General features: G+C 38.7%; 2 protein-coding genes across 2 annotated transcripts; one reads left to right on the top strand and one right to left on the bottom strand.

Moving 5' to 3' along the window:
• Positions 1-6,143: 6,143 nt before the first annotated feature.
• On the bottom strand, positions 6,144-19,517 carry SLC25A32 (solute carrier family 25 member 32). The gene is made up of 7 exons (XM_045805822.2): positions 19,002-19,517; positions 13,102-13,252; positions 11,019-11,104; positions 9,710-9,870; positions 9,219-9,332; positions 8,748-8,893; positions 6,144-7,587 (listed from the first exon to the last, which is right to left on the bottom strand). Exons 1-7 carry the CDS (start codon positions 19,153-19,155, stop codon positions 7,452-7,454), a joined length of 948 nt encoding a protein of 315 aa, XP_045661778.2. The 5' UTR covers positions 19,156-19,517; the 3' UTR covers positions 6,144-7,451.
• Positions 19,518-19,565: 48 nt separating this feature from the next.
• DCAF13 (DDB1 and CUL4 associated factor 13) lies at positions 19,566-47,550 on the top strand. The gene is made up of 11 exons (XM_045805821.2): positions 19,566-19,732; positions 22,972-23,171; positions 23,745-23,852; positions 27,929-28,018; positions 29,626-29,781; positions 33,412-33,489; positions 35,619-35,701; positions 39,283-39,447; positions 44,742-44,877; positions 46,036-46,199; positions 46,892-47,550. The coding sequence occupies exons 1-11, from the start codon at positions 19,663-19,665 to the stop codon at positions 46,977-46,979; spliced, it is 1,338 nt and encodes a 445-aa protein (XP_045661777.1). The 5' UTR covers positions 19,566-19,662; the 3' UTR covers positions 46,980-47,550.
• Positions 47,551-60,608: the final 13,058 nt, after the last annotated feature.

Here is a 60,608-nt window from a genome sequence, read left to right as displayed (position 1 = left end):
TGCTATGTGGCCCCTCCTTTTACAACATGGCTGTTTTTCTTCCAGACCAGCAAGAGAACTCTTTTCTGCTTATAAGGCTTGCCTGATTAGGTAAGTTGGGCTCACCCAGGATAATCTCCTTTTGGATTATAGCCAACTATGATTAGGGACTAATTACACTTGCAGAATTCCTTCTGCCATATTCCATAATCATGGAATTGATAACCAACTATATTTACAGGTCCCAACAACGCTCAGGCAGAAATAGGTTGTTTATGTCAGGGGGCAGGGATCATGGAATCCCTGTTAAAAGTCTACCTACCACAGACTGCCACCTGGCCATTTTACGCTCTTTATACCACTGAACCAACAGGTGAAAAACAGGAGGTTAATCTATCGGCTTTACTGATGGAGCCCAATTACCACGGGAAATTGGTTGCTACTATGGTGGAAGCAAAGAGGACTATGTTTGGAACCCAGAAGATTTTCTGAGGTTCTTTTTAGTACTTCCATGTCAAAGATTAATGGAGAACTACAGGAACCGGAAAAGGCAGAGTGATTGGGGATTCAGACCTTTCAGAAAGGAGGATTTGGATCTACTTCACCAGGTAAAGAACCTGGAGATGTGGGTTCTGGCTGTGGGCAAGGAAAGTGTGGAATGGGTGGTTAGCGGTGGAAGCTATAGATAGCAACTATGACCTTGTGAACAAGGACGGAAACCAGGACTGCGGTAGCTTTGGATATGTTCTCTTTGTTATATGCCTGTTTATACATGCTAACCCTTTTCTTCCTTTCTCTCCTTCTCATTTTTATTTTATGTAAAAGTTGGTGGAGGTCAACTTCACAATTTTGAGGCGTAATTAATATAGCCAGCAATGAATTCAATGACTGTTGGGCTTTGTGTTTTCTCATATGGGGAAGGGCAGGCACTTCACTTACCGGGATAGTTGTATCATGCTAGGGCTAAAATAGTTAGTTGCTTCATCATTGTGCAGGAATTGGAATGGGTTTAGAAGGTTGCAAATGAAACTAAGTACTCCAAAGGGCCAATTAAAATACTCAATTTATTGCTTCTGAGCTCTGAATTCATTTTTCAATACCTACACTATGATAATGAACCGGACTCTAAGTGTTTCTCCTTTAGAAGCGGGCTATTAAGAGAATACTGGAGGGACGCTGCAGAAGCAGCTTGTCTTCCCGATTTCAGTGAGCTGAAATGTGCTTCTTCTTGCTCCTATCAGTGGTGTGTGTGTCTATCTGGTGGTACTTTGCTGCAGTTGCACACCCAGAATGCACAGTCCTTTAATTAGGACTTGCAGCCCCAGCCCTGGGGGTCTGCTTATCTTGCTGCAGTTGAGAGGGACACCACATACTCCTGGCCCCTGTGGTGGCAGCGTCCCTGATTCCCCAGAATGCCCCCCCTTCCCCAGTCTCGGCTTGCTTGTCCCCTGCAGAGTTGTTCCTGAAGCCTTTCCAACTTGGGCAAAGTCTGCCCTGGTTTTGCACCTGCAAAAATGTCCCAACCCCTTGGCAACCTGCTCAACTAGCCTTGGCTTGTGTCCTAAGGGATCTTTTCCCTGTTTATCACGTAATTCTAAACCAGCTCTGGCCCAATAAATCCAGCAGACTTTCTCATCATCCAGTGGTCTGTAATGGCACCTTCTTCAAGAGGTCTGAATTTCAAAGGGGGACCCTCTTCCAAACTTGTCCTTCCTTGGCTACTCTTTCTCAGCTTTAGGGTACTGTTTAGAGTTCCCGTAATATATTTATCATAGCTTTGCAATTCCTTAATCTTCTCTTGGTTAAATTTGCTCTGTGTTCTGTCTCCTGGTTGGACTTAGATTGACAGTGTGTGATTAGTTGATTGGAGGTGGGGACAAGGAAGTGAGCATGAGTGGTGCTTTCTCTCCCCTCTTTGGGAACAATTGCTCACAGCATGAGTTCCGCCCCACATCTCCTTGCTGTTTTTTTTTTTTCCCCCAAAGATTTTATTTGAGAGAGTGAGAAAGAGAGGAGCAGGGGGAGGGGCAGAGGGAAAGGGAACAGCAGACTCCCTATGGAGCAGGGAGCCCGACACGAGGCTCAGTTCTGGGACCCTGGGAGCATGACCTGAGTGGAAACAGACACCCAATCGACCGAGCCACCCAGGCACCCCCTCCTTGCTCTTTTACAAGGACTGGCTCTGCGAGTCTTGATCCAGTGCTTTCTGTGGCTGGATGGGTAGGTTTGTATGACTCTGAGGGTTGGTATAAGGAAGCCCTCTTTTACACAAATATAAGCCTCATTCTCTAATTTCAGCCTTACTACTACTAAGGATAATACTTTATGCTTCACTTAGTCAATTTATTAGTTTTTTTTTCAAAGATTTATTTATTTGAGAGCTTGCAACCAGGGTGCAGGGCAGAGGGAGACAAGCAGACTCCCCGCTGAGCTGGGAGCCTGACACTGGCTCAATCCCATGATTCTGAGATCATGACCTGAGCTGACATCAAGAGTCAGACGCTCAACCGACTGAGCTACCTGGGCGCCCCCTATTTATGAAATCGTTTAAAGGCTGGGCGAGAAAGGTTAACGTGAATCACTTAACAAAAGTATCTTGTTGCTTTTTGACATGTTGAATGTAAACTGGTTTTATCACTTTCCTGCCTTGAGTAGAACATGCCTGGCATCACAACTAATATATACTGAAATTTAATACAAACACACAATTTTGTCATATTTGATGTCAGAAAATACATCGGGAACAACTTTCAAATCATCCAACACTTGTACAGTTGGACCTTCTCCAATAGCAGATTTTAGTTATTTTCCTAAGGCTACTGGTCAGTCTTCCTCTTTCATGTTTTTCATGGTGAGTTGAATGACTTCTTTAATTCTTTATGAACATTAAACAATGTTTTTCAGTTAAGGTAAAAACATTTTCAAAAACCTATACAACCCATGGAAGGATCACAAAATGCTCCTTTTTCCTAAGGGTGACATCAATTTCCATAGAAATGAGAGTTTGACATCATGATGGTTGATGGGAGAATGACACGTAGACTTTAGGGTCTGGATCACAGTCTCGGTGTCATCTGGGAAGCTGCCAGTTGCAGTGAGTAACAGGCCCAAACTGAGAGTGGCTTAAAAAACAAGGAAAGTTATTGGTTCGCTCAGTTGAAAACTACAGAGGTACATGGAACTGGGGGTCAGAATGGATCCAGAATCTCACATGACATGATTTAGGTCCTAGTTTCTTTCAATTTTTTATTGTTATTTCCTTGGTTTTGATTACATTTTGACTCCAAACTCTACCTCCCCAATTCATAATCTTGAATTGGCTTTGAGGAGCTTTGTGAATTACACAAACCCTAATTGGTGAATCAGCAAAGAGAGAATCTGTGTCAGGATACACAGAAAAAAAATGTCTCTCTAAGAGTCACTGCCCGGGCCAGCTTAGGCAATTGTGTCCATTCCAAACGTTCATTATGAACAGAGATGGCACATTTAGATCAGCTCTGCTAATCAGGGCCTCCTCTAGGGCAGGTGAGGCCAATTCCATCTAAACCACAAAGGTGAGAATGGAGGGAGGTTCTGAAAAGAAATTCCAGCTACTCGTCTCAGAAGAGAAATCGACGCCAAGCAGCCAGTAACAAGGTATTCCCTATGGATACTTCCAACTTCTTATTCACTCACTTCGAAAGAAATTTAAGACCTCACCCAAAGTAACCCAAACCCTCACATACTTTCTGCGTGTTAAATAATACATTTTTAGAAAAGAAATAGTTAAATCATTTCATGCTATTTTATTTCTGTAATTTTACAATCACTAAAGAGGCCTTGCTAATAAAGTAATAATACTCTGTCTGGAGGATTTTATGTTCAGTAGTGTGTCCACATTCAAAAGACAGACCATGCTCTGATGACTCCTGAGCTCAAACATACTTTTTAGTTGATATCCCTTTTCTAGTATGGCTTTGAACAACAACTTTCTGAAGCTGCCGCACTACAGAAGCACATAGTGAAAACAGAATAACCTTCTTTTCACAGGCATGGCACCCAACATTGTCTTGGTTCACATTTTACCATACGTTCGTTCTCGGATGCTGAGCTCCAAGTTTTACTTCGGCCTAGATCTTAAGCTTTGAGCCTTTTTATAATCATGTTCCGGTTTTCGCTTGGCCAACCTCCCTGCTCGCACCCCTTCCTAGACTCCCGGTACTTTTTTCAAGCTGAAGTTCTCTCTACCTTTCCTTTATCTGCTGAAATCGAAGAAAGAGCCTAGAGTGAAAGGAATCCTTGCTGTTTGCCCTACCTGCTTAGCTGCTTGCAATCTGTCTTCAGCCTCTATAATTTGAATCTGCTTCAAGTTATCAGTGACATTCATCTTCATCTTACTGAAATATTTACATGGTTGATAACCCCTTCCCTTTGAGTTTGCGCCTCTTATCTGATTGGTTGTCTTCTATCACCCTTGAGATGTAACCATGTCTGTTCTGTTAATGACTCTCACTTCTCTTTTAGTCATCAAATAAAACCTAAACACATTACTAAGACTCAGAGTTCTCAGGTTCTGGTTCGTCGTTCAGCTCTCTCTTCTGTTTCTTCCTTTTATTACTACATTGACAACACACTGCTCAAGACATGTCACCTGTGCTTTTTTTCATGGTTCCCTTTGAAATCTCTACCATCAAGGCCAAGCTTCAAGTTCTCCCTTCCATGAACCCTGTTTTAGTTAACCCCAAGCTATACACTATTTCCAATTTCATCAATCAGGTCGATGCTACCACCAACTCTTGATTAGGTATCTGTGAAAGCTTCCTAACTAGTAACCCTGTTTCTTGTCTCCTAATTCTTTCTTCATACAATCGCTAGAATGATCTCTCCCGAAATCTAAACCCCTGACTACGGCCTCTAAGATCTGGCCCATGCTAATGTTTGTAAAATGCTAAGCACTATACATTGATTGATCCATTTAATCTGATCAATAATCCTATGAGCTACCTACTTGTAATATCCTCATTTGCAGATGCTGTTGATGACCCACCAAATCCCTCTTTTACAGGGCTGGTGCACCCATATCCCAGCTAACAGCTGTCACTTCCACATTATTTGGAGGACTGCTTTTGACTGAGGAGAGGGACCTAGCCTCCCCTCCTCTCCATGACAGTCAATGACTGCCTGATGTGAGAACATCATAGCCCAGGCTCCCACCTCAGGGCAGGGCAATCTCTGTGGTCCAATTCATACTGCAGAGTGTCCCGTAGGATCAGGCTGAAGGTGAACTTCTGAAACTTCCCCCGTCTTCTTCACTCCATGACAGAGGCTCGTAAGAGCACTCCCTCAATAAGCACTTGCCCAAGCATCCTCATAGCATCCTCATCCACAAAGGAACAAATCTAAGACACATTTTACGTATGAGAAAACTTGATTGGGCTGAGGCCAAACAGCAAATGGGAAAGCTGAAATTGGAAGCCAATCCTGCACTCTTTCCTACCATACTAGCAGGGCCATTTCTCCAACCTTCCCCTCCCTGGCCAGCCTAACCTCAACTCATCCCCTCTAGCTAAATTAATTCCTGCCTCAGGGCCTTTGTACTTCATATTTTCTCTGCCTAGAATGTGTTTCCTTATCTCATTGTGGCTTGCTTCCTCATTTCTTTCAAAATGTTTCAAATATTGCCTCTTCAAAGAGGTCTTTCCTGACCCTAACCATCCCAAGATAGCAGCACTGCTTTTGTTCTATTTATAGCATTTAATATCTGAGATTGTATTATGCAGAATTTATGTTTTCTGTCACTTGCACTAAAATGAAAATCCCCTGAGGGCAGGAATGTTGTCTGGCTTACTTTCTGCTGTATCTCCAGTGCTGGCACAGAGCAAGAGCTCAGTAACAATTTGTTGTTGAATTAAGTGGAATGAGTTCTCTTTTCTCAGAACTCTCACAGGGCTTTGTAGAAATCTTCTTGCCTGTTAGTCTAGAACTGTAGTTACTTAATGCTTATTTATTTTTTCTGCAAGCTTGTATGCTCTTAGAAGACAGGAATTCTGTTTTAGTACTTTGGGGGTACACACAGGAGGCATTCAAACAACGGCACTACCTCTAAAACTCCAAGCAGTACCTAGCCGGTCTTCCATATAGGGACTAATATCAGGATTTCATATGAATTCTAGTACATCCAGAAGTATGAAAAAATGCATTGCATTTAATTTACAAAGTATTCCTGTGCATATTACAAGAGATTAGAGTAAATACAATTAGATACTTACTGTTTCATATTTTTAAAACAATGCCACTTTCAAAATATAAAAAATAGACCTATTTTCAAAGAACCATTTAAATATGGCTTTGAAAACCACCATTTTTTTATTTACAACAAATAGATGGAAGTGCAACAGCATTCATAAAGATTTATGATAAATAAAAATATTATTCTGGCATCCTTTTGGGGCAAGCTTTTATAGATATTTACAATGGCTCATAAAAGTAAAGTCAATAATGGCTATCAACGTAATTTGTATTGAAACCTGAATATGAACAACCAATGGAGATTAATCATTTATTTGGGACTGAACCCATATCTCCGATAGCTGAAGTAGGAAGTTAGTTTCTCATTTTCACACCGTTTCTCAACAAACACATTCCAATTATTCCAGTATCTGTATGAGGTGATCTATTAGTCATCTACAGCCTATTAGTGATTTATAGCCAAATATGCTAACCAAGGGCTGCACAGCTGGATCCTAATTCAGATTTTATACGTTTAAGAGGCACTAAGTACCTATGTCAAAAATATAATAACTGGATCCACAATTACATTTTAAGTTATGGAAGAGCCCCTGGAGAAAAAATTAATGACAGAATGACAACAAAGATCAGATATTTCTCAAATTAAGAGAAGTATGTAACTTCTCAAATTTCCCTAGTTAGCACATTCCAATTGAATTAAAACTAAAGCACACTTACAGTGTTTTTTTTCTTACCAAAATTTCCCAATTCAAAAATGGTATGGATTTAAGCAGTACTTTTCCCAGCAAATCCTGAAAGTTTAATTTACCCTTAAAACAGCAATGATCATTCTTTTCAGAAGCCATTTCCTTGCTATTGCACAGAGATTGATTTTAAAGCCAATCCAGGCAAACGAGTTCAGAAAAAGAAGCGCGTTCATCTAATCCATTTAGCAAATGCCGTAATCAGCTTCTACTTGAACAGTGAAATACAGAAATCTGCGAAACTCTTCACTTGGTATCAGTTTTACTATTGTGTTGATGGGAGCCATTTCTGGCGGAGGTAGCCAAGTCCCATACATATGGGGAAGGCAAAAAGCAGAAAAACATTGCAAAGTCTTAGCAGTTCTTTGACTTCTAATGATTACAGACCAATTTCCATTGTGAACCATGTTGCTGTGCAGTCTTCTTCTGAGGTTTACATCTCAAACACAAAGAAACAGTTGCTCCCGTAAGCAGATGTACTTGGAATTATCTTCTTCTAGCTTACATTTTTTTTTCTCTAAGTTCAAGTAGAAAATGTGAGACATTCTCATATACCACGAAAGTGATACAGCAGGCTGGAGTCACTCGGATCAAATTGGGGGCAATTCCTTTGTAAAATCCACCGATGCCTTCTTTCCTTTAGAGGGAAAGATAGATACATACTTAATTTCCTACATAGCTAGCCCGAAGATACAAAAGTTTAATTGGCATAGGGCATGGAACCAGCATTCAAAGCCTCCCTGTGATTTAAGTCGATGTATTTGACATGCTGAAGTAATGTAGTTTATGAGCCATTTGTAGGGGCTTCCGTTCCTTCTGTGACTGACTCAGAAAGAGAGGGCAGAGGCACTCTAAAACTGAAAAGTGCTGTAATGACAACCATCTTTCCAATGTCTCTAAACATACAAGCATACAGGAGCATTAACTGATTAACTAACGTAGGCATTAAAAGTCTTACAGCTTATATAAATGCCAGGTGACACTAAATCTAGCACATACAAAAATAAAACTTTATTTCCTTGATGCCTAGAATGGGAATATGGCCTTGGAACTTGTCACTCGGTTCTCAATAAATATTTACTGAACTAAACTCAATGTAAACACCCTAAATATTCTGCTCTAGCCTTTCAGAATTACAGAAAAATATGGGGATGTCTACCTGTAACAGTTTATCCACAGGCTGAAGAGCGAGCATCTCTTTTATACATGGAGACAAGTGTTTGCAAGTTATTGTGCAAGTAGCAGTTTAATTATATTAAACTAAGGTTTTTATGACTTCCTATATTCAATGCCACTCAACTATCTTATTACACCTAAATTTTGGTACATTAATTTGCTGAAGCACAGATTTTTTTTTTTTTTAAAAAGAGTGTGAGCAAGCGGGGGCAGAGGGGCGGGTGGGGAGGAAAGAGAGGGAGAGCGAGAATTGCAAGCAGGCTCCATGGCCAGTGCAGCACCTGATGCGGGGCTTGATCTCATGACTCTGAGACCATCACCTGATCCAAAATCAAGAGTAGGATGCTTAACTAACTGAGCCACCCAGGAGCCCCAATCTCATTTGATTTTTATAACAATCTTGTCAGCCTAGATTTTCTAATTTTACAAATGAAGGAATCAAGCCTCAGAGATTAAGTCTGTGGTTCTATGGGTAGTCCATGGGAAATGGAAAAGCAGGGGCCACCAGCCATGTCTTCACCACAGCACACTGGCCTTTGCTATCCCACTAACAGCAACCGGACAGTTTGAGGCATGCAGGGCAGATCCGGAGAGCTGTTTTGATACGCCGCATGCTCTCACCTCCACGTCTTTGTGATCACGTCCAGCACGCCGTTGTAAAACATGTGCTGATCCTGCAGACGGGCTCTCACGACCTGATACGGGTACGTGGCTGCCACAGCAAATATTTTGGAGAGTGCTGCAACAGATATATATTCTATTGTGCTCTAAAATGACAACACAAAACATTTATTTTTCTTTAGACAGGGTTCCTTTAAAAATATAGAAGTAAGCATTATATAGGAAAACGTTTAAATGGATCTGTAAGTGAAAAATATGGTTTCCCTTCTTAACACAAGCTCTGTACAAATAAGGGGTTCTATTTTTGACATGTGTCATCTGCCTATAAAATATTTAACTGTAAATTAAATTAGTGGCAGTCATCATCATAGCAGTATTACCAAAGTAAACGTGACAAAATTTCCATCTATTAAATGCCCATAAACGTAAATGACAGTTTTTTGTTTTGTTTTGTTTTTAGAACCATCTTACCAACTGGGCTTCTGGTAATCTGTTGATATGCTGGTTGTATTTCAACTTCAACAATTCATATGCCATAAATTGAAGGGCACCATGTGATGTTCCAAACAGCCCAGGAATAAATCCCTAAAAGGGAACAATTAAAAAAACAACAACAAAAAACAAAAACTAAGCCAGTTCCGAAAGGACACAGTTTCCAGGGACGGAAGTAAAGAATGGGTGACCTCAATGTGTAACTTAGAGAAATGGTTACTGTACAGAACTTTATAGACAGGCCTTCTCAAACCTGCCAGTGTCATGATGATGCACCTTATAGTAATGAGGATAAACAGATTAAAGCACAATTTCCACATTATAAACCAGAACTTCCGTTTTCATTAAATTGCTTTTTGCCTGAGTCTGGCTTTTTTTTAGGACTGACTAAAGGTCATTCAGAACTCAGACAACAGAGCCAAGGGAAGTTACAATGGTCAGTTATTCAAAATATACTGATAATTCATTACCTTATACAATCCACGCACACCTTCATACTTATATATTTTCAGAAGTGTATCAAACATTCCTTTATATTGTTGTTGTGAGGAGTTAACAACACCGTTGTACTGTAACATAAGGCGAGTCTTTGTTACCCATAACGGGTTTGTAATGCAGAGGGTCATGGCTCCTAAAACCAAATTTAAATAAGATTACTCAGCATACAAGTACTGTGCCACTTATGATGATCCAGATTAAGAACAGTCCATTAATAAACAGGCTGCCCAGGGGTTGTACCTGCAACAGTGAGATATGGTCCCTGAGGAAGCCTGAGGGTTAAAGGGTAGCCATAGTTTTTGGTGGTCATAAAAAGTTCCTCACTCGGTTAGTGGGAGGTAAATTAAAAGGGAGATGGAAACGTGAAACAATTTCCCTTTGAGGTGTGAGGACAGCAAAGATGTCCTGGCTCCTAAACAGTATGGCTTGGTGTAGAGAACAGATGGGAGTCCTACGAAGCAGACTCTGGTAAGGAGATATAAATAATTGGGAGTAGGACATAGTACAACCCAGAGAGGTTGAAGATTAGGGGAAAAGGATCCGGAATGCAACACCTCAATATTTTCTACATGAAGATACATATATATGTATATATATATATTCACCCCAACTTTACCACGATCCTCCTCAAATCTATTCAAAGTAGCCAACGCATCTCAAAACTTAAAGAACTACATGATAAATAATACTTCATGCAATATAGAAAGTGACAATTTTGCATATAAAAAATTTCATCTGGTTAAGTTTCTCATTTGCTGAGTTTCCTAAGTAGTCCTTTTTTCAACAAAAATTAATTAAGTCCCATTGTGATTCAGGTCTGTGCTCGCAGCTAGGTATTCAAAAATGAGTAGGTTTATTAAGACAAGAACTATCAATAAACAAAGTGTCGAAGTATGAGTTATAAAGATTTATAGGTCCTGCTCTGCTTTTCTCTTTGAATAGTATACATACATGAGGCAATTAAACAAGGCTACTAAACTGTCTAATTTGAAAACTGAAATTATACTTTAATTGAAGAAAATACCATACCAAATCGTCTTAAACTATCAGGAATTCATAAATTTTCTAAATTTTACTTCCTTTGTGATAACTAAAATTCCTGAAATCTGTCCAGAGTAACCAGTAAGAAGAGTTGCTTTCTAAGAAATTCCATGTGACAACTGGTTACATAAGCATACTTCAGCTCTATTGTTCAATGGGGGAGAAAAAGCAAATAAAACAAAAAACAAAAGAGAAAATCAAGTTGGAAGTTGCTGTTTTAGATTTCACACACTGCCTTACCAGCTTCGGCAGCTGAGACGAGGTATTCTGTTGCCTCTAAACGTTCTGCTCTTCCTTCTGTCTTATATGATTTGATGGCATTGTAACTAAAAGAATTAAACATAAGCAGTTTGGTAAATATTGAATAGGTGTCATAAAGCAGTAAAGTCTGTTTTAAAATGTGTGTAACTTAACAGCAGTACCCAAAAGTAAAAGTCAATGCATAAAACAACCAAAGGAAGTTTCAAGAATGCATTTGCTGGAAATGGTTTACTCTTAAGAGTTTACCATCACTCCCCCCAAATGTATACGGCTACCACTACATATGCAAAATAGTTTAATCACATACTCATCAATTAACGGGGGGGGGGGCGGGGGTTAGCAGCAGTGCAGCAATTGGGCAGACAAAGCAGAAGGACAAAAGAGGGCCCCTAACAAAGAAGTGCTGAACACGTAATGTTCAGGTACGTGGTTGGCAACTCGGCTAGATAAAACACTCGGAGGGGCCTTCCTAGTGGATTCACAAGGACCACAAGCTGCACACAAGTAATCATAATAAAGACAACACAGATGGTGTCATAAGAGATTGAGAAACTGTGGCTGAGATCACAGAAGGCTTGTGTAGGAGGTGGCACTGATGGGGCATGGAGACAGGTCCGGTTTCAGTGGGGAAACAGAGGAGTGTGAGCAAAGGTATAAGAGTGGCGGGGAAAGATGGGGAAAATGGAGCCACACCTGAGCGCAGACTGATATTTGGGCTTTATTTGGCAGAAAATTGAGCCACTCAATGTTTCTCGCAGAGGAGTCAGATAAGCCTAGTCTCTAGAACTCCAATTTCCATTTTCCTCTTGGAAGAAGAGTTCAGCTACGTAAATCCTTCCAAACTTTACCAATACTATTCTAACATGAAACGAGTATACTTTTATAAGAAATTACCATCACATAAACCTTACATTCATACGGCATGTCCTTAGAAACCCTCTTTAGAGGACCTACACAACTCAAAATGCGTAAAAGAATAAATTTATACCTATCATTTCACCCATCTGTGTCTTGGAACTAAAAAGAAGAAAAATACATTTTTAAACAATATTAAGGTTGAATTTGTTTTGCATTCACTTAAAAAATATTTTAAGATTGTGGTTTGGGGGCACCTGGGTGGCTCAGTCGGTTAGGTGTCTGACTCTTGATTTTGGCTCAGGTCATGATCTCAGTGTTGTGAGATCGAGCCACACATCAGGCTCTGCACTCAGTGGGGACCCTGCTTAAGATTCTCCCTCTCCCTCTCCCCCCGCCAAAGACTGTGGTTTAGATACTGCCATAAAATTATGGGAGATAAAGTAAAATATACAACACAAACGAGAAAAGGGCAAATAGACCAGGTACAGATGGTTCTCCTACAAGTGCCATCTAGTAACACAAAGACAAGACTTCCCATTCGTGGGTTCAGGTTCCAGTACCAGAGGCAGTGTGTGCCCCTCCACTGCAGGGCTTTGCTCCCACACTCTGGCACAATCAGTAAGCCGAACGTGCCTGTCACAAGCGCTTTCTGGGGCTTCTTCACTGGTCATGGAATCGCGGCTATTTCACATGGTGATGATACCCGACAGGGGAAGGAGGAAGAAAATGAACGAGCTAGGAAGATGATGGGGCAGGTCAAATAACAGGCAAGAAATAATGTGTCTCAAACTCTTCAAGCTGCACACTGGCTTTTACTTTCTGTTCCCAAGAGGGAGTTCCCATGGTATGTGTTCTTATGAGGGCCCCAAGACCTGTCTTCTTCAGCTTTCCAACTTCTTATGAATCAGAAGTACTCTGATAAGGCATCTTCCCGAATTCACCTCACAGAAGTAGCTTCTATAAGATTGTTTCTCCAAATCCTCCTTCACCTTCTTCCTATTAAGAACTTTCTTCCAGACCAAATGCCTCTGGATAACAGCTGACAGAGAAGGAAAGTAATAAGACTTTTGCTCTTTCTGACCCTTCCTATTCAGAGAAACTAATGAAATGTCTCATCTGGCTTCATCAACTGAAATGTAAAACAAATCACTGAAAACAAAAACTCCTTTTATTTAATACTGTAAAATCTCTCAGATCTACTCACAAGAAAAAGTAGAGTCCCCAGGATAAACCTGCACCCCACACATTTGGGGTTACTCCTTGGTAAAGTCCCCGTAGTCCATCAAGTTTCCAAATGGTAGTCAAGCAATGCACAATTCCTTTATATTTTGGTCTCAGTTCCAATCCATCACTCACTGCAGTAAAGGCACAAAATTAGGTGAGAGGAAAGTTCTAGCTCTGAATCACATATAAACATAGATATCACATAGTCATAGGAAGGAGATAAATTCAGAAGAAAACCCTTTTTAGGTAGAGAAAAATAATTCTATTTTTTGGAATTATTCTTTATTATTTTCTCTTTAAAACATCTGACGCAAATTGCTAGAATGTTCAACAACTTTCAGTTCTTATCTAGTCTCTGAACCTTAAAGCTTTTACACAGGCTGTTCTGTCTGCCATGAACATTCTGTCTTCTCAATCTTTGATTCCTCTTTCAGGTCTGTTCAATAATTTCCTTTGGTGATCCTTTTCCTATCCCCTAGATGAGTTCAAGTTTCTTTGCACCCATGGCACACCATACTTTCCCTAGCATAATAAAAACACTCTTCATTGCAATCATTATTGTTCAATTATTCTGGCTTCCTAGTAGGAAGATGCTTTGTGAGGGCAGGGACTACTACTTTGCTGCAATATTTCTACTCCTATCTTAGCGCTTTGTACACTGTAGGCTCTCAATATATATTTGCTCAATTATTATATCCTGAATACTGTGTTTCTTTTCCAGATCCACTGTCCATCCCTTTCTATCACGTTCTGCCTAGCAGCCTGATCTTGTCTTAGAGTTTCTAGTTGAGCTGGGCTAGTGGGGAGGCCTGACAAGAGATCAGAGGGATGGAAGAGAGCAGATGCAGGTATTTACTCTTTTACCTCCCTTTCTATGGGGTTGCCTTAGGCGGGCTGAACTTCTCCACTGCCAGTTACAGTTCCTCTCAAGGTGGCCCTCTCTCAATGACCTTCTCGCCTTGACATTTGGCCCTTCAGGTGGCAACAGCCCAAACTGTTTCCAGTTCCAAAATACTGCAGTATTCCTTATGGTTTTGCTATAATCTCGTAATTTGTAAACAGTCCTTTCAAGCACACCCCCCCCATGCCCCGAATTATCTTATTTCGAATGTGCCTTCTGTTTCCTATGGGGAAATGGAATGAAAGGATGTCAAATTTATAATCTAGGTTTTTTTAAATTGGTATTTTACTACATATAGTTTTGTATACTGCTTTTTTCTTCACTCAAGAGTGTATTGTAAGAATTCTTTGTAATTATAGACTTGTTATTTGTAATTAAATAGACTTCCAAAAGATTTTTAAAAATAGTATCATGGTTTTCCCTCTCACAGATATCCCATCATTTGTAAAATCATTCCCCTAGTTGACATGTAAATTGTTCTCATTTTTTTGCTATTATTAAAAGGTCTCTAGAAAATATTCTGTAAAACAGACAAATTCCTATATCCTTAGAATTAATGAACAGAATGGGAATTAATAGGGGTCAAAGGTTATGAGAGGTTATACTGAAACTGTCCTCTACAAAGTTTATACAATTACAGTCCTCTGGCCATATAAAAGCATGCCCGGTTCATTGTCCCCTTTGCCACTACTCCACGACATAATGGAGTCTGGCAAAGAATCACTGTTTACCATTGCCAGGGAAAGGGAGAAAAGTCAATTTCTTTCATCATTAACTTGACAATGTTACACCATGAAATGAGATTAAAGTACATGAGGCTTTATCAGAAGACCTGGGTTTGATATATAATTTCCCTAATTAGCTACATGATCTTAATCTTTCTGAGCTTTAGCATACTCATTTATAAAATGGGGATAAATATCACCTACCTCACAGGCTGTTGAGAAGTTTATACAAGATAACAAGTTTAAAAGCAAGTAACAGAGGAACAGGCTCTCAAGAAATATTTTGCTGTGTATTTCATCATCTTTCTGATGCTTTCCTTGAATTTCACGTCTCTTATTCTCCTGATAAATTTCTTCTAAGTACCTTTCCATTTTCCTTTCAATAATAAGCTCACAACACAATGTCTCTCTTGAGGTAAAAAAAAAAAAAAAAAAAAAAACCCACAAAAACACCATCTTTGCTTTTCATGGGTATGAACCAATAATTTCTTTATTGTTTTTGACAAGTCAATTAAAGAAGTAGAGTATTAAGTATCAGTAACAGACAACAACATTCTGTACCCTATACTTCCCTGATACTATAATCTTGTCTCCACTATATAGTTAGGATCAAATCTTTAAATGTGAAAAATATTCATTTGTACACCTATCACTTTATAAAAAAAATTTAAAAACTATTGACTCCTTATTATTGCCAGGCAAACGGGCAATCTAAACAGGTAGGACACAAACCCGAACCCTGAGGAAGACATAATCTTCAAGGCCAAACAGCAGCAATCATGTTACAAAGTTATGAGCACTATGGTGAATGAAGTGCTATAGGATTACAGAAGAAACACACAAAAATGTTCTGTATAGAAGGAACTGGGGAGATGAAATAAGTGACAGGGAACGTGAGAGAGAAGATGCTAGGGTAGAGTCTTGAAGATTGATTAGAAACTTGTCTTTGGGGAAAGGAGAGAAAGGTTTGTCTCTAGACAAGTGCAGTAGCTTGTGTAAATACATGCAAGCATCACAGTGCCTGGCACTGTCTGGGAGAACATTAGGGATCTGGTATCAAGTGTACAGCTGACGGAGGGAAGGGATGGTAGGAAATTAGGCTAGAAAGGAGGGCAATGGTGTGATGGTGTGAACTGCGTCCCCCCCAACCCACTGCAATGTGATCTGCGCCTCCACCCATTACTGCAAGTGCTCTAAAGACCCTGAAGTGAACTGTGGGAATCCTCTCTTCTTCACCAACCATTTAGCAGCACCTAAGACTTTCCACCTCCTAAACACTCTTCTTTGGACTAATTTTACACCACACTCTCCTGATTTTCCTCTTTCTTCTCTGGCCACTAAATTTCCTTTGCAGCCCGCTTACACTCCAACACTTAATTGTGTGATCCTGAGTCACTTACTGGATTACTCCATGGCTAAGTTATCTCACCCATAAAATGGGAAAAATAATAGAACCTAACTCTAAAAATCACAAAGGGCTAAATGAATTAATACATATACAGCTCTTAAAATCATGTATGGCACACAGGAAGCATTCAATAAGTAGTTTATTTAAGCTACAGGGTCTTGCACTATATATACAAAACTGGACTGCATGCTATTCTTGTTACTTGATTCTACATTTTGGTTCCTCGATTAATTTATAGATTAAAGGCTTTCAGGTTATTTTAGAAAATTACTGTTTTTATACCTCATTCTTTGTTGGGGCTCTCTCTCTCATCAGTCTTTTTTTTTTTTTTTAAGTTTTATTTAAGTAATCTCTCCATGAACTTATGACCCCAAGATCAAAAGTCGTACCCTCCTGCAACTGAGCCAGCCAGGCGCCCCCTCTTTCATCATTCTTGGATGATTTAAAATTGTATCTTAAAGTTAGAAGGGTCCTCAACAATCACCTCGTCCAATTGACCTTTCCACTCAACACAGGAGTATCTTCTAACTTCTGTCATCCAGCCCCGAACCACTTCCACATATCCAGATATCACCAGTTTCATTTCTGAGTACCACTACTTGGGACAGGCCACAATCTGCTTCCCTGTCATTTCCACTCAACCTCTACCTGGTCTTTACATCAACCCATAATAAGATAAATCCCTTTCACACACGACAGTTCTTCATCTTAAGTCGTCTGTCCCTGCCCTCCACCCACCTGAAGCCAAACTAGTTCTTCCATTCATTTCTCACAAGTGATTTCTAATCTTTCTACCTCTCTGGACACTTTTGGGTTCCAATTTGCACTTGAACTCACTGAAATATTCCAAGTTTGGTTTAACGGGACATCCAAGACTAATACCCCTGTCACTAGGTAATTACAATTTCATTACAAGGGCCTAAGTTTCGTGAAAGCATAAAAACTACAGCATTAATGCTGATGACGGCCAGTCAACTATTTTGATTTCAGTAATTTATCTTCCTTAATTTTCCTCTTTTCTATCACCACTTCACAGCCACACTTTATCATTACAAATTCCTGCTTTGACTCCTAGATCTTTAATTTTGTCTTTCCATCCATCTCAATCACCTTACCTTGGCCACACTGGTCTCCTAACTCTCCCCAATTCATCAAGATTACCAATTTCTCAGGTACCAAAAATTCCCTTTCTTCAGGCACAATCTGCTTCACAGCACTGTCTTAAACTCACCAAGCCAACACTATTCCTCAGTGATCATCTCAACTGTCACCTCTTCTCCTAGACAAAACATTGGAGACGCCAAATCATACAGGCCTGTACCTGCAGCCAAATCCAAAATTCTTTTCTTCATGTTCAAGCCACTGTATACTAGGGATTCCTAGAGGTAGAACGGTGAGTGGTTAAGAGTAAAAGGGTTCTAGAATTATACTGCCTGGGTTCAAATCCCACATCTATGCTGTTATAAACTTGCGACTGGTCAGCTTCTATAATTATTTGTATAAAATGGAGGTAATAAATTCACAGGGCTGTTCGGAGTGGTAAATGAGATAAATAATGCATGCAAAACTATTAGTTCATTGCCTTGCTCTTACGAAATGCTCAGTGCTACTTGTCATTGTAATTTTTATCTGTGCATGTGTCACAAACTCCATGGAAATTACTTTCCTTTCTGGGTTTTCTTCTAGGGAGTATACTCCGTAATTTTCACTGACTTTCCTCTGTAGAATGGCTTCTTGTCTCCTTTCTAGCTGTCAAAATATCAGTCCTTCTGTGGGGAATCTCAAGATCTAATGGAACCTTACAGATACGGATACATATGGCCATCAGCAACCTATAATTTTCCTGGTAGTCTGTCTCTACTTATATTTTGATATTTGGATTTACTCCATTTTGCCCTTGACTTTATGTTGCCCAGAATTATCTTTTATGTGACTAACACTCAAGCCTACAATTAGACTGTACATCCCCTGAGGACAAGAACTTTGTTTAGGTGCTTCTGTATGCTATACAGCAGTCTACAAATATTAAGAGAACAATAATATTTTAGGTGGATAGAATCAATTTGACTCTTGATGATAAACAACTTCTGCAGATCTAATTCTCAAGGCAGAACTTGAGTAAGAAAGAAAACCAAATGCCAGAAAATAGTTTCCCAGTAAAGTTACCAAGACCCTCTCTGAAACTATCTTTTCCAGAATTTACTGTTGAGTTTAACTTCTAAGGCACTTTGTAAATTTCACTTAACTCACTGCACTTAATGCAATAAACGTAAATTTTAAAAAATAGCATTTGGATTCTAACTATCTATTCCTTCATAGGGCTTTGTTACCACACTATAAACGCCAAAAAACAAACCTTCAAGAGAATCCCATCCCAAACCTATTCCCAGCCAGCCTCTGAGGATTACCACCTACCCCCAACCACTTTTCCTCAGCTCCAAGGCCAAACACGTGGCTACCGTAAGATTTCAAAGTACCTCCAAGGGAGAATGATTAGCATATGCGAGGGCTAACCCCTAAAAGGTGCCAATCCCTTTCTCGCTTTACAAATCCGGCGTTGAGTCCCCCATCCTATGCCAATTTGAACTTTTCTCAGACTTTTCTATCCCTGTTCTCCATCCCTTAGACTTGGGGATCTGGGACGAGGGCGACCAGATCCCTTTCCCGGGCTCCCCTTCCTCGAATCTAGTTCCAGGTGAGGCCGGATAAGCAGCATTTGCTTCAACGCTCGCCTCGTGGTAGGCAAGGGGCAGGGGAGCGCAAGGCCTCCTTTTGCGTCTTTTATCACCCACTTCGGGGTACCAGCAAGGAGAAGTAGCCCAGGGTCTGTCTGAGTGTGCTCTTACCGGCGAAGCGGATCTTCACGAGGTCGAGCGGGTGCAGCGCGAGGTTGGACAAGACCCCGCCGCTCACACCCGCCACCAGATTCTCGTACCGGACGTGGCGGAATATCGTGCTCCACGCTGACGACCCTGACGCCGACTGGCCCTGGCCCGTCATAGTCCCAGGGCCCGCTGATACCACGCCCAGGGCCACGGAGGTGGTAGGAGATGCAGTGGCGGCCACCGTGGCGACCGTCGCCGCCCAGGAGCAGAAACCACGGGGGGCGAGCCCACTTCCGGGGCCAGCGCTAGGACGCGGTAACTAAGCGGAGAGACCCCAGCGCAGAGCCGGCGTGAGAGGGGCAAGGTAGCACGTCACGCCTGCGGAGAACGCGAAGGAGGCGGGGCGCCGGCCTCGGCCAAGTCCCCGCCCCGCCCCGCCCCTCCCCCACCTGCTGCCGTTTCGGACCGAGGGAAGCGGATCCGAGAGCGCTGCTGAAGAAGCACCTCGGGCCAACCTCTGTCGGCAAAACTACGGAGCGCCGCAGGGTCCTGCTCAGGAGGCTGGCTTCCACACAGTGGAAGTCACATGACAGGAAGTAGTATTGAAGAAGCGGAAGTAGCATGTGCCTGAGGAGGCGGTGGTAATCCAAACTCGGGGTGTCGGGCACAACTAGCAGCCAAAATGAAGGTGAAGATGCTGAGCCGGAACCCGGACAACTATGTCCGCGAAACCAAGCTGGACTTACAAAGAGGTGAGACGAGTTGTTAGGGAGTCTGCCAGCCTTGAGGCTGGCCTCGGTCTCCACGGAGCAAAGCTGGGGGAACATTGGCGCTCCAGTCTCGTTCTTTCCCTGTTCCCTTTTGCAGAGGCAAACTTTGTGTATATAAGGACGTTGCGGGACTGGGTAGTAGGTAACTTCTTTTCAATGCCCTTCTTGAAGAAGTTTTTCTAGTGGTAGGTGAGAAAGTTGGTCATATCTGGAATGCTTCCGCCTTCCCCTTTCCAGCTGCTGCTCTCCGATTTTTCCCAGACCCCAGTTGAGAAGTGGAACTTGAAAGACAAACTCGTGAATTGAAGGATTTGACAGGCTTTTTAAAACCTAGCTTTTGGCCGCTTTACTTCTTAAAGTTACGTACTTCTAAATGTGGGAAGAGACAAAGGTGAGACGTAAAGGCATCAGTTTTCTAAACTCTTGTGGAGAAGTCTGATGGGGAAATGGCTAAAATGAAATTAATAAGGCTTATTTATTGGTCTTATTTACTGGTCTGTTCCCCCATTAGCATCCTGACTGCTATCATTTGTAGATCAAAATATCTAAATGACGAGGGACTAATCATGTCTGAAGAGACTAACAGAGGCCTTAAAGCAGGAATAAAGATAAAGCGTAAGAGAAGGGCCATGTCTTCGGATTTTGAGTAGGGGATAAGCCATAGAAGATGAGGCTCGGACGATATTTCGGTATTTTGATTGAGTAGTAGAGATTATCCACGTATATGTGAGTAATGCTGAGAGGTAAATATGTGGTCTGTGTTCACAAGCTGTTTACAGGTTAAGTAATAAGATAGTAATGTTTCTAAAATGCAAATTAGGTTATGTCGTTTGGGCTTGACATCATCTCTGGTCCCATCTTCCTCTCTAGTTTCACTAGTCACTACTTTCCTTCCAAGTACGCTTACATTTACCCTTGGACATCTGAGTGCATTTCAGACATTTCTCTTTCAGATGTCCTGCGGCACACACCCTTACTCAAATTAGCTCCTTCCTCTGAACAGTAATCTTTCCATACTTACTTCCTGTGGTTCCCCTCCCCAGCCCATTTAAAGCACCCTTCTTCTGTGCTTTGATCCCATTTTTGTACTAACATCAGAGTGTGTATCACATTGTCTCATGATTATTTTGGTTATCAGTCTTTTCCATCAGATTGAACTTGTATTGAAGGGAAGAGTCATATTTGTTTCTATGTCCACTGTGTCTAGACAACACCTGGCACATAGTGGTTGCCTTATAAATGTCTGAAGGAATGAGTGAGTGACTGGCTGGTCATAATCTCCATGTTAGGAGATTATTAGTCATCTGTTGTTATCGAGTGTCTTATTTTCTATGATATCTTCTTGTTTCTTTATAGTTTCTGATGAAAGTGGTTTTTTAAAAGATTTTATTTATTTTTTTGAGAGATTTTATTTATTTATTTGAGCAGGGGAAGGGGCAGAGGGAGAGGAAGAAGCAGACTCCCCACTGGGCAGGGAGCATGACCTGGGGCTCAGTCCCAGGACCCTGAGTTCAAGACCTGAGCTGAAGGCAGACATTTAGCTGACTGAGCCACCCAGGTGCCCTTCATGGAAGTTTTAATAACAAAATGGAAAAATAGAAGCTTAGGAGCTCTGTAAAACATAAATCAAGGAAGACATTTGTTACCCCACCCTTTTTAAAAAAAGATTTATTTATTTATTTGAGAGAGAGAGAGAAAGAACCTCAAGTGGACTCCCCTCTGGGCGCAGATCCCAGGACCCCAAGATCATGACCTGAGCCGAAGTTGGTAGTCAGCTGCTTAACCAACTAAGCCACCCAGGCGCCCATTTGTTACCTTTTTTTATTCTTTCATTCTTGTTTAGGTGTTATTTTCTTGTAAATTTTGATTGAATGTTGGATGTAATACCATTAACAGGGAGTTAGAGAAAAAAAAAAGACAGCAAGGTGAAGGTGTGGGGTAAGAAGATGCATTTACTTTTAAACATTAAGGGTTTTTTAGACATGTGGGCTTAGAATTATTTCCTAAGCACAACTATTTACTGAGACATGTTCGGCAGCATAGCATAATAGTTAGGAACATGTATTCTGAAACCAGACTGCTTTTGTTTGAATCCTGTCATTATCACTTCATAGGAAGTTACCTCTCCGTACCTCAACTTCCCAGCTATAAAATGGGAAATAGTAATAGAACTTACCCATAGGGTGCTTTGGAGATTAAATGCGTTAATACACAGTATTTGGAACAGTGCTTGGGACATGGTGAACTGTTTTTTAAATAAGTTAATAAGTTTTTTAAATAAGTAAACAAATGTGTGAAATGCTCAATAAAAAGTAACTATAATCATAATCACAGTGTATGCCTTGGGGTGCCTGGGTGGCTCAGTCATTAAGCGTCTGCCTTCGGCTCAGGTCGTGATCCCAGCATTCTGGGACTGAGCGCCACATTGGGTTCCCTGCTCAGCGGGGAGCCTGCTGCTCCCTCTCTGCCTGCTTGTGCTCCCTCTCTCGCTGCCTCTCTCTCTCTGTCAAATAAATAAATAAAATCTTAAAAAAAAAACCCACAGTGTATGTCTATCAGTATAGTGATTAGCACTGGAGATAAATAGTGCTAATCCTGCCCCAAAATGAGCTTAGAGTTCAGTTGAGTAAACATTTGTCATAAATTTGTTTTGTACCACACATTGTGCTAGGCATAAGTAGTAAAATGAAGAATGTGGTGGAAGCCCTGCCCATGAAAGCTTTACAACCCAGTTAAAGAATGTAGTAGGGCATATAAAAGGAAAAGCTGAGGTTATATGTAGGGTCTAAGTATTTTTTTTTTAAGATTTTATTTTATTTATTTATTTGACAGAGATAGAGACAGCCAGCGAGAGAGGGAACACAAGCAGGGGGAGTGGGAGAGGAAGAAGCAGGCTCATAGCAGAAGAGCCTGATGTGGGGCTTGATCCCATAACGCCGGGATCACGCCCTGAGCCAAAGGCAGACGCTTAACCGCTGTGCCACCCAGGCGCCTCAGGGTCTAAGTATTTTGCAAGATGTATGCATTCCATAGTTTTCCGGTAGTTTTGGAGAGGTTTCTGAGTAAAAGGTCATCTACTTTTGTATTTTTCACAGTGCTAGGCATAGAACAGTGTTCCTAACAAAGGCTTATTGAGTAACAAATTGAATAATTAGCTGAGGAAGACCACAGGAAATATTAAAAGTGAATTATTTTATTAAGAGGAGTCATTTTTATTTCAGTTCCAAGAAACTATGATCCTACCTTACATCCTTTTGAGGTCCCACGAGAATACATAAGAGCTTTAAATGCTACCAAACTGGAACGGGTATTTGCAAAACCATTCCTTGCTTCTCTGGATGGTCACCGAGATGGAGTCAATTGCTTGGCAAAGCATCCAAAGAGCCTGGCTACTGTCCTTTCTGGGGCATGTGATGGAGAGGCAAGTGTCATTCTAAACATTGCTATTTTAAACTAAAAGTAGTTGTGTTACAAATGTTTGTTAGTTTTGCATTACTGTGGATTTTAATTGGTTTGATTTAATTTTTCTATGTCCTGGTTTCTGTTAATTCTCAAGAATGAATTCTGTTTGAATTACGAACTACAGTAGTTTCTCATCTAAGCCTCAGAAATTAGAAAGGTAGCAGCTGAAGGCTCAGTTGAGCTGAAGGCTCAAGCATGTTTACAGTAGTAAAGGTATTTGGTTCCCCCCCTCCCTCCCACAGAGGATGTTATTAATGATTCAACACTTATTTTCACTCTGGCAAGAAAAGAAAGCTTTGAAACATTTTAAACTAGAATCAACAGAGTACTTAACAGATTGAATTTTCTGCTTGTTGATATACTATCCATATGCACTGTAGTATTTTAAACTAGAGGATTTTGTTTTTAGCAGTCTGGTAGAGTGAGTCATAGCCTTTTCATTGTGAATTTATTTTTCTTGGATGTAGTACTCCTGTGCCTGAACATTTTATGTTTATAGTTCACTAAAATTTCTTGCTATGCTTTATCATAGGTTAGAATTTGGAACTTGACTAAACGAAAATGTATCCGTACAGTACAAGCACATGAAGGTTTTGTACGAGGAATATGTACTCGCTTTTGTGGGACTTCTTTTTTTACTGTAAGTATAATTCAATTAGTCATTAACTCTTTTCAACATGCGTAAGACTGAGCTAATGTTTTTTGAATTCATTTATTTGTTCCAAGAGCCTTTTGGAGTTTCACAACCCAAAATAACTTTTTATAAAGCCTTGAAAAGTCCTAGTTTTCTTTATATACTTCAGCCTTCTTCATATTTCTTGATTTTTTAAAATAAATAATTACTTAATATGTTATCGAATTAATATTCTGTAGAACACTGAGAAGTGGGATTAATGCAAGGCGAGGCTAGAAAGGTAATCTGTTTACTCTGGACTATTTTCAGTGTTCGAGATGAGTAATTTGTACTTTGTCAGATAGTAGTAAATTTTTGAAGTATCTGTGTGTGTGGTAAGGTATAGAGAATGTACAGTTTACCATTCTAATCATTTTTAAGTGTACATTTCAGTGGCATTAAGTACATTCACATTATTGTGAGACCCTTACCACTTTTTCATCTTCCCAAACTGAAACTCATGTCCATTAAACAGTAACTCCTTATTCCCATCTGCCCCTGGCCCTTTGTAACCACTGTTCCACTTTCTTTTTCTATGCAGCTTACTATTCTGGGTACCTCACATAAGTGGAATTATGTCATATTTGCCCTTTTGTGTCTGCCTTATTTCATTTAGTGTAATGTCTTTATGGTTCATCCATGTTGTAGCAGGTGTCAGAATTTCTTTCCTTTTTATGGTTGAATCATACTCTGTTGTACATACATATGTTTTGTTTATCCGTTCATCCATCAGTGGACATTTGGATTGTCTCCATCTTCTGCTTTTATGAATAATGCTGCTGTAAACATTAGTGTGCAAATGTCTGCTCAAGTTCGTTGAAAGTTTTGTAACAGGAATGACAGAATCTAAGCTGTGCTTTGAGGTAATTAATTTGACAGCAGTAAGTGATCAGTTTAGAGGCTGTTTTAATTTTTTTTTTTAAGATTTTATTTATTTATTTGACAGAGACAGCCAGCGAGAGAGGGAACACAAGCAGGGGGGAGTGGGAGATGGAGAAGTCTGATGTGGGGCTTGATCCCAGAACGCCAGGATCATGCCCTGAGCCTAAGGCAGACGCTTAATGACTGCGCCACCCAGGCGCCCCTTGAGGCTGTTTTAATAATCTGGGTAGGCAAAAATGAATCTGTGCTAGGGAGGGAAAACCGTGGAAAGAAGTCGTTAGGTTTAGAAACATTTTGGGGGTGTGACAGGCTTGGCAACTGAGGGGTATTTAGGAAGATTCCTTTTCCTTCTAGAAATGGGGAAGTCAAGAGTGTCAGAAGCTTCAGAGGAGAAAGGGAATGGGAAGGATATGGTATGATGAACTGGACTGCAATGGACTATCTGAATGAAGAGGTCTATCACACCCTTACAGATGTAGGTCTGGATTTGAGGAGGGAAGTGAGAACTAAACTTGGTATCATCAGTACAGGAATAATGATTGAAGTCGTGGTATGGCGTCATTGGGGGAAAGTGATGGAAAATGTAGAAATACAGAAATGTCAGGGAAATAGCCTTGGGGAGTGCCTGCTCCTAGGTAGGAAGTAGGAAAACTCTAGGAGTAGCCAGAGATCTAGAAGTAAGCCGGTAAACAAGCTTAATGTCCCAGGAGAAAAGAATCATTAGTTCTGTGAACTACTACAAAGGATGATGGAGATGAAGACTGAAAGAAATACTTTAGGAATATAAACCTGTAAAAAATAGAAAGTTAACAGCCCTGTAATTTCAGTTTTACCACTGTTGGCAGTTTGGTGTCTATCCTTTCATCTGTTTTGACCTATATATATATAGCAGTTTGTGTATACATACTCGCTAATCAACCATGTAAATCTTGAGTAGTGCGCTGGGTGCCAAGGTAGATTGCAAAGGAATAGCAAAGGGAAGAGATGACTTCTGGGAAACCTTTAAATATTTGAAAGATTGTCATGTGGAAGAAGAAATGGACTTTTCTGTATAGCAGCGTTAGTAATAGTTGTTAATGTTAAAAGATTTGTTTTCAGTGTAGGGACAAACTTACTCGCTGTCAAAAACCGAAATAGGCTACTTGGTAGGGAATTCAGGTATTTTTTACTAAAGGGGTTTACACAATCTTCATGACCCTGTATACAATATGTTGTAGAAGGAATTGAGTGGGAAGTTGGAGCAGACTGACTATAACTCCACTTTCAGTTGGTTATTCTTTTGGATATATTGATTAGTTTAATATCCCAGCCAGAGGATTTACTGGCTGGGTTTTATATATATATGTATATATATACTTAAAATGAATAAAGGCTAAAAAATATTTCATAGTCACTGTTCACTTCCTTTCTTCAGATAAGACACATGAAAACTGCTTGTTGGCCAAATTTTAGCACTTAGTGTTTCAAAAAATGTTCAATACACAATGCTGCAAAAGATAAATCTTTATTACCTGTATTTCATAATATCTACTATATCTCCATTTGTGGCACCAACAGGTCTTTTTCAGCCTACTCAGCCTTGAGATAAATAGATATCCTGACCAGGCGTATGTTGCTTGGCTCCTCATTTCTACAAAATGTTAAACCTTTCTCAGCATTGATGATCTGCTAAGGCTTATACTCAGCAGACTGTATAGGGCAGCTTAGTCAATTACAAAGGAATTCAGTCTTGAGCTTGCAGATACTATAAGAAGCTTGATCGAAAGAAGCAATCTTTAGGGTAGACATTCTCAGTGACAATTATCTGTCTTGCATAAATGCTAAAATTCCAGTGGTCAGGCTAGATTAACAAAGACCTCAGTACCTAAATTAGATCTTACTAGCTCCCAATAATGGGTTTCCAAAATTGAGTTTTTGGTATGATGCCAGTAACTCAGATTCAGGTTGTCATTAAGATATAACCCTATTAAATATGTTTTGTCTATTATAAGGATGTTGTTAATGATTCTGTTAGCATCTTCAACAAAAAAATTCCTCTCTGACCTTAGTACCAAAACTTCTCTCCTAATCACTTACCTGTTGTAGTATCATGGGCGCTATGAATTGTTTTGCAGGAAGGGTTTCTCTTTTTGAATTTGCTTTAAGGAAAGAACTAAATTTATACCCCTCTCCTAGATAAATATATATCTTTGTTAATATTTTTATTTAGAAAGTGGATGTAGATTGTATATAATGTAAAAAACTAGAAAGTTAACATACCCTGTATTTCTATTTTCAGTTAAAACTAGTGGTTTGGCGTATATATACAATTGTTCGCACCCTGTATATGATTATTTTATGTTTTTAACCCTAAACTAAGTTATATTGTGCATTCTGTTTTGCAGCTTATTTCACCTAATATCTTGAATGTATCTGCCACATGCCCAAGCCTAAATTACCATTGTTCATTACCTTGGTTTGATTTGGGCTCAGGTGCTAATAGTCCTACCTGCTGTGGCTTTTTCACCATCTGCGCAACTGTCAGTTCACTGAAAAGGCAAATGATGTCTTTACAACATTATGGAAATAGTTTTGACCTTATGGACCCCTGAAAAATTCTCAGGATCCTTCAGATGTCTGCATTTCACAGTTTGAAAACCATTGACTTAATAGTTTTGGAGTCTTATGTCATGCAAAGAAGGCTTTACCCATGGCAAGATTATAAAAATGACTTCTGTCTACTATTTTTATGTTTTGTATTGGAATTTTTTACAATTACAATTATGTGGAATTTTGTATTTATGTCAGGTATCAGATTGCTTCAAACTTTTTAAATGACTAACCTGATACCATAATACTATTTTATTATAATCCACTTTTCTCCCTAATTTGAAATGCCATCCTTATCACAGTATGCATTTTTTTGCCATATTTATGGCCTGACTTTGTTTCTACTCTCCTTTTGCTCTTATACTGTCTTATTTTTAATTTTATGCCCTATGTATTTGTCACAAATCTTTACTATAACATGGTGGGACATAAATGAATCAACAAATATAGTACTGGAAGAGTATGGGATGTGTATTTTTTAAACTAGAGATGTTTATAATTTGATGTATATGTTATCAAGTTTACAGTTAATAACAGTAGTTCATTATCATCTGAATCATTAATGTTTTGAGGTTGGTGATGACAAAACTGTGAAGCAGTGGAAAATGGATGGACCAGGCTATGGAGAAGAGGAGGAACCATTGCATACAATATTAGGAAAGGTACAGAAATAAATTGGCCTATACTTTGTCTATTGAAAGTCTTCTCTTAAAATTATTTCGGAATTAATTTTTTAAAAAGATGTAAATGAGACTTTAGTCTGCAATAATTGACCTATTTTAAGTAATATTTAATGCAGTTAAGTCCTTTGCAGCTAAAGAATTTGAATGGGTCTTTGGTGTTCATTGTATTGGGTTCAGCTTCTGCGTTTAGCTGGAGGATGCAATGAAACATTTCTTATGGCAAGTCCATGGGAGGAAATCTATAAGAAAAATAATGCTTTGGCTTCTCTCTGATTTATATTATCATAGTTCTTACACAAAGCTCCGAATTTCTTACTTGAAAGAACCCCTTAGGCAATGAAGAGGTATTATAATACGATGTTTTTTGTATAAATCTCATTTACATTTCGTAAAACATTATTCTGCAAATCAGATGATATGGTTTAGTTATATCTTAAGTATAATTCAGATCATATGGCCTACCCATGTTTCATAATGCTTACATTTTGAAATTAAGCGAACTTCTAAAGTTAGATTAATCTTTAAATATCTGCATTTTAAAAATCAATTTGTCATTTCAGTATTATGTTGGTATATATTTAAGTTCTGCTTTTCAGATTTCAAGAAATTGTAAATGTTTTTAAAGGCACATGGAGGTGGGACATGAGTATAACATGGTAATAATTTTCAAGTGGTAAAAAAGTTAGTAATTGCTAAAACAAAATTGGTTTCATTCTTGAAAATGTCTTTTCTCTAGGAGCTCCAAATATTTTTTAAATATTTCATTTTACCCCTATATCTGTGGTAATGGGGATTAATTTTTACTGCGGAAAAGTTTGTCAGACTTGCCTTCGTGAATAGAAAATAATTGGAAGCCTGCGGATGCTGCTAAGAGTTCTTAAAAGCCTAAAGTGTTGGCTAAATATTTCCCTTGAATTTGCTTTCCAAACATTTTTTAGCACATAGTATAAAGACAGATTTTAATCTGGCCTTGAATAGATCAATCACGTCTTTTAAGTGGATAATAACAAATTTATGAGATTTTATTGATTTTAACAATATTAGCATCCACCATTGCCAGGTTTATTTCTCTCCCTAAATTTTAATCCAGTTGTTGGTTTCGGTATTTTTGTCCTGGGAATCAGTACTTCATGTATTAAATGTGGAACTAAGTGTTTTAGACCTTACCCTTGCATTTCATTAATTGTTTGCAAGATCCTCGAATACCCAGTGATGATTAGGGATTACTTCAGTGATATGTATTCAAACTTAATTAAATACGTCCAATGTTAACAGTTTTCTGTATTCCTAGAATGTGTTAGATAGGAATCGTTACTTTTTATGGTACTGTGTTCTCCTTTATTTATTTATTTTTTCAATTTTTATTTTAAGTAGGTTCCATGTCCAATGTGGGGCTTGAACTCACAACCCTGAGATCAAGAGTTGTATGCTCTACTGAGTGAGTCTTAAGTAAAGGCTTCAGAGGAGTTTCTTTGTAAACAGGGATTTTCTTTAAAAAATGAGAATGTGGGTAAATATATTTAAAATATGTAGATTTGAAATATTAATGATAGAAAGACCCATCTATAACATCTTTGCTCTTAAAGACAGTGTATACGGGAATTGATCATCATTGGAAAGAAGCTGTTTTTGCCACATGTGGACAGCAAGTAGACATTTGGGATGAACAAAGAACAAGTCCTATATGTTCAATGACCTGGGGATTCGACAGTATAAGTAGTGTTAAATTTAACCCAATTGAGGTAATGCTGCTTTTTAAAATACTTCTGCTTCCTCTTTCTTTATTTAATAATTTCAGCTCTGTTTAGGAAACTTTTGAGTGTATGATAAAAGAATTTTGTTTAAATTTTAATTGGCTTCTGGCATTTGGTTAGTTTTCCAGATTATATCTGAGTTCTGATATCTTTGGTCAGATCTCGACGTGTTTGCCCAGTTTAGTCCCATATACCAGTGTTATGCACTGTTAGAGGAAGGTGTGTGCATGTACTCATAGGAGTAGAATTCAAGCAAATACTGTACTGTGAACAGTTTTACTCATGTCTTCAGTACTCATGTTCTACAGATTACATCATTGTATATGGGGAAATGTTCATTTTTTAACTCTCTTTAAGATCAGAAGAGGCATTGAGCATTGTTTTCTCTATTTGTAAGTGACAAGGGCACTAATGATTTGTAGTAATATGCATGATTACTACTATACTGCATAATGACAGTTGTATTTTTCTTTGCTCAGAAGTCTGATATGGTGATTCCTAAGTCCTTCAAGGTCTGAGGGAAGAGTTGGAGATTAAACTCTACTTACTGTTTATTTAGGTCTGAATTTAGGAAAGGAGGCTGCCCTAAAGGCTAAGCTAGTCCTTGGACTTAAGATCTTTCCCTGAGCTATTTCTGAATACATAACAATAGATGAACTCATTGTCCAAAAGACTCAGTAGAGATACCTTTCCTGCAGAAAGAAAAGGAAATTGTTGCATGTATAAACTAATCTTCAAAGTTATCAGGAGATTATCATGTTAGATGGTATAAGAGATTATCCTGATATGTAAGTTTTGCACTCTCAGAGACCAAGCTGATAAAAGGAAAAAATGTTAAGTCAAAGTAGTAGAGGATAAAATTGTTTATATGAAGTATTGGAACATGAGGTGGTGCAGTTCGATGTGAATTTGACCTTGTGGTGCTGCTGAGAGGTCAGATGGTCAGAGAGCACCCTTCTTGTCCCCAGCACATACCTGCCTGCACACTTCTGGGAGGGGTTACAGGTCAAGAGCAGGGGTTGGCAAACTGGTTCATGAGCCCACTGCCTGTTTTTATAAATCAAGTTTTACTAGAACACAGCCATGCCCTTTTGTTTATATATTGTTTGTAGCTGCCTCTGTACTATGATAGCAGAATTGGCCCACAGAAGTTTAAAATAGTTACTCTTTGGTCCTTTACAGAAAAAGTTTGCTGACCCCTGGTCTAAAGTATCTATCTGTATTATATCTTCCTCACTCCATCCTCCATCATCGTTTGGTTGTAGAAGTGAGATATGGCATGAAGGGGGCAAGCCAGCTTTGCAGAGCCAGGCCAAGGTGACCCTAGGCAGAAGCAGGCTACAAACACAAGCAATTTGTAGGAACATTTTGTGTCCTACTTGGTGTGGAGTTAAACTGAAACTGTATTTTCTGCTAGCGTACCTTGGTAGTGACCTTATATAAGTCACACTTCTTCTCTATATTTGCTTCTTTATTTTTAAAATGAAGGTCATGAGGGTAAAACGTGATAAATTTTATGTGAGTATTTTTTAAAGATGCTACCCAAATTTAGGATGACGTTATTACTATTAAAAAAATAGAACAGAGCGATACTGATTCCTACATGTCTGAGGTATAAACAGTTATTTTGCGTCTCTATTCTGGTAAACACCTATGTCAGAAGAGCTAATGGTTAATTCCAAAAATCGTAATTAGTTATTCGTGATGACCTAGTGACCATGTTTTTCAAACTTGACTGTCTAACAACTATATTTGTTCAGCTGTGTGGGGTTTTTTTTTTTTTTTTTTATTACCATTATGAATTGAGGGGTAAAAAATGGTGTGCATGTCTCTTATCCTATATTAAATTTAATGGGAAGGGCATGTTGCTGTGAACAAATGGAGTGTATTTGTTTCCTCTAATAATTAATAATTAATTTTCTGTTAAAATATTGAAGCCTACAGTTTTGCTAAAGCCAAAAGTTTTATGCTGAGCATTGCCACATTTTGTAGTGTAAAAGTCGGCTTTCAGTCTAGGTTGAATTTTTTACTTTTCTCAGATTAAAGTCTTTATTTTTAGAAATGGAACCTGGTCAGACTTTGAGGTGGCAGAATGAGAAACCAAGAAAGATTGAGAGGAGTCAGTAACTAGGGGAAAGTCTCAGAGGAAGTGATTTAAAAAGGAAGGTTTGGGGTTGTTTTTTTGTTTTTTAAGTAAAGATTTTATTATTAGAGAGAGAGAAAATGAGCAGTGGGGAGAGGTAGAGGGAGAGAGAGAAGCAGACTTCTGGAATGCCTAGCAAGAAGCCCAATGGCGGGGGTCAATCCCAGGACCTGGGATCATGACCTGAGCCGAAGGCAGACACTTAACTGACTGAGCCATCCAGGTACCCCAAAAAGGAAGGCTTTGGAAAGGACTGGAGAAGAGGTCATGATTGCAGCATTAGCTTTATGATGTTTCATTTGAACTGTGTACACATATACAGTAGGAGTTAGCTAGCCATACAGCTATGTAGTAGATAACTCTTCTTCCTACACTTGAAGTAGGAAGTGATAGGCAGAAGCCAGGAGTTATGAGCGTCAGGAACTATGAGTAAGGAGGCACGGTGGGACTCAGGCCCTGCTGGTAGGTAGAGGGATTGTTCTCACATAAAGCTAAGGGTTAGGTATGTCAGCCTCTTGGACACTATAACTGACTTATAAGCAAATTAAATACTTGCAGGTAGGTATGTGTTGGGGGCAGGAAGGGTGCCCTCTGACCGTCTGATCTCTCAGCAGCACCACAAGGCCAAACTCACATTGAACTGCAGCACCTCATGTTCCAGTACTTCATACAAACAATTTTATACCCTGCTACTTTGACTTAACCTTTTTCCCCTTTTACCAGCTTGGGTCTCTGAGAGTGTAAAACTTACCTGTCAGGATATTCTCTTATACCATCTAACATGATAATCTCTTGGTAACTTTGAAGATTATACGTGGAGCAATTAAACAGTTGGACAAAGAACTGGCTTAATTTATACAGTTAATGAACATGAGGAAATGTTTAACTATTAAAAGGCAGTAGTTCATATGATTAGGAAATATTGCTGTACAGATGTGAACTTTTAAATGCCACTACTTAATGCTTCTTGGTTGCAGTAAAATTGACATATTTCCACACTGCAGTGTATATTGATACAGCTCTTGGGAAAACAGCTAGTCCTGAATAATCAAAAACCATAAAATTGTTCATACTTTTGACTCAGTAATTCACTACTGAAATTTTATCCTTTGAAAAAGAAGAGTTGAATTTATGAAAATGTTTGTTGAAGGGTTAGTGATAATACTGGAAACTAGGAAATAGGCTCAAGTTGAAGAATGGATAAATAAAATATGTTCTGTTATTAAAAAAACACTGAATTATCTGAACACTCCCATCACTGGCATGTAAAATACACTCATGGGCATTTAGCAATGAAAATACTTGACTTAGGTTGCTGAGGTTATGAGTGATCATTGTTCTCTCTTAAAAATGGACTTTAGTATTGTAACTTTGTATCTTAAACATAAACATTAAGGGTAATTGAATCATTTGTTCATTGAATGGACAGGGTTTGCTGCCAAGCCTGGCTTTTAACTGGTGATTCCTATTTTTAGACATTTCTCTTGGGAAGTTGTGCTTCTGACAGGAATATAGTACTATATGATATGAGGCAAGCTACTCCCCTGAAAAAGGTAAGTTTCAGTTTGTTTCTGCTTTGTACAATTGTTAATGCATTCCTCTATGAAGTGAGTGGCAAAAAAATACGGAGCAAATGTTTTTTTTCAGAATTGAATTTTTTTCATAGGCTTATTCTTAGAAGCCAAAGTGATTATAATGGCATTCTCTCATATCCTTGTTGCTTTTTAGAGACCCTTAAATTTTCACTAAGTTCTGTATCCTAGTCAACTTTGTATCTTCCATAATACCAGTAAGTTTTAGGCACCTAAACTGGTACTTGTTGAGCTCAAAGTTCTTAAGTATTGCATCCCATTACTACACACCCCCATGGTTTTCATATGACACATACAGTATTCAGTTCCAGAATGTTTTGTAATGAATTCACATAACCAGCTTTATTTGTTTAATTACATGCTGATGGATACTAGTTGACATTTTGTTTAGATAAGCACTAACTTGTTCAAGGTGACACATTTCCCAGCAGTTTTAAGGCAGTCATTCCAGGACTTAGATACCAAAGCTGATACAGCCTTAAGCTGACTCAAGAGGGACTGACATATTGTCAGTAAAGAGAGGAGTACCATTATAAGTGAAAAGGTATAAAGTTGATTTCAAGTGCTCAAATTCAGAGTGCAGAAGGGCCTAGCCACCATTTGTGTGCTGCAAGTCCATTGTCATAGTCCACATGTGAAAGAAATGCTTTTAATGTTTTTGTTGTTCCTAAACCATTTTTACTACATGTAGTAAATACAGAAATATTACAAGTAGAGTATATTCATTGAGGTTTGAACTGCATAAAAATGATAATCTTTCCAAAGTACCACTTTAATCATTTCGCTCATTCATGTAGTATAGTGGGCAGATCTTGCATGAACTTTGGTATTAGACCTTAAGCAGGTAACTTAGTCTGTGTTTCTCCTGTAAAATGGTGATATTAATAACTACTTTTCAGCACATTGGTGAGAATAAAACATGATAACGGAATTCTAAGTTGAAATCTAGTTTAATAAGTAGTAGTTTTTGCCCCCTCTGCATATTCTGTTTTTAATGGTGCTCCATTACTTTTAGTTGAAGAAAAGAATGATAGCCTGGCTTTCAAGGCCCTCCAAATCTGGTCCCAATTTGCATTCCATTGATATAGTTGTTTCAGTCAGTAAGGCAACATTTAAATAGGGTTTGTCACATGGAGGTCACCTTGATGGAGGTAGAGATGCTATTATCTCTCATTTATTCTGTATAGTAGGCTATCATTGTTTCTTCTGTCTTTTCTCCTACACTTATTAGTTTTCAACCAGGGGTCTATTTTTAGGAATGTGGGAGATGCATTTTAGAGACGGGCCTTTAGGGGCGCCTGGGTGGCACAGACGTTAAGCGTCTGCCTTTTGCTCAGGGCGTGATCCCAGCGTTCTGGGATCGAACCCCACATCAGGCTCCTCTGCTAAGAGCCTGCTTCTCCCTCTCCCACTCCCTCTGCTTGTGTTCCCTCTCTCGCTGGCTGTTTCTCTCTGTCAAATAAATAAATAAACTCTTTAAAAATAAAATAAAATAAAATAAAATAAAATAAAATAAAATAAAATAAAATAAAAAATAGAGACGGGCCTTTAGTGGACATGTGCCTGAGAGGCTAAACATTTGCAGTGTACAGTTACACATAACAAAAATTATCCTACTCAAAATGCCAGTAGTGTTTTTGCTGAGAAATACTAATATGCTGATCCTTCACAGGTCAGCTCAAATCATGCTTGTCTTTTTGAAACCTTTCTTCTCTTCTTTAACCCTAAAATCACTGTTAATTTTGTCCCCAATTTGATACTTAATTATTTACTGTCTCTTTGTTTGTATTTTAAGTTTTCTTACATATATCTCATTTTCCTGACTAAAGTATAAGTTATTTGAGGTTGAGGGACCATTTGTTAAGCATTTTTATATTTTTCAGTATTTACTACTTAGCCTATGTACTCTGTAAACAATTATTGACTTCTTTTTGTATTGCACCGAGCTGAGTACTGTGCACATAATAGGTGTTTACTAAATATTTGCTTGCATCAATTAAAAAAAAGGAAAGAAAATGAAGTGGGAGACTTATCCATTTGAGAGGGAATTGATTTAATGGTGATGGGTTAGTTTATTCCTCCTTTCTCAGGTCATCTTAGATATGAGAACAAATACAATTTGTTGGAACCCTATGGAAGCTTTCATTTTTACTGCAGCAAATGAAGATTACAAGTAAGTTTTCTGCTTTTTAAAACCTACTTATTTCTATGTAAAGTGGCTCCATTGTATAAATCTTACTAATGAAATATGTTTTCCTACATAGTATTCCTTCAAATATAAGATAGAAAATTGTCACTTGTTTTGCTAAAATAAATATTTCCCAAATTGGAGAAGAGCTTAGAAAAATATTCTCAGTTTTCAAAGTGATGTAGACTAAGGACAGTAAACTGTGACCCATGGACCAAATCCTGTCTGCTGCCTGTTTTTGTAAATAGTTATTGGAATATAACGATACTCATTTATATATTGAATGTGGCTGCTTTTGTGCTATCATGCCTGAGTTTAGTGGTTGCAACAGAGACCGTATGGCCCACAAAGCTGAAAATATTTATTATGTGGCCCTTCATAGAAAAAGTTTGCTGATCTCTATACCATATAAATAATGAGTGAACCATACATGTTGTAATAGAAACTAAAAATATTTGCTTACAATGTGTAGTTCTTCACAAAGCTGTTACTCATATAGTCATGTTATCAGCATCACTATTAACTTCAGTAAGACAAAAGGAAAAATAAAGTTTCAGTTTTTACCTTAACGTTTATGGACTCCATGTAAAGGTGACTTAGCAGCCTTACATTTTTGACCTAGAAGGAATTTTATAATCCCTTATATATTGCCTTAAAACTTGTTGAGGCATTTCACATTGGCTGTCTTACTTTATCTTCTCAGTATCCCTAAAAGGTAGATAGGACATGTATGCTGTCCCCTTTTTAGAGATGAGGGTGTTAGAGCTGGGAGTTTAATCCCCTAGGGAGGAAAGAGTGTCTTCCTTTTTTTTTTTTTTTTTAACTCCAAAGCATTTGTTGTAGTACAGTGCATATGGTAGATTCTTAATACATGTTTTTTTGAGAAGGTGGAAGTTTGTAATTGGGTTGAACTTTAGATCTTCTGTCTTTAAGTTCTTTGTTCTTTCCACTGTTATTATTTATGAAAACATTAATTAGCTCAGAAATAGGATTTATTACATGATGTTTTAGTGGTACCAACTAAAAACATTATGACTTTCCGTACTATGCTCATTTGGATTCTCATTGTATGGTAAGATCAAACCAAATTAATTGAAGGCCTTTTAGTCTTTATCAACATTTTGAAATTAAATGGCCTTATTCCAGTTAAAGGAAATAAAATAATGTTTTGCTGACCAACCTTATTAAGGTTTCTAAAGTTTGTTCTAATTAGCTATTTTTGCAAGACACTTTTATACAGAGTATCTGGAATTTCTCAGTTCTTGCCTTCGGAAGAATTTCATAGGCACCTGAAACAAAGAGCACATCCCTTGTAAGAAAATGCTGTAATTTGCTCTTACCTGAAAGTGATCTTGCCTTGGTGTACTCTATATTTTTTAATATTTTCTTTCTTTTATTGCCCACCAAATAATATAATCATTCTGAATTCAAAACCCAGGTTTAAGTCTAGACCCACCCAGTAACCACTGTAGAAATTTGGACTAGACATGTAAATGAACTCTGTGCCATAGTTTCATCATCTGTAAGATAATAGGGTTGAAATAGATGATCCCTAAAGACTCCTATAACTCGAAACTTTGTTTATGTAAACATTTTCTTTTCAAATGGGTTCATTTGCTTAGATTTTGAATAAGTTCTTAACCTTTTTCTTGTGTCGAGATAAACAATTTACTAAAAAAATCAGAATGTGTTAAACAAAAGCAAACCTGGTTGAGGACCACTGCTCTAAAGGAATATAAAGCAGGAGGAATATAAAGAGGAATATAAAGCGATTGTCAACTCAGAAATTTAACCTCAAAGATCAGGATGACATTGGCTGACCATCCTGTGGTATGTGGAGAGATTAAAAAACAAAACAAAACAACAGACTTTTCTCTTGAGAGTTTTATGTTATTTGGGATATTTTACCAATACCATGAATGATTTTTCATAGTAATGATGTTAAAAAATATTCTTTTTTAAGTGTTAGGTGAATTTTTTAAACAATTTATTTTGAAATAATTTTAGGTTTATTGAAAAGATGCAAAAATTGTATTTGTCAGCCAGTGGATTCCCTTAAAGTTAACATCTTATGTAACCATAGTTCAGTTAGCAAAAACAAGAGTACAATACATTTAGCATTGGTTAACCAAACCACAGACTTTATTTCATCACCAGCCTTTCCATTAATGTTCTTTGTCCGTTCTAGAATCCAACACAGGATCCCATGTTGCATTTAATTGTCATGTCTCCTTAGTCTGCTCAGTCTGTGACTGTTCCTTACTTACTCTTCCCTTGTCTTTCATGACCTTAGTACTTTTGAAAAGGATTTGTTAGTTTATCTTGTAGACTGCCCTTAATTTGGGCTAACCTGATATTTTCTCATTATTAGATTGAGATTATGCATTTTTTTCAAGAATACCACAAAACCGATATGCCCTTCTTGGGTCATCACTTCAGGGATACGTGATGTCACTTTGTCTTATTACTGGTGGTGTTAACCTTGATCACTTAGTTATGTGCTATCTGCCAAGTTTCTCACTGTGAAGTCACTATTTTTTTCCTTTTGTAATTAACACTAGTCTTTGGAGAGATACTTTGAAATTATGTAGATACCCTGTTTCTCCTCAAACTATTGCTCAGTAATTGTAGCATTTTGAAGTGTTTTAATGTTAGGAACTTGTTTATAGTAATGCTGTGTTACTGTTGTTCATTGTGCACATGGTTCATTTGAGGCATTATTCTTCTGTTAATTAAGAATTTTTAAATCTTGAAAATCATGAACTCATTTTTTTGTTTTACCAGCTGTGCACAAAATATAGTTTTCTAATTTTAGTAGACCCTTTGAAAAGCCATAGTCACTTTTATATATCACTGACAGGAGTGGAACTTTGTTGGAAATGAGTCAACTCAGAAACCTTAAAAGTTCTCATGCTTTTGGACTTTGTAATTTACTTGTAAGAATTTGTCCAGATTTAATTGAATTTGTCCCATTCAGTTAAAGATTGAATTTCAAAAATTCAAATACTGGAATTTAAGAATTATTTAAAATTGAAAGTTGGAAATTTTTTAATAAAGTATAAATATATTTAAGTTTTAAATAATTTATGTTATTTAACTCATTTAAATATGCAACCATAAATGTTTATAATATGCTACATGAAGTATCAGAATACAGAACTTTATACAGTATTACCAATTTTGTTAAAAGTATATATTTAAATATTAGCATAGTGAAAAGATTAGAAGTAATTATACTGCACTAACTGTTGTTCCTTTGGTGGGGAATTAAAGGTAAGTTTTGTTCTCTGTACTTTTTTTGAAAGTTTCACATTTTCTACAATGCGATTTAGGTTTATGAGGATGAAAGTGTGTTAAGTTTAATCTTAAGGAATAAAAACTGGTAATATTTTTCTCTGTCCCTTACCTGCTGTGTAAAAACCTATATATTTATGACTGCAAGTCCATTGTCATAGTCCACATGTGAAAGAAATGCTTTTAGCTAATGGTCTTAATTTCCCTAATGTCTCTTTATACTGCATATGTTTCTTTATAGAAATTTGTGTGGAATAATCATTCTTTTACAGCTTGTATACTTTTGATATGCGTGCACTGGACACTCCTGTAATGGTACATATGGATCATGTATCTGCGGTACTTGATGTGGACTATTCTCCCACTGGGAAAGAGTTTGTGTCTGCTAGTTTTGATAAATCTATTCGTATCTTTCCTGTGGACAAAAGTAGAAGCAGGTATGTGACTACCAGCAAACTATTTGTTCTCATTTGATGTTTTCTTGTCTTGATCATCATTTACCTTTTTTGAAAGGTTACCTATTTGGTTATGTGTATATGGTGGGACTCACATCTAGGTATTGTGACTTAGGATACCAACTTCCACTGTGTCATCTGGGCAGAACATCAGCCTACTGGGCAGTTTCTTTCACTAAATAGGATATTACCTTTATATAATTTCTTGATATGAAATCTTAGTGTTTGCCTTAAGGTGAAAGCCTTTATTTCAGAGTTGTTTTTAAGTGTCTTAAACTACACTTTTTTTTTTTAAGACTTAATTCCTTTTAGAGCACTTTATGGTTTACAACAAAATTGAGAGGAAGGTACAGAGATTTTTTTTTTAAGATTTTATTTATTTGAGAGAGCGCGAGAGAGCACAAGCAGGGGTAGCAGCAGAGGGAGAAGGAGAAGCAGACTCCCTGCTGAGCAGGGAGCCTGATGTGGAGCCGGATCCCAGAACCCTGGGATCATGACCTGAGCCGAAGGCAGATGCTTAACCAACTGAGCCACCCAGGCGCCCCCAGAGATTTGTTATATAGTCTCTGCCCCAACACATGCAGAGCCATCACCCCTCCACGCATTATCAGCATCATTCACCAGAATAGTGTGTTTGTTAGTAAGGATAAACCTGCATTGACACGTCTTAATCACCTTAAATCCATAATTTACCTTTACGGTTCACTCTTTGTGTTCTACATTTGTGGGTTTGAACAAATGTATAATGACATATTTTCATCATGATAATATTTTCATTGCTCTAAAATATAATAAACTTTTAAAAAATTTTGATTTGTTAAGAACTTAGAGAAGTTTTCCTTCATATAGTTTCCCTCAATAACAACAGTGCCTTTTTTTTTTCTTATTCAAATTCAGTTCTTATACACTCAAGCAAAAATAAAAAAGAGGAAAAAAAGCAGTTTAAAATTGTCAGGCTCATTCTTCCTCCATCCCACTTAGTAGGTATATGTCCTGGAATGACCAAGAGGTGGGAAATATGATATTCAGCTGACCTTTACTCCCATTTGTCTCTTGTTCTGTAAGCATATCGCGTGTGACTCTAGTGTTAAGATATGTGTTATTTTGTACAGCTTGGCCCTTTACTACATATTACGTGTTATTGAATGTATATATTTATACATCTATACTGTATTACATATTGCTGTATTGAGTTAGATTATAAAAAACTATGGCGTTTTAAGGTTTTAAGGATAGTTTTGACTGCGCTTGGTTTTTTGCTTTATGGGCTGACTTCAAAACCTAACTCCTGTGTAAGATAATCGCTGCTTGTATAGTGTGTTTACAGAGCACTTTCATGCACATTCTTGTTGTTCCTTAGTAATGGTTTTTATTGTTCCTGGAAGCATATTCAGAGCAAAACCAAGTAAGTTGGAAGAAGTTTCCCTGTAAAAAAGAATGATAACTAGGGCACCCAGCTGGCTCAGTCAGTAGAGCATGCGACCCTTGATCTCAGGGTCATGAATTCAAGCACCATGTTGGGTGTAGAGATTACTTAAAATAATTTTTTTTTAATGATAAAGTATTATAGTGGTGTTGCTCACACTTGAAGATATGACTAGCTCCATTTTAATACAGTAATAGTATTGACGTTAAAATTTAAAAAGAATAATCTAAATGGTCTCTCTAAAGTACCGTATAAATACATATACACAATATATATATGCATATACATGAATACATATATTTGATTGAGTGTCGTACTCTTCTTGCTTCGTGTAATTAAAGCTCAATGGGGGAAGATGGACTTGGTGAAAGGTAACAATATAATTGGAGATAGGAAAGGTAAGGAGAGGAGTGAGTGCAATCTGGGAGAGGAAAGAACAGAAAACATGTATAATGAGGGTTGGGGGTGATGATCTGTGCTGGAGGACAGCGGTGTGGAGCTGTAAAGCAGTGTACCCAGCTTCCTAAAGATTGATGGTAGCAGAGAGTTGTTCTGGGACCCTTCCTTCCCTTAAAAAAAAAAAATCTAGAGAACATTCATTTGGTGTTGTAACTATAACAAGCTGGAGAAATCTCACCATTTTAATGCAGTGATGAGAATTTTGGTTACTGCTTTTACTGATAAAGAGCCTAGCTTTTATAGTGCTGAAGCTTTTTGAGTCTTTTGAAAGAGTGATGTTCATTTTCAAAGGCATGTCGTGTCCTTCTCCTGACTCACCATCATTCTGTTCCAGCAGGGTCAGAACTAGGGTGTATCTAAGTCAGGGGCCTTGGGTGCAGAATTTCAAGGAGTTCCTCATTGTTGTCAGGGTTGTACAGGTGCCAACCCTGTGTCTGTACCTCAGTTTCTTCACCCTCGTCCCAGCCCTGTTTCAGAAACAAAAGATCTTTCAAACAGTGCATCCTGAGAGTCAGGCAACTCATCCATACCTTGTTTGGTCATAGTCAACCTGCTTTTGTTTGCCATTTTGGTATTTTTCTTGTGGTAGTTGCATCTTTCTACCCTCTAATTTGAGTGAGCCATACTGATTCCTAACCCTTCTTGTATCATTGATTATCAGCATGCCATTGTCGTCATCATTGTGTATCTGATTAAAAAGGTGCTTGACTCAAAAGTGTACTGACTGGAGTATTCTGATGACTTTGATCTTCATTCCATCTTCTCCATGTAGAACTCCCAGTGTTCGTTCTCATATGGCTGTTGCCTCCTTTACAACTTACTTGATACTCTCCAAACTGTGATGAATGGTTTGTTGGGGTTATTCAGTCACGCCCACAGCAGGGCTGGTAGTTTGCATTCTTCTCACATTCCTGGAAGATACTAAGAATCAGGGGAATGTGCCCTTCAATTATTTTCTTTGAACCAGAACCGCCAAAGGTAGTAGCACAATATTTTCCTAACATGATGCATGAGCAGACACAAAGAATGGGGAAAGAAGAAAGAAGAATAAGAGAATTGAGAACGTTTGGGCACCTATGATCTCAAGGTCTCTGCAGCTGAGTTATTCCAAAGCTATTGTGGGCATCCAAATGCAGATCTATCTAAAAAGCTCAGGTAATTGAAAGTTGTATGAAGTAAGGAGTTCTTATGCCCCTTTTCTAGGGAGTTGTCTCCTGATGACACTTAGAGATTTTGTAATCACAGTGGTGGTATATGGTACTTGTTGTTGGGTTTAAATATAAGTCATATTTCCTCTGATCTTTGCCTTCATCTGCTTAAAAGGTAGTTCTGGCTTGTTCTGTGGTCTGCTCTAGTTCATTACAAATATCAAATAGCGCAGCCAGTCCTTTGAGTAATCTTTATGTTTAAAATGTTTTTCTTTGAAAGACCTTAAAATGGTAAAATGTATTTTTAAAGTAAATTTTTAATAGATTATTAAAAACTACAGGTAAGTCAGTGTTTGAGATTAGACTTCTATTGGGATTTCATTCAATATTTACCAAGCAAACAAGTAAATTACTTGTATTCACATGGATAGTTTGACTGTATAGTGAAGAATTTAAGTTTTTAAAATGTATATATCTCCTAATGGTATAACTTTAGTGAGCTTTGTAAATCTTTAACATGCATAAACATATTTAGAAGTTAAGAACTCTGCATAGTTTACCATTAAGGAGGATCTGTTTTGGTTAAGGAACTAACCATTGGATTTGACTGGTTTCATATATCAACAGATTATTTTTAATGGTTAAAGCCTGATTGAATTTCCTACCGTTTTTTTTTTTAAGATTTTAAAAATTTATTTGTAAGAGAGAGTGTGAGCACGCACAAGCAGGCGGAGGTGCAGAGGGAGAGGGAGGAGCAGGCTTCCCACCGAGCAGGGAGCCTGCCACGGGGCTCCATCCTGCGACCCTGACATCATGACCTGAGCCGAAGGCAGACGCTTAACCGACTGAGCCATCCAGGCACCCCAAATTTCCTAGCATTTAAATTCATTGGGTGGGTCAGTTGGTTAAGTGTCTGCCTTCTGCTCAGGTATGATCCCAGGGTATCTGCTCAGGTATGATCCCAGGGTACTGGGATCAATTTCCGCATCGGGCTCCAGCTCAGCGGAGGGCCTCCTTCTCCCTCTGTCTACTGTTCCCCCGCTTGTGCTTTCTCTCTCTCTCTGACAAACAAATAAATAAAATCTTTTTAAATAAATAAATGAATTTCATTATATTGCTAAAGAAAAGAAGGGCCACTTAAATAGGTAGAGATTATGAGAAATGAATCTTGTGAAAGCAGAGCATTGTGAGGGGGAAGAAAATGCATCTATCTCATCTAGTTTTTTATTTTAATAGGATGTTGTTTCTAACGTCCTTCCCCTTTTAGAAATAAATTTCTTAGGGTTTCTCTACGGGTTCACTCAAGAGCTCAAAACATATCCATTGGAAACAGTGTAAAAGACTAGTTTTATAAATGTATCTCAGATATTTTTTATAAGTCCAAATTCTTTTTGATCAGGTCATCATGTGTGGGGTTTCTTTTACTGTGCAGAGTGACCAAGCTCGTTTCCTTTCTCTCGAGTCTGCATTTTGAATCATCTAACCCAGATATGGAAAATTCATTTCTCCAAAAGTCTCTTTTTATTTTTCCTGACCTTGTCTTTTACTTGTTTTTTAATGCTTTTCTTAACACTTTCCCAATATAGTATCTTCTGTGAATTCACTTAGCATGTTTCACAGCCTTTCCAAATAGGTACGATATTTTACATCTCCATTTATTAAATGATTCTTAACTCATCAGACACTTCTATAGCCCTCCCTTTCTGTTCACACATGTAAATCATCAACTCTCACTTTAAGTAAGCTCTTTAAACAATTTGACTGAAACAAAATCAGACATTAGGGTCAATATATCAGGATGTGCTCTTTGAATGTTATTACATCCGTTTTATTTTCCAGTAAAATGAAAAAAAAAAAAAGTGATTGTTGACCTGAATTGATTTGGAGGGAAGAGACAGTCTATTTCTTATTGTTAAAAAATTACTCTAGCTTCAGCATATTTTATTTGTGTTATATGCCTTCAGTAATTTTGTGAACTTTCCTGGGCATCTGGTTTTGCTTAGTTTTTTTATATTTATTTTTCTTGTTAGATTGTAATTTCTCTGAGAGCAAGAATTTTTTTTAACTCCCTAGGGCTTAGCATAAAGCCCTGTTAGTTTGGTTCAATAAAAGTATGTTAAAATTAATTTGAATTCCCCTTTTATACTCTTCAGACTCAGAAATGCTATCCTGATACTTGATGGGCAATGGTTAAAGAAAATCTGTATCAAAATCCTAATTTTAAATTAATTCCTCTTCTGTAGGGAAGTCTATCACACAAAGAGAATGCAACATGTTATCTGTGTAAAATGGACCTCTGACAGCAAATATATTATGTGTGGGTCTGATGAAATGAATATTCGTCTATGGAAAGCTAATGCTTCTGAAAAATTGGGTGTGGTAAGAGACCCCGTTTTCTTTCATTGTCATAAAACTAGTTTCTAATTTAGTGGCTATCATTATATTATAAAGAATTTATTTGAAGTACTTTAAGGATTTTGCTCAAACTGGCATAGTTGTGATAAAAAGAAATAAGTTAGCAACAAAATAGACAAGGCTGTATTGAGATTTACTTTTTTCACCTTCAGAGGCCTGTGTTAATTAAGATGTTTGATAATATTTGAGCCTTCTTGATTCTTTGTGTTTTTCTTGAGATAAGGAGAGGTGTAGAGACTAGAAGGTTAGACTGAGAGTGCCTGTTTCTTCTGTTAAAGGGATAGTAATCAGGCACATCAAAGGCTGCCAGTGCCTCTGAGGTCTTCTAATTTCAAAACAGTGAAACACTAACTTCAAAAAAAAACAACAGAAAGCTTCAGACTATAAAGAAGATTCGGTGAAGCTATAACTCATATTATCATGGTTGGCTCTCTCTGGGTTGGGGGTTATGGTTGGTTTTTGTTTTTGATGTTTTTCTGATATGAAACATGAGACATTTCTTATCAAACATGAGTGTTTAGATCAGCCACAAATACTGAGTTTAAAAAGGAAAGTTTAAGTGCGAATTATTGTCTACTTAGCCCCAGTAGGAAAATCAAGATATGATAAACAGTAATTAAAGGCAATTTTATTTTAGGCTTAATGATTGGTAAGTATTACACTATGCGTAGGTTTCAGTTCATCATTTAAGTTCCTCTAAATCATATCATCCTTAACATTTGTTAAACAAAACCTTGTCATTACAGAATTGAACACTTTTTGTTTTCTGTTTCAGTAGTTATTTTTATGGAAAAATGTCGAAGGATTAATTTAGGTGCTTTTTCTATGTTTTTTATGCCCAGAGATGGTCTAGTTTGGTGGTCCACATATCCCTACTCCGTCAGCACTGATATTTTAACTTGGTGGCATATATCTACATTGGAGGCATATAGCCTAAAAGGAAATTCAGTGTTTGCAGAGATAATGACTCACATAACCTTGCAAAGGGTAGAATTACATTGGCAATTTTGCTTGCATTTCGTACAAGTTTAGTTTTTGGGAGAAAGGGTGCTTCTTCCTAGCTTTGTTATATGAATAAAAAGAACAAACCATTCATTGAAATGTCAAAATGCATTTTTCCAGCTTACATCACGAGAAAAAGCAGCCAAAGATTATAACCAGAAGTTGAAGGAGAAATTTCAACATCATCCTCATATAAAACGCATTGCTCGTCACCGACATCTACCAAAATCTATCTACAGCCAGATCCAGGAACAGCGCATCATGAAGGAAGCTCGCCGACGAAAGTATGATTTGGGGCATTTGATTCTCTCTCAGTATCCTTTTCTAACTTCCCCCTCTCAGCTCACCGGAAATAAACAAAAACCAGCCTTCTGAGGGAATAGTTTATGTGCCATTATACAGTAGAGATGTTTTTGAATACTGCCATGAAGGGGAAGCAGTGATTATATGAGAACTTCCATTACCTATTTTTTGAGATTATGTTTAAAGGGCAACCAGTAAAAATGAATTCCATCAAAATAAGAAAACATTTCTGCTCATACTAAACAAAACTGTTGCAAATAATGTTTTTAAAAATGATTTCTAAAGAAGCTGGAGTTAAGAGGTATTATATATTTTCCAAGTTAAAGAATGCGAAGAACTGATAGCATCCATTTCTTGAAGCATGTTAGAAAAATTTTTATTCATCATAGAATTTTGAATCTAAAGCAGAGCTCTCACCACCGTTTTCCTGGTAGTGTTCTTCTCTTTGGAATAGGACACTGTTACGTGATGAGAGAAGAAGCAATTGTAAATAAGTTAACAAAAGTTGATTTCTAGCTACTTTTTACCCAGTCTCCTTGTGAAAACTTTTTTTTTTCTCAATAAGGAGTTTTCTAGCAAAAGAAAAGACTGTGGTTTTTATAAGAAAGCTTTCTTTGGGCAAGGAGATTTCTCATAAACTTGCTTATGTTTTGTATATTTTGTTTATTTCTAGGGAGGTGAATCGTCTCAAACATAGCAAGCCTGGATCTGTGTCAATTGTGTCAGAGAAGAAGAAACACATAGTGGCAGTTGTGAAATAATACTTGGTATTCCTACCAATCCTGATGTATAATTATTTGTTACATTTTGATGTGCAGACTCCGCAAATAAAGTACTGACTCTAGAATAATAACAAACAGTTCAGTTACATGTTTAGAACACTACCCTGAAAAACTGTCCTGAAAGGTGGCCTGGTTGATAAGACTATCCAACATTTTATCTTTGATCCACTTTCTTATTTCATTGAAGAATACAGTATTTACAAACATGTTTATTACTGTTAGAAATTGCAGATACACTTTCGCTTTGATCTATTATTGTAGATACACATTTGAATTTACATTTAAGACCAAACATCTCTTTTGTTACCTTTAATATTACTTTGGGTAATTATTGCAATGATTCTTCCTATGATTACATATAACATGTGGAAGAATTATGTCAGAACTTTTTTCAATTCAATTAATTTTCTGTGCTTTATTTGTATTTGGGTCTTTGAGACTTTAAAGATGATCAGCTTGCATTTATATAACTTTTATAAATAATAATTATAATTTATGGTCAAGTTAAGATAATAAAACATCCTTTTCTCAGCATTGTAACTTTGATCGATTTCTGCTAATTTCTCTTCAATCTCACTAAATCATAAATAGTTCTGTGTGACATATGTTGGGTTTTTTTTTTAATTAAAGTTTAGTAAACTTTATTATTAGAGTATATATAACCCAAATTTTAGGAAATTTTAAATAAGAGATTTTTAGGGGCACCTGTGTGGCTCATTTGGTTAAGCATCTGACTCTTAATTGTAGCTCAGGTCTTGATCTCAGAGTCATGGTTCAAGCCCTGCATTGAGCTCCATGCTGGGTGTGGAGCCTACTTAAACAAACAAACAAAAAACTGAAAGAAGAGATTTTAAAAACACACAAATGTATGTGTTAAGAATATATATATTTGTAGTAAAAATATAAAGAAATGTACAGGAATGATAAAGATAAAAATTGAGAGTGGGAGGAAGAGAGGGTGGGGTACACAGGAGACTTCAACTCTTACTAATGTTCGTTTCTTAAGCTGTGTGATCATTGTATTATTTATGCTTTCTTGGATATCTTGGATATTTCACCATATTTTTTATAAGGCTGAGAAGAGATCAGCCATCTGTCTTTTAATTCCTATGATCTATTGCAGGCCTTACTTCCTTGATTTGCAAGATGAGCCAAGTTGTCTTTTGCACGTATACTGCTGTTAGTTTGGGTGTGGTTTCAAAGAAATATGCAAAAACTGATCCAAAACCATGAGCTTTGGTGTAATTTGGGTCCTTCAAGAAGCAGATACCTAAATGGGATTATATGTGCAAGAGATTCATTGGCAAGAACCGTCTGTAAAGGATTAAGAGGCAGGAGCAGGGAGTATGCAGGGAGAGCCTCTGTCTGGACTATAGGCTTGACATCTGTGACAGGTGAGCAGGAAGAAAGGAGGACTGAGTAGGAGGAGGCTCAGGCTATAGTGTGGTTCTAAGGTTGGGCCAAGCTGATAGGGTGTCCTGGAACCAAGTTCTTGTCAAAGGAGTCCCATATTCAAGAATGGGCCAGTGCTAGTACCCTCACTGTGCTCAGTCAGTGGCAGGGAGCAGCCGTGGGGAAGCATGACCTTACAGTGAATGCCATAGTGGTATGTAGGACCCCTCAGCTAGGACTCCGTCAGCTGTACTTCCTGCAGCCAATTCTTGAAGGAGTTCTGAGCAGAGCATTTCTATAGCTGCACCCCTTGTGCCACACAGATCCATTTCTTGCAGGTTTGGGGAGCAACTCCTCCATGATTTTCCATGCACCTCTTCTAGAAGAAGGAGTTTGGATGGTCAGTAACCCCTGTCTCTGAAGGGCCACAACTAGTACTCACCTTTTTAAATTTTCCTCATCCACAGCTATCACCTTCACCAGTTTTGGTGGCTTACCTCATAGTATAACCCAAACCTTCATTCCTGAGGGGTCCGAACCTTTGGTAATCTTCTCTGAACCTTTGATAACCTTCTCAGACAGGGGTTGCTACTCATATCCATTAACAGTTGCAGTGGAGCAAGGGAGTATCAGCAGACACCAAAGGGATTGTGTTCTGCATGTATTTCTCCCATCTCCCCCTAACTGCCTCTGGTCAAAGTCAGTACTCCTGTTAGGAGGCTGACCACTCCCTGGACATAAGTTCAGAGTACCTTGGTGATAGTCGTAACTTAAAGAGTTAAGCAGGACTTGTGTTCTCTAGCAAGAGTGTGTACCCCTTTAGCAACTAATTCTTCCAACCCTGCAAAGCCCAGGGTTTTAGGAATGGGAAGCCGTGGGTTGCTAGGAATGGTGGAGCCATTCCTTTTCTCTCTTGGTCCTTGGACACAAAGGTTTGTGATTTGGTGAATTTAATGCATTCAGAAGGACAGTACCCCATCATTTTACCATATTGTATCTGAGCTGGTGCTTACATTATGTCATTAGCAGGCCATTCCAGTAATCTGTGAGACTGTGTATTTCTGCACTGTGTATGTGCTATGACCAGTGGGGTCCTTTGGGCCCAGTTTCTTACCTCCTTTGCTTGAAAGTAGGTTCCCTGGATGAATACTGTGTTGAGTGGGATTCATGCCTGTGAATTAGGCATTCTGATAACGCCCAGGTAGTGGTGCTGGCTGAGACTTTGACTGATATCTGGGAATACTGGCATAGGTATCTCCGTGAAAATTAATTGCTGGTCCTTCTAGGATCAAAGAGAGCAGTATAGTCATGTTGACACCGAATGGTCTTTTGTTCTCCTCAAGGAATAAATAGTACCATATCAACACAACATTGGTCTCTGTCACTAACAGTTTGGACAGTCAACGCACACAATAGCTAGATCAGCTTTGGTAAGTGGGGGTTCATTTGTTGAGCTCATTCATAGCCTCTATCTCTGCCACAAGCCATTCCATCCACGTGCCCCTTGTGCCTCTTCTAGGTTGGCTAATGTCAACTAGTGGAATTATTCTATTTGGTGCTTTAGTGCCTCTTTCGTGGTGGATTTTTTGGTGGACATTAACATGTTATACAAAATACTCTTGACTCCCTCATATCCATCCATAAACCTCTACTCCAGACCTCCTTGTCAGATCTTCTAGCCCTTTTCTTTCCATACCCTGACCAGCCATTGACCGCTGCCCAGGAATCTCATCTAAGGCTCCTTCTACCTAAAATGATAACCAGGCACATAGCTCATAGATCTATCCATTGGGAAGGTTTTCCCTCACCACTGTCTCTCAAGGCCATCCCTTTATGTCTTTTTTAAAGCAGCCATGGTCCATTTGTGCCTTGTGCCCACATATTGAGCTAAGCCAACCCCTCTGCAGACTAAGCTTGGGCATTATCCACCTTCTTCAGCTGGTTTACCCCCAGGGCTCTTGGTGCAAGTGGGAGGAATGACACTGATGCACTTGTGGTGGGAGATGTGGAAGTCTGTGCTACCTACTCATATACGTGCCCTCTGGTCCTGTTTACGCTCTTTCTCAGATGTACCATTCTTCTGACGGACTGCTGCTGAGTACATATAACTTTATATCTTGGCTGTTCTTACTAATTCATCTCAAAATGGGCAGTTGTGGACAAATGGTTATTTGGTGCTCATCATCAAGCATTCTGTGTCTACCAGAGCTCAGTCACAGTCCAGAAGCTACTTCTCAAAAGGTATAATTTTCCACTGCAGATAGCATGGCCTTGCTCTGGAATCCCAGGGTCTTGTGATTCTCCCGCCTGGACTTACCATAAACTCCACACTGCATCTTTTTCCACCAGTGAGGCTTCCTGTACTGTAAAGTCTACTGGGTCTTGTGGCCCAAGCACACAGGGCTGCTTGTACCTTAGCCTAGACCTGATACAGAACTATTTCCTGATCTGGGCTCCACTCAAGGATTGTAGCCTTCTGTATTACTCAGCAGATGAGCCAAAGCAGTAGGTATTCTTAGGTGTGAAATGTGATGCCTACAAAACTCAAGTGGGTCTACCAGGCACAATGCTTCCTTCCAATGCAGCGGTTACACTTTGGAAGAGATCTTGTGGTATGCCCCTGATCACTGGACCCCTAGAAAGTCACTAAGGTGACAGATTGCTGAACGTTGATAGGATTAATTTCTCACCCTTCTGACCACGTGTATCTTACCAGGGCTTCTCGCATGGCAGCCTTCTCTTGTTTGTCCTGTCCAGTCAGCAGGAAGTCATCAATGTCATGTATAAATGCTCTGTGGGATGTCCAGTCAGCCTCGATCTCTGGACTGTGAGAGAGTACAGGAGAGTTCGTAGCCTGAGGGCAAATTTAAGTGAATATTGTTCATTCCGTGTGAGCGTGAACTTTCTGATCGTCTTTTCTAGCTGGAGTAGAAAACACATTTGCCAGATCAATAGCTGCATACCGTATACCTCCGGCCTACCAGCACGTCTGCTCTAGCAACAGTACTGTGTCCAGCAGAGCAACGGGGATCGGCCATACTACTTTTGACGGCTTGCAGTGGTGTATGTTACAGTCATTCTCCATAATCCATCTGGTTTGTGCAGAGGTCGGACTGGCAGATTCGATGGAGCTGTGAGACCATATCTGCTCCTTTCCTGTCCACCCACCCCCAATACTTTTTAGGTCCTTAATGGTGGCACCAATCTCCCCTATCCTACCCACCCCCAATGCAATATTGATTTTGATTTGCTGTCTTGGTTGGGGGGAAGAGGTGGGATTTAAGAGGCTTCTTACTTGTTTTTCCTGTCACAGCTCTTATTTCATGGGTCAAGGACCCAATGTGGTAGTTATTCCAACTATATCATTTCTAATTACACACTTGGGAACTGAGGAAATGACAACCGGGTAGGTCCATGGACTCAGTAGACCTACTATAAATTAGACTTTAGATCTCCATTTATAAGATCCCCATTAGTTGTCATTCTAATAGAGTCATAATGACTCCTCAGGTCTTGGGAGTAAAATGTCAACTCAGACTTCGGGCCCTATAATCCTTGCAATATCTGGGTATTCCTCTTTCCCCAGTGCACAGTTACAATAAGTAAATGGCCATAGGTCCTTTTGAGAAACCATTATATCATATACTTGTGGTTTTGCAAGTCTCCCCCGCCCGCCAAGGACCCAACTACCTCTGCAATCAGCAGTTCTGAGGTCTGCTAACTGAGCAAGAGATTGTGCCTTTTTACTGTGATTACACTCGGCTTCCTTCATTCTTGCCTTTTTCTGGCTGTAGATGTCAGAGTACCATTATTGGATATCCATCTATTTGCCTCAAGGACGCCATGCTTTAATGATTTCCCAAACTCCCTGCAGATTAAGACTATTTGGCTGCCCCTCCAACCTTGCTGGTCATGACTGCCTCGTGGCTTCTAATGGTTAAGCGCCACCACTTGACCTCTCTTACTGGTATGTTTGGGGGCAAGGGCATGATCACCATGGATTTTAATGAGTTCAGCTCTCTGATTACTTTTCCTATCATCAGCGCTGGGCTATAGAGAACTAGCACTGAACTTTTTGGTGATGTTAGTTCTCTCACCAGCACATTCCTATTGACCTTGGTGAATGGTGTGTCTCCTAGGCTTTCCCTTGCACATAATCTGATGGTTGCTGCCTTACTTAATATATCCATCCATCATGCCAACTTCCCTCAGCTCTATTTCTTCCTCTACAGGCTGCCAGGGCAACAAGGTGTTTCCACTTTGCTCAACATTGGCCATCACTTTCTCCAGGCTTCTAGGAGCCATCCAAACAGTGAGTGTCCCCCTTTCCCTAGGGTCCTTCCCAGGGTGCCAAATCCTATGACAAATAATTCTTCCTTTTTCAGGGTTATGCCCCTTCCCCCTTGAAATTCCATCCCAGCAGTACTTCCTTGGCTCCTGCCAGGATACACCAATTCTTGCAGCTCTTTTGGTGTGTAATCTGTTTCTTTTCTTGTCAGGGTCAACATATCCCTAACCAGGAAATGCTGGAATTTTACTCTAATTATTGGCCCAGCAGTCCAGAGTATAGACAAGGGAGTGCTCCCTACCTGTTGCCTTGCTGAGAAGAAGCCTGTGTGGTATCTTTCCATACAGGAGAAATGCTCGCTCTTACTAGAAGGGATGGACCACCTCTCCAAGCTCTAGGGAATCAGGGAGGTTTGCAGTGCCCACATCCTCAGAATATCCTTGGAGTTCTCCCACATCATATTTCAGAGTTCTAGTTTTTCCCTACCAGAGACCTGTCCTTAGCAAAACAGACTACACTGGCCGAGCATTTAAATGTCTGCAGAGGTGTGCAACTCTCATGATCAGATCCTGTGTCTGCTCCTCAGCTCCGTCTGAACCTTTACTGCGGGAGGGAAGGGCTGCTTTCTAAACTAGCAGAGTCTGGTCTCTGATTCTCACAGTTAGCCTTTAATTAATGGCCCTCAGTTTCTCATTATTCCTCTGCCAGGCACCAGTACAACTTAATAATCAGCAACTCTGCTGTCCTTGGAGACATTGTGCCCTTGTCTCTTTCACATGCTTGAATCATCACACCTGCAAGGGTAGTTCCTCCCATCAGGACATTTTCCTAGGTCATCACACTGGAATCTTCAGCAGTGGAGCCACTCAGACTGGAGCCATTTTTATCAGCCAGGCAGTGAGTGAGCCTGTCTCCAAACTCCATCTTACCTCTTATTTTCTTGCTCTACTCCTAGTACCAGGTTCTAGTCAGGTTCTCTGAGAAACAGATGCCAAGACAGCGTTAGACAAGCAAGAGATTTAATAGAGGAAGTGTCTGTGAAGGTGAAAGGGCAGGGAGACAAAAAAATTAAAAAATAAAAAGGCAGGGAGCAGAAGTACACAGGGAGAGCCTTCTGTCTGGACCGTAGGCTTGATACCTGTGACAGGGAGCCTCAGGAGACAGTGCAGTTCTAAGAAAGCTTTAACCAAGCCAGTGGGGAGTCCTCCAGCCAAAGTTGCCTACTGGAGAATTCCTTAAATCCCTCAGGGATGGGCCAGAACTAGGATCCCTGCTGTGCCCAGTCTTGGGCTGGCAACAGCTGAGGAAAGTGTAGGGTTGGCAGGAGCCTGGAGATGGGTTTGGGGCTGCAGCTGGGGTTCTTAGTAGACTGTGCTCCCCACTGCCAGTTCTCTTGAAGGAGACCTGAGGGGCACATTTCCATGGCTGCCACAGCTACCCGCTTTCATACCCGTTGTCATTATGAATTAGGATCTGTTTATATTTCTACATATAGATCATTCAATAAGTACGCTAATTTTTTACTTACCTGGAACTTAATATAAGTGAAAGTGTAATTCATTTGCAAAGTGCTATTTAAATATTGGTCCTAAGTGATATTGACTGTCATGGAATTGGAAGTGACCAATGGCAGAGAAAGAAGCCAAGCTCAACATTTAGCTCTTGGCACATAGTGGGTGCTCTTTAAATGTTTATTGACATAAATAAAACCCACACTTGCATTCCTGGTGGAATATTTACTGATGATTGTAGTTATATATTTTCATGACTTAACACTTTTCTCCTCATTCCTTTGTCCTCCATAAGCCTGAGAATGCAAGATGTCTCTATTTAAGGAGAGTGCCTTTTTAAAATATATTTTGTCCTGAAATATTAAAAAGTATATTGTTCAGGTGCATAAATAAAAACATGTAACTCAATTTTCGATGGTGCTAACATCAAAAAATGTATTTGATAAAATAAAAAGTTGGTTAAATTCAAGCCATTGAACTGTGAAGCATAACTGCTTAAATTTACCTTTATGAAAATATGCAAAAGCTATTTTTGTCATTCATGCAGCACCTCAGTTTGATTCAACTAATTGAAATAATTGATTCAAATCATGAAAATATATCCATACCCAAAAAGAGAGTCAAATATATAAAGTTAGGCCAAACAGATATTACAAAATACCTTTCTGATTTTATTGTTTCATTGAGGAATAATCACTATAACTGAAACAGGACCCAACCATGATTCTTAAGGGATGAGGATGAGAGTGTATATATCAAATCATGCTGTTAAGAAACAATGCCCCAGGGGCACCAGTTAGTTAAGCAATCCCACTCTTGGTTTTGACTCAGGTCATGATTTTGGGGTCCTGGAATCGAGCCGCATGTTGGGCTCTGCACTCTGCGCTGAGTCTGTTTGAGATTCTCCCTCTCCTTCTGCTCCTCCCCCTGCTTGTGCACTCTCTCTCTAAAATAAATAAATAAATGAAATGTAAAAAAAACGTTTTCCCCTTTGCTTGATTTCTTTTTATGTTTTTTTCTTCAAATTTATAAAACACGAAGGAGGATCACAAATTTTTCTACTTATCGAAGGGGATGGACAAGGGTTTTCAATGATGGAAAGATACTATTTCAGGGTTCTTGCCTACCCAGAAACCATCTGACCACTTTTGAAAGTTTAGAGATTTGCCTTCATCCTTTTTCATTTTTACTTAAAGGGAGTAGGGAGGGGAGTGATGGAAGTTGAATGGTCACAGCGCTTATTATCACTTATGGCCACCGAGTTCTCAACTCAAAGATGATGAGATGAATGCATAGGATAAACCTTTTTTTGAGATGTAATTGATATGTAGCGTTAGTTTCAGATGTATAACATACGATTCAGTATTTGTGCACACTGTGAAATGATCGCCATACATACATAGAATTATAGTTCTTTTTCTTGCAACGAGAAGTTTTAAGATCCATTATCTTAGCAACTTTAAAATACACAGTACAGTATTAATAGCTAGAGTAACCATGCTGTACATTACATCCCCAAGGACGACTTACTTTATAACTGAAGTTTGTGCCTTTTGACCACCTTCACGCATCCCTCAACTGCTGCTCCACCAAACTGCCTCTGGCAGCCATCAATCTATTGTCTCTATCTGTGAGTTCGTTTTTGTTTGTTTTTGTTTTAGATTCCCCATAGAAGAAGATCACATGATATTTATCTTTCTCTGTCTGATATATTTCACTTAGCATAATTCCCCTGTAGCATAAGCCCTTTGGCTTTTCTTTTTGTAATGCAAGTGTATGACTTAAGGTTTGATCGCTGAGCCATCTCCCTCAAAGAGGCATCTACTTCAAATATGGCTATGTTGAATAGACACTTGCCAGCCTTAGAGCTAAATAGTCAGGCCACAACCCCCTCTCCCCTACCAGTCTCCTTTATTTTAGAGATCTTGGTTGGTTTTGATAAGTGACCGCTTGGGCCTCTTGGTTGGTTTTTTTTTTCCCCCTCTTTCCACACTTTAAATTCCCTCTATTCTGCTTTAAATAATTCACCAATAAAAAGTGAGCCTAAACCCTAGGCCCTCATCCTCAACCTTAATAAAATCAGAACCCTAGGGCCATGCATGCCCTCTTTCTTTTTCACTCTATCCGCAACCTCCCTGTGTAGCCACAGATGTGCCATGTAATTTCTAGGTACTATAAGTAATTAACCTTTCTTATAAAGTTTCCTGATAGTTATTGCTGAAGGCATTTTGAAGTTATAATAAGAACCACAAGGGCTGGTTCAGGCACAACATTGGTTATTGATAGGCTGAGATTGGCACACAACATGCCCTCAAGGTCCATCCATTTTGTTGCAGATGGCAAGATTTAATTCTTTTTTATGGCTGAATAATATTACACTGTGTAAGTGTATGTGGTTTTTTTTATCCTTTCATCTGCTGATGGATAATAAAGTTGCTTCCCTGTCTTGGCTATTGTGAATAATGCTTCAGTGAACGTGAGAATGCAGATACCTCTTTGAGATCCTGATTTCAGTGCTTTTAAATATATATCCAGAAGTGGGATTGCTGGATCATATGGTAGTTCTATTTTAATTTCTTGTGGAACCTCCATATGGTTTTCCATAATGGCTGTACCAATTTACATACCCACCACACGTATACAGTGGTTTCCCTTTTCTCCACATCCTTGCCAACACTTGTGTTTTCTTCCTTCCTTTCCTTTCCTTTCCTTTCCTTTCTCTCTCTTCTCCCTCCGTCTCTTTCCCTCCCTCCCTCCCTTTCTTTTTTCTTTCTTTCTTTCTTTCTTTCTTTCTTTCTTTCTTTCTTTCTTTCTTTCTTTCTCTCTCTTTCTTCCTTCCTTCCTTCCTTCCTTCCTTCCTTCCTTCCTTCCTTCCTTCCTTCCTTCCTTCTTTTCTCTTTTCTTTTCTTTCTTTTCTTTTCTTCCCCTTCCTAATAACCATCCTAAAAGGTGTGAAGTGGTATCTCTTTGTGGCTTTGATTTCCATTTCCCTAATGATTAGTGATTTGAGCGCCTTTTCATGTACCTGTTGGCCATCTTTCTCTTCTTCAGAAAAATATGTATTCTGATTCTCTGCCCATTTTTAAAAAAGATTTATTTATTTGAGAGAGAAAGAGAGAGAGAGAGTGGGGCAGGAGGGGCAGAGGGAGAGAGAGAATCCTGAAACAGACTCCTTGCTGAGCGCAGAGCCTGACATCGTTTGATCCCAGCACCCTGAGATCACAACCTGAGCCGAAATCAAGAGTTGACTGCTTAACCGACTGAGCCACCCAGACACCCCTGCCCATTTTTTAATTGGATTGTTTTTTGCTGATGAGTTGAATGAGTTCCTTTTATTTTTTGGATATTAACCCTTTACGAATATATGATTTGTAAATATTTTGTCTCATTCAGTAGCTTGCCTTTTTGTTTGGTTGATGGTTTCCTTTGCAGGGCAGTAGCTTAATGTAGTCCCACTTAATTATTTTCGCTTTTGGTGTCAGATACAAAAAGTCATCGCCAAGACCAATGTCAATGAGCTTACTGCCTGTTTTCTTCTTGGAGTTTTATGGTTTCAGCTCTTACATTCAAGTCTTTATTGTATTTTGAGTTAATTATTGTGTATGATTTAAGATAGTGGTTTATTTTCATTCTTTTGCATGTGGCTGTCCAGGTTTCCCAGCACCATTTATTGAAGCGCCGTTTCTTTCTGCCCTGTATATTCTTGGCTCCTTTGTCATCAGTACTTGACTATGTATGCATGGTTTTATTTCTGAGTTCTCTGTTCTGTTCCATTGATCTGTGCAGTTTTTTTATGCCAATACTACACTATAATTTAATTACTATAGCTCTATAACATAGTTGTAAATCAGGAAGTATGATGCTCCTAGCTTCATCCTTCTTTCTCAGGATTAGTTCGGCGATTTAGGGTTTTTTGTGGTCCCATACAAATTTGAGAATTATTTGTTTTAGTTCTATGAAAAATGCCGTTGGAAGTTTAATGGAGATTGCATTGAATCTATAGATTGTTCTTAGAAATATGGATGTTTTAACAATATTGGTTCTTTCAATCCATGAGCATGGTGTAGCTTTCCATTCCTTTGTGTCATCTTCAGTTTCTTTCATCAAGGTCTTATGGTTTTCAGAGTACAGGTCTTTCACCTCCATGGTTAAGTTTATTCCTAGGTATTTATTCTTTTTGAGATTATATGAGATTGCTTTCATGATTTCTCTTTCTAATGGTTTATTATTAGTGTATTGAATCATAACAGATTTTTTGTGTTGATTTTGTATCCTGCAACTTTACTGAATTTGTTTTTCCTAATAGTTTTTTGGTGGAGTTTTTAGTAATATGTCATATAGGCTTTTTTAAAAAGCAGTATAAAATGATGTTTTAAAAAAACCCAAACACTTGGCACATATTGCAAATATTCAGGAAGTGGAATCACTTTTTTTTTTTTACATTTTATTTATTTATTTGATAGAAAGCGAGGCAAAAAGAGAGAGAGAGTAAGCACAAGCAGGGGGGAGGGGCAAAGGAAGAGGGAGAAGCAGGCTCCTCGCTGAGCAGGGAGCCCATACAGGGCTCCATCCCAGGACCTTGAGATCATGACCTAAGCTGAAAGCGGATACTTAACTGACTGAGGCACCTAGGCATCCCGGGAAGGGGAATCACTTCTGATATGAGTCTTAATCCTCTGTCATTGAAGTTAAGGAGTTTAATAAAAAACTTACTTTTTTTTTTTCTTAAAAATGTTTAAGAAGAGTCTGGCTTTATAGTTCCTAGTTACCGTGAAGCAGGGCTTTTTACTTTTAGCCCTGTGGTTCTCAACTGGGGCCAGTTTTGTACCTTTGGGGACATTTGACAATGTCTGAGACTTTTTTTTATTGTTACACCTGGTCGGGAGGGGTTGTTGCTAGCATCTAGTAGGTAGAAGCCAGGGACGGATGCTGCTGAACATCCTACGAGGCGTAAGACAACACCCCCCACAACAAAGAATTATCTGGTACAAAATGATCAACAGTGCTGTTGTTGAGAAACCTTGCTTTGGTCAAATTTAGCCAAGCCACTACAGAAATAACAGGGATCCATCTTTTTTTTAAATCAAAATTCGAAACTGCAAATTTTAAGCAGTTTATAATTCATTGAGAAAAAAAAAAAAAACAGGTAGGAAAGCTATTTCATTATCTAGCAATATCTTACACTTACAGGCAGTAAGAATGAGCCTAGCAGGAAAGTACATCTTTCCCTTACAGCCTGTCCTGAGTAATCAGTTCCAGTCACTGAGGCCAACATTCACTGATTTACAAAGTGGAGTAGCATGGAAGTTTATTTTTTTTCTCTCTCTCTTTTATCATTTGAATCTGATCTTTCTCTTGCTGGTTTTCCTGCTCCTGCTTTGGCTGATCTCAAGTCTGATTTGCACCTTAGCCCAGTGTCAACGTATATACCACTTAAAAAATGAAACAGCCGTAGTATGGTGTTTGCTTGGCATCTTGTCAGGGCACTGTGTACTACTGACTTGGAAGTAACACCTGCTGAGTCACTGGTACTACCTCCTGCTACACCCCGTGGTTTCCATAGTGATGTCTCCGTGAATTGCACTCAACAGAACCTGACTGGTGAAAGAGAAGAGCAATTTCCTGTCATTCAAGCTCTCTGTTAATCTAGAAATGGGAACATGATTTTAACCATTTTCAAATTTAACTTTACCAGTCAAAATCTTTTGGAATAAAATGCACAGATATGTTTTAAGAAGTGAGGTTGTTAGGGTGAAACTCTTAATAGGAAAGGAAGGAAATAAGGTGGTAGGTGATGGGAAAGAGTTACTTAGGGAGATAGAGAAATGCTAGTGAATACAAAAGATTGATAGTAACTTCAGGAAAGAAAAGTTGCATCAAATGCCTTGTTATTAAGTCTTGCACCTTGGTCACTGCTATAGGCCTTATCTTTGATGGAGCCAGAGAAAGCAGATTGTTATTCAACCAATTTTTTTTTTTTTTTTTTTTTTAACGATCCCCACTCATCATCTTATTTTAAGAAAAAAGAAAGGGCTTGCCTGGCTGGCTAAGTCAGTAGAGCATGCGACTCTTTATCTCAGGGTTGTAAGTTTGAGTCCCTCGTTGGGTGTAGAGATTACTTAAAAATGAAATCTTAAAAAAAAAAAAAAAGGAAAGGAAGGGAGTACATCTGCAGCGAATGTAACACTGTATGTTAACTATACTGGAATTAAAACACACAAAAAAAGTTTTTTTAAAGAGAAAAGGAAGGGAAAGAGCCATTGATTTCCCCTTACTTGCTACCCATTTAGTGGTGTGGACATAGAACAGTCTTTCTGTCCTTCTCTCCCTCCCTTCCTTCCTTCCTTCTTTTTTTCATTCGTTCCTCCTCCGTCTCCTCCACCTTCTTTAACTAATACATTTTTACAATTGCAGAAT

This window comes from Ursus americanus, chromosome 9, assembly GCF_024610735.1.
Source record: "Ursus americanus isolate L20-20 chromosome 9, mUrsAme1.1.p, whole genome shotgun sequence".
Taxonomy (NCBI): domain Eukaryota; kingdom Metazoa; phylum Chordata; class Mammalia; order Carnivora; family Ursidae; genus Ursus; species Ursus americanus.
This window is presented reverse-complemented; position numbering and strand designations above follow the sequence as displayed.

Bases quoted from the DNA above. Each gene is read 5' to 3' on its own strand.
- SLC25A32 (XM_045805822.2), bottom strand. From the start codon at position 19,155: ATGACGGGCCAGGGCCAGTCGGCGTCAGGGTCGTCAGCGTGGAGCACG. The intron at 11,105-13,101 runs GTGAGTAGATCT...TAATTCTTTTAG, and splicing joins TGGGGACTCTACTTTTTCTT to TTACAATGCCATCAAATCAT. The intron at 8,894-9,218 runs GTAAGATGGTTC...TTGTCATTTTAG, and splicing joins GATTACCAGAAGCCCAGTTG to AGCACAATAGAATATATATC.
- DCAF13 (XM_045805821.2), top strand. From the start codon at position 19,663: ATGAAGGTGAAGATGCTGAGCCGGAACCCGGACAACTATGTCCGCGAA. The intron at 23,172-23,744 runs GCAAGTGTCATT...GCTTTATCATAG, and splicing joins CTGGGGCATGTGATGGAGAG to GTTAGAATTTGGAACTTGAC. The intron at 44,878-46,035 runs GTAAGAGACCCC...GCATTTTTCCAG, and splicing joins CTTCTGAAAAATTGGGTGTG to CTTACATCACGAGAAAAAGC.